The 64,475-nt window shown below is 30.7% G+C and overlaps 8 protein-coding genes across 10 annotated transcripts; 3 read left to right on the top strand and 5 right to left on the bottom strand.

The window, feature by feature from the left end:
• Positions 1 to 4,782: 4,782 nt before the first annotated feature.
• Positions 4,783 to 7,990, bottom strand: LOC108321138 (cyclic dof factor 3). The gene is made up of 2 exons (XM_017552802.2): positions 7,730 to 7,990; positions 4,783 to 6,455 (listed from the first exon to the last, which is right to left on the bottom strand). The coding sequence occupies exons 1-2, from the start codon at positions 7,865 to 7,867 to the stop codon at positions 5,181 to 5,183; spliced, it is 1,413 nt and encodes a 470-aa protein (XP_017408291.1). The 5' UTR covers positions 7,868 to 7,990; the 3' UTR covers positions 4,783 to 5,180.
• Positions 7,991 to 19,508: 11,518 nt separating this feature from the next.
• On the top strand, positions 19,509 to 20,214 carry LOC108341477 (uncharacterized). Of its 2 annotated transcripts, none has more exons than XM_017579161.2 (3): positions 19,509 to 19,618; positions 19,705 to 19,763; positions 19,883 to 20,214. In XM_017579161.2, exons 1-3 carry the CDS (start codon positions 19,525 to 19,527, stop codon positions 20,000 to 20,002), a joined length of 273 nt encoding a protein of 90 aa, XP_017434650.1. In that variant the 5' UTR covers positions 19,509 to 19,524; the 3' UTR covers positions 20,003 to 20,214. The 2 variants fall into 2 exon arrangements, with proteins under 2 accessions (XP_017434650.1, XP_017434644.1); XM_017579155.2 differs by having other exon boundaries at positions 19,705 to 19,766.
• Positions 20,215 to 22,459: 2,245 nt separating this feature from the next.
• LOC108340233 (GDSL esterase/lipase At1g74460) lies at positions 22,460 to 24,633 on the bottom strand. The gene is made up of 5 exons (XM_017577463.2): positions 24,353 to 24,633; positions 23,876 to 24,006; positions 23,557 to 23,796; positions 23,213 to 23,462; positions 22,460 to 22,950 (listed from the first exon to the last, which is right to left on the bottom strand). Exons 1-5 carry the CDS (start codon positions 24,588 to 24,590, stop codon positions 22,685 to 22,687), a joined length of 1,125 nt encoding a protein of 374 aa, XP_017432952.1. The 5' UTR covers positions 24,591 to 24,633; the 3' UTR covers positions 22,460 to 22,684.
• A 13,159-nt stretch (positions 24,634 to 37,792) lies between these two features.
• LOC108323777 (geranylgeranyl diphosphate reductase, chloroplastic) lies at positions 37,793 to 39,876 on the top strand. Its single transcript, XM_017556511.2, has 2 exons — positions 37,793 to 38,536; positions 39,038 to 39,876. Exons 1-2 carry the CDS (start codon positions 37,850 to 37,852, stop codon positions 39,737 to 39,739), a joined length of 1,389 nt encoding a protein of 462 aa, XP_017412000.1. The 5' UTR covers positions 37,793 to 37,849; the 3' UTR covers positions 39,740 to 39,876.
• Positions 39,877 to 40,956: 1,080 nt separating this feature from the next.
• On the top strand, positions 40,957 to 43,058 carry LOC108321774 (malate dehydrogenase, chloroplastic). Its single transcript, XM_017553628.2, has 2 exons — positions 40,957 to 41,118; positions 41,512 to 43,058. Exon 2 carries the CDS (start codon positions 41,518 to 41,520, stop codon positions 42,757 to 42,759), a length of 1,242 nt encoding a protein of 413 aa, XP_017409117.1. The 5' UTR covers positions 40,957 to 41,118; positions 41,512 to 41,517; the 3' UTR covers positions 42,760 to 43,058.
• A 997-nt stretch (positions 43,059 to 44,055) lies between these two features.
• On the bottom strand, positions 44,056 to 46,100 carry LOC108335649 (pentatricopeptide repeat-containing protein At3g47530). Its single transcript, XM_017571720.2, has one exon. The coding sequence runs from the start codon at positions 45,893 to 45,895 to the stop codon at positions 44,156 to 44,158; it is 1,740 nt and encodes a 579-aa protein (XP_017427209.1). The 5' UTR covers positions 45,896 to 46,100; the 3' UTR covers positions 44,056 to 44,155.
• A 3,406-nt stretch (positions 46,101 to 49,506) lies between these two features.
• Positions 49,507 to 50,684, bottom strand: LOC108329861 (protein RKD1). Its single transcript, XM_017564220.1, has 4 exons — positions 50,599 to 50,684; positions 50,361 to 50,503; positions 49,906 to 50,249; positions 49,507 to 49,791 (listed from the first exon to the last, which is right to left on the bottom strand). The coding sequence occupies exons 1-4, from the start codon at positions 50,682 to 50,684 to the stop codon at positions 49,507 to 49,509; spliced, it is 858 nt and encodes a 285-aa protein (XP_017419709.1).
• A 2,305-nt stretch (positions 50,685 to 52,989) lies between these two features.
• On the bottom strand, positions 52,990 to 54,854 carry LOC108335463 (protein EMBRYO DEFECTIVE 514). 2 transcript variants are annotated; one of them, XM_017571488.2, is made up of 3 exons: positions 54,444 to 54,854; positions 53,501 to 53,587; positions 53,272 to 53,409 (listed from the first exon to the last, which is right to left on the bottom strand). In XM_017571488.2, the coding sequence occupies exons 1-3, from the start codon at positions 54,795 to 54,797 to the stop codon at positions 53,386 to 53,388; spliced, it is 465 nt and encodes a 154-aa protein (XP_017426977.1). In that variant the 5' UTR covers positions 54,798 to 54,854; the 3' UTR covers positions 53,272 to 53,385. The 2 variants fall into 2 exon arrangements, with proteins under 2 accessions (XP_052725689.1, XP_017426977.1); XM_052869729.1 differs by having other exon boundaries at positions 52,990 to 53,587.
• Between the last annotated feature and the right edge of the window lie 9,621 nt (positions 54,855 to 64,475).

The following is a 64,475-nucleotide window of genomic DNA, read 5'->3' as shown; positions in this document are numbered from 1 at the left end:
ACCTATTAGTTTAAATTTCCTTCAAATAACCATGACCCATATTCTGATAAATTCTTTTTAAAAGATGTAAATTATTTAAACTTTTGCAAATATAATATAAAAGGATTTAATATGTAATTCACATTACAATCCAACTCTTGCTTGGGTACTGATAAGTAGTAGTAATATATCTTTTGGCACTTTTTTTTATTTTTTTATAAATAAATTAAAATAAAAAAATGCGAAACATGCAATTTTAAGAACAAAGACATGCATTTTTAAATAATTTTTCTACAACATATAGTTCTTAAGAACGATTCTTAATAAGAAAAAAATGGTAAGAATCCAAAGACGATTTTTTTAAATTTTGTTTAGAAACCTGAAAATTGAATTTAACTTTTCAAAAAACTCATCATGTGTTCGTTAAATGAATAGTCCTAAAAGAAAATAAATGAAAATGTTTGGAATGAAGAATTGAGTTTGGTTGCAATAAGATTACATATAATGTACTTGAATTTTAGTTGAAATATTTAAATTCATTTTTAGTTTTCAGTAAACACTGCATCAATATATTTATTTTTTAAAATTAATTTAAAAGATAATTCATCTTAAATTTAGTTAAATAAAAATTTATAATAATATTATTTCCAAATGCAACTTATAATAATAATTTTATTCAAATAAAAAATTATAACTCAAATTCAACTTTCATTTTCAATTTCAAACACATATCCACAAATTATCATAGTACTTTTCTTTGCAAAGATAATTACTTTCCCACAGTTTCGTTAGTCAATAGCTTCCGTAGTATTTTATTTGGTGTTTCGTCTACACTTCTAACATCTGATCATGCACCTTCAAAAATTTTATTTTTAATCTTCTAACGTCTCATTTTGCACTTTCAACTTTTTCAAAAGTTTCATTTTTAACTTTAATAAATATCTTTTCATTTTCTCTTCTTTCTTATTAAAAACACTCTTCACCACCTTAATAATAATTTAATTTGATTTAAAATTCAAATATTATTTAATATAATTTTATATTTTAATAATTATTAAAATATGTTTTATATTATAACAATAGTTATATTAAAAATATAAAAATAAAATAATTAAAATAAAATTAAAATTAAAAAAAAATAAGAATAATAAAATTGATTTTATATATTTAAATATATTAAATTATATTAAAATATTAAAATAAATTAAATAATTATTAAATTTTAAATAAAAACCCAAATTTTAAAAAAATTGTTTATGGAATATCATGATATGTAAAATATGCTAACATTTTGCTTTTTATTTAAAATTTAATAAATATTTAATTTAATTTAAAATTAGGGTTAAATATGTTTTTCGTCCTATAAGTATCACACGATTTTGGTTTTAGTCCTTACTCGAAACTTTGATGATTTTTAATCCTCATAGTTTTGAAACTCTTACTATCAGTCCTTAAAATTGGACGGCGTTAACTTTTAGTAGATGTGACAAATGGCGAGACCACGTTTTATCCAAGTTGTCCTCTCCCCTATCTCTATCTCTTTCCCCGTTCGTTTTCGATTATCATGGCTGAAAACGTGGTGGCCAATAGGAAGCCTTGCGACACCAACGATGTAGTTTCGGATGGCAGTGCCAAGAGGAAGAACGCGACACGCGACATGGGTCCGGCCACTGCATTGGCCCTCACGCGTCACGAGTTTGGGGAGCACGGCGGCGTCAACCTGTCCATCGAGGCCTCCGCCGCGTTCACAGACATGGAGCCGGAAATCCTTCGCCCAAATCTTCGACTAAAACTACTTTTCCCCAATTGAAAAAAAAATCTCCCTTATTCAAGATGGTTAGGAATTTCGCTTAATCATCTCCCTTAATGTTAGGATTTCCTTTCCTTTTTTTATTTTTTTAAATTTATTTTTATACTTCCTTTCAATTTTCATTGTCGGGTTTGCAAAAGTTGTACAGTTAGGGATGGGGGTGTGTTTGAAGGAAAGAGCATATTTTGAATATGAGTTTTTGTTGGATGGTGGAGAATATGGATATAAAAAAGGGTCTCTGATTTCGCTTTTGATGACGACCACTGTTAGGTTTGGTCTTGGTGAAGTTGCCAATGCAGCTGCTGGCTTGGATGAAAATGGAGACTCAAAGAGGGAACAATGGTGGGTGTGAAAGAGATGAGAAACCCCAAACGTGACACAAACCTGACTCACTATTAGCCACCTCATACAAAAATTTAACGCCGTTTAATTTTAAGGACTAATTATAATAGTTTCAAAACTAAAAGGACTAAAAACCATCAAAGTTTTGAGTAGGAACTAAAACAAAAATCGTGTGTGTGATACTTAAGGGACGAAAAACATATTTAACCCTTAAAATTATAATATCATTTATTATATTTTTTATTAAAATATAATTTATATTTTTATAATAGTTTTATTAAAAAAATTAAAATAATAATAACTAAAATAAAAGTAATAATAATAAAAATAAAAATAATATTTAATGTATTTAAATATATTAAATTATATTAAAATATTAAATTAAATTCAATAATTATTAAAATTAGAAAAACAGAATTTTGAAAAGATTTCTTAATCGGATATAGAAATCCGATAGCTTACCTTACGGATATGGATATCCGATAAGTAATTATTTTTAAAATTTTATTTTTTAATTAAATTTTAATAATTATTTAATTTAATTTAACATTTTAATATAATTTAATATATTTAAATATATTAAATATTTTATTTAATATAATTTTATTTTTATTATTTTTATTTTTATTTTTATATTTTTAATATAATTATTATTATAATATAAATCATATTTTAATAATTATTAAAATATAAAATTATATTAAATAATATTTGAATTTAAAATTAAATTATTATTAAAGTGGTGTAGAGTCTTCTTAATAAAAAGAAAACAAAATTAAAAGATATTTATTAAAGTTAAATTGAAATTTTTAAAAAAATTGGAATTGGAAGTGTAGGATAAAGATGAAATATTAGAAAGTTAAAACTGAAATTTTTGGAGTTACAAGATGAACTCTTGAAGATGTTGGATGAAACACCATTTTCTTTTGAAAGCTTTCCACCTCCAAGTAACAATAATAAATAAATATTTTTCTTCAATAAACTATTATTTGAAAATAAAAAAAATGATGTATTTCTATCACCTTCAATACGTCACATAATTTAAAAGTTAAAATTAAGTATTATTTAAATATTCTTTCTCTTATTTTTTCAAAAATAAAATCTTGATCGATAAAATTCTAAAACAGACATTACTTTAAATATATAATTAATCATAACATTATCATTCATTAATGAACTTGAGATAGAAACATAAAAACTAAAGAAATATTTAACCTTTTTAAAATAAAAATGTAATTATTTTGTTTTCTGAAGCTAAAAAGAAAAACTTTTAGAAAGGGAAAATAAATAAAAACTGTAGTTATTGAAAAGGGATGGTTAAGAAAGAAGTGTATTTATTGTGTTTGGGTTTGGGTTGATGATTGAAATTTGGCAGTGAGAACGTATGGAGGAAAATAAAAGAGGCATTGCTTTCTTGGTGTTGCAGATGGAAAGGGTAAAAGGGAATTAAAAAGAGAAAAAGTCAAAAAAAGTTGGCTGCCATTGCCAAGAACAAAAGGATCTCAACTCAAGGTTTCATCTTTTAGCTTTAGGTCTCATCACATCCCAACACAACTCCTGTTCAACATTTCAATACTATTTTCTACTTTAAAATACATTTTAACTTTAACTTAATTTTATAAAATTAATTTATAAAATAACATTTAAATTCATTTATAAATTATATTCGAAACAAATATTATCTAATCAATGTAAGAACTTTATTCATAGGTGTAATAGGTGGGAACTCTATTCGTGGAATGGAGGTAGTGTTAACTTTGATAATAAATTAGCTTTTAGTATTTACTTCAAAATTTTAGAAAGTTTAAAAGACCAAGCAAAAGAATTTTAGATAAATCATTATTGTGGTTCAGTTTTAATGTTACTTGGAGATCCTTTTAGTGTCCAAAAGAATACAATTGTTTAATATTTTTATCAAAGAAAACAAGTGTTTAATTTTGAAATTACTTTTCTATTCTTTTAAGTTCATGAGTGTTTTATTTTAAAATTACTTTCATTCTTCTAAGTTGAAGGTTAAGAGAATAAGAATTCATCTTTAAAAAGTTTTTGTATTTTTATTTTCTTATACTAAAGTTTTAATTATAAATTGGTGATATATTGTTTATTTTAAAATTTAAAATTCAATTGTGATTTTATTTTTAAATAACACATAAATAAAAAAATACATTTAAATTACTTTTAGTCTCCATTTCTAAATTAAAAACAGATATAATTACCAGAACGCATATTTATTGATAAGATAAAAGAAAGATGTTAATGTGAAGAAGAAGAAGAGAAAGAAGCCTGTCGTATGCAAGTTTTTCCACGACCCTTTTATAGCCAGGTCCTTCATTTGCAGGAACAAATTTACAGAGTATAAACAAGTATAAGAACGAAGATCATTTTATCTTATAAAATGATCGATTATTTTTATTGTAAAAGCTACTTTTTCTTTTCTGGAACATGTTATTGTAATATCAGTTATTTTTTTGAATGATTTAAAATATATGACAGCATATGAAAGTGTGACAAGACAATCAAGAGTGCGGTATCCATTACTTTTATGATGGTATTGGCTGTGCTTATCTTCCTAGTTCTGTAGTTTTTGGTCCCCAATTTACGGATAGCAAATATCTCTGTCTTTGTTCGTTCAGACAGAGGGAGAGAGGCAATACTCCGAAAGTCAGAACTTTTCTACTGAGTACCGAAACATGTACAATATCTGGATTTTTATACAACGTGAAAGATCTTTTCCATCTCTGGCCTAAAAGATCAGTATTTCACATATATACTTTTATACATGCACATGAACTCAAACTTTTCAAACTAACCACATTAAAAATAACCTATATATTCTATTCATAATGTCAAATAAAATAAAGACAAAATTAGTCCTCGCCGTCCACTTATGCTTGCTGAGGAAATCAGAGAGTACCACCCTTTCGGTTCTTCTATACACGGTCAACGAAGCAAATCAATAATCCTTCACTCAAAGATGGTCACCGTCTCTTGCTGGATACACTATAAGTGACTAACCTTGCAAAAAGGACTTCTAACAGGTGCCATTAATTCATGAGTTCTCATGAAAATTGAGGGATCTTGATAAAGCTGCAGGGTTGGCCATCAACACTGGAGAGGCTTCAACATGATTCTTTTCCTCCTTCTTTGATTGGAAGGCCTTAAACATACCTGCCCCACTTACTGACTCATTCTTAATTCCTAGAGTTGCCCATATAGAACTCTTTGCAGCTTCATTTGGATCATCGATTCTCAACGTTTTTGGAACCAAAACACCCCCGTTTCTTGGCCTTGAAGCTTCTTCTTTGTGCAAAGAGTCTTGCTTGATCATGTCTCCGTCCCGCGAGTGCTTCCCCAGAGTCGGAGAGTTTGGAGCGGAGCCCGGAGAGTTCGGGTTTGAAGCAGATGAAAGTGAAGAAAACCATGGAACATTCCAATTCCCTGGCATTCCACAGTTCCAGAATGTAGCAGGAGGATAGAATGATAAGGCATATCCGGAAGGACATAAAGCAGGTGGGGGAACGGGAGAATTCCATGTATAGGGCCAAGGAACACACGGAAGTTGAGGAAGGAAACCATGATGTTGGAGCACTGGTTGTGGTTGGAAGGTGCTTTTGCTACTTTCTCCCATGGAATTGGAAACTGTAATGGAAGATGTATTCGAAGAGTCATCACCATTTTCCCCGCTTTTGCGAGGAATAGGGAGTCTTTGGTCCTCAAAGCCATGCTGAAACCCATTTGTTGTGCTATCGGGAACCTTTTTCTCTCCAAGATTGAGGACAGATGCCATGGAATCACAAATCGGTGCATGTGCATCTAATCCAAAGCTGAGAACTCTACCATTGCCTTTCAAAGGTGGAAGATGAGTTGCATTGGGAGAATCAATTCTGGCTGCTTGAAGGGCCTCAGAGATACTGATGTGGCGATAGTGCGAGGCAGAGTTCTTGTTCTTTCGCCGCCCTGCCCCCACAGGAACATTCCGCATGGTGCCACCTGCAGTCCAGTATCTTTGACAAGCTTTGCAGAAATAACGTGGCTGGTTGACATTGTAGTTGTTATAGTAACAAAACTTAGTGTCCATACTTTTGCAGCGGGGGCATGGTAGCACTTTATCTGGTTTCTTCAGAGTTTTCTCTTGTGAGTTAGCCGCATCGCCTTGCTCCTTCTCTGATTTGTCAGCTTTTGATTTTGCCGTTTCTTCTTCTATGGAAGGTGTTTTGGGGTTCACAATAGCCTCAGGGGATGTACCTGAATCTTTAGTCTCTCCTGCACTCGGAGAAGGATCAGCTTCTAGGTCTTCCTCAGTAACATTTTCAACTCCAGCATCCTAGTAATATAAAACATGTTTTGCTCACTAAAATGAATGCTTCTGAATTGCATAAACAAAACCAAGATATACATGTTCACAATTGTCATAACAGGAAAAACAATAGTATTGGGTAATAAGGAAGGTAGAGCAGTCTTTTTGAAGAAATATTGCATAAAAGAAAACCAAAATTTGAAAACCTCTGACCATACTCAGAAAATATGTTCAATTTTTCAGTGGAAAAAACTCAAAAAGCCGATCTTATAGAAGTATCTATGCAATTTGACAGTGTAAAAATATAAGCAAGACCAATGAAAAATTATACTGGAACCATTCTTACATACAGTATAAAGTTCCCTGTTCTTAACATTCCAGAATACACAATACAACAATTCCACGGTCTAAAAAAAATACTTGATGCAGGAACTCAAGGAACTATATAGATAATTTAGCTGTGAAGTGTTAGCTGAATGATCCAAGCGAAAAAAAAATATCAATTTTTAGTGGCAAAGAAAGGTACAGAAAGGAAACCCCTTACAGTCACATAGCGGATTATTAGCACAGATTTGGATGAGAGTAGGATTGTACCGACAGAAAACACTGGTTTTAAGCAGGACAATGAAGTAAACATGTACATAGAGTTGAAACAATAAAACAAGTGGATGAGAAAAAAAAACAGTGATGTTCCTGTTCTGCAGACAGAGTTGACTGAAATTGTTGGGTAGATTGTTCAGATCACCACTCAAACGTCAAAATGTTCCAAAAAATTTATCACAATCAGCAAAATCAGAACACGAGAAAGTTTGCTGTCTACGAACGGTTTGAAATACAATTTTTACTTCAATTCTTAGCAAGGTTACTAAACCTATTATTTTGTACAAAAATAAGCCAATTTTGGAATTGAAAAAAAAACAGATTTTTCTTTTAACATCCGACCAATTTACTTCGAGAACATTGAATTGAAACTACCTAATTAGCAAAAAATTACGCAAATTGGGAACTTTCGTTAAATCAATTTCCAATTGGAATTGACAAAAATTAACAGAAGGGTACAAGTTTTCCATTGAAGAACAACATGAGGAGTAAAAATTGAGGTAGAAACGAAATTTTTTTAAAAAAAAGCAGACGAGTAGGGAGGTAGGTTGTTGTGATGTGTGCAAATAAAGGAAAAACGAAGAGACAAAACGGACCCATGAGAGGTTTTAGCATTAGAAGGAAAGGGTGTTGTGTGTACGTCACAAAAAACGTTGGTTTGATTCTGAAAACAATTTTCTGAGACACACTACAAACCATACCTTATCCTCTTCTTTCTCTTCCTCTTTTCCATCACCACTCTCATCTTCTTCCTCTTCTTCTTCTTCTATGTCAACATCTTCAGGGAAGGGGATCTTCTGGCCGAAGAGCCTAATTGCAGGATCTCTAATTTCGTGCATTTTTTTGGGGGATCGAATCGAAAAGTGGGAGATGGCAGCGAGTTAGTTACTTGGTTTGGGATGTGATTGTGTTGCGAAGTGTCAGTGGAAACACGACGAATAGGATTTTGATCCGATTAAAGCAGAATGAGATGCCACGTCAGAACTAGGTTTCAATTCTTGGCCACGAATTCTTGTGGCTTCTATTAGATTTTCTTTTGGCCATGTTCGATTCTGGTAGTACACTCCTTGCGTGCACCCTCTCTTTTCCTATGTCAGCACTTTTGCCTAAAAATTCTCCTTCACGTGGCTTAATCTCATTGGAAGCAGCCTTGCTAAATGGACGGACCACTTTCCTTTATTGTTTTCCTTAGTTACATTCTCCATTCAGTATTATATTTTAATCCATTTTTACAAATCAACCTTTTTTTTAACAGTCCAAATTATTTAAAAATATGTTTTGAAAAATATTGAACCACACACGCATTTAGATATGATATTTTTTAGATAAAAGAATAATGTATTATACCAGATCTAATTTTTTATAGATTCAAGATCTAAAAGCGTAAGATATTATGTCTTATAGAAAAAGGTCTCAATTTAATATTCTGCTATGTATATATATGCCCTTGAAATTTTTTTGGAATAACTTAAAAAATATTAAGACCATATAAATTTTTTAAAATATTATTTTATTTTATTTACTTTAAACTCAACTCAATCCCACAAAAATATTACTTATCAATTGTTATGATATCATGATAAAAAATGAATTTTAAGTTTAACTCAACCTCACTACTGATGGCAACGGATCAGGTCGAGCATAGATAATGTCTACCCGTAACCTGACCCAACAAAAAAAATTCACCTATTTTTATAACTCACAAATACATGTAGATATCTGCGGATACTTAAAAATATTTTAAAAAAAATATTTTTATAAATTATTAAAATAAAATTACAAAAATATATATAATATAATATAATATAAATTAAATGTAATTTAAAATTAAAATTTAATCTTATAAATATAAGTTAATGTTAATTTTAATTAAATGTAACTTAGTAAAATATAAATTAATTTTTTTATTTTTTTTTTGCGAATAACGAATATCCGCGAGTACTGATAGTATAATATCCGCACATGACCCGTTTATAAACGGATATTAAAATACCGATACCCACAACCCACAGATAATAAATATCCGTGAATACCAACTATCCGTCATAAATTTTATTTGTAGATATTCCTACAGATTTTTTTTGTCATCCCTCTACCCCCACAAAACCACCTTCCTTTATTGTTTTCCTTAGTTACATTCTCTATATTTTAATCCATTTTTACAAATCAACCTTTGTTTAACAGTCGAAATTATTTAAAAACATGTTTTGAAAAATATTGAACCACACACGCATTTAGATATGATATTTTTTAGATAAAAAATAATGTATTATACCACATAATTTTTTTTATAGATTGAAGATCTAAAAGTGTAAGATATTATGTCTTATGGAAAAATGTCTCAATTTAATATTATGCTATGTATAAATATGCCCTTGAATTTTTTTTGAATAACTTAAAAAATATTAAGACCATAGAATTCTTTTAAAATTTTATTACTATTATTTTTTGTTCGTGAATTTTTTTATTCAATCATAAATTATATTTTTTTATATTTTTAAAGTAATTAAATTAATTATGTTAGATGAATAGTTTATTGATATAGATTAGACGAAACCAAACCAAATGACATAACCCTTAACCAATTGTCTTGATCGGATAATTGATGAGCCTATATAAAAGTAGGTATCTAATAATTGACTCTGTGTTTTTATCCTAACCTCACACAATATTATTATTGTTATTTTGTGGCTTTTTTTATGGAGTTGTTGGTTTTTTTATCATTAGAAAGTTGAATTTACAATTTTTTTTATTTTGAATTCTTCAAATTAATTTTATATTTTTCAAAAAATATTATTAGAAAAAGTTGAACTCCATACTTCTCTTATCCTCCCTTATTATAACAAGGCTTAATACCCTATTTTATCCCCAGTTTCACCCGAAAATGTCAAATTAGTCTATCCTTTACAAAATGCGTCAATTACGTCCTCACTTAATAAAATTTGCATCAATTAAATTTCTTCTGTTAAATCCGTACAAACGGCGTTAATTATCTTGATGCAAAATAATTAACGCCGTTTGTACGGATTTAACGGAAGAGATTTCATTGATGCAAATTTTATTAAGTGAGGACGTAATTGACGCATTTTTTAAAGGATGAACTAATTTGACATTTGCGAGCGAAACTGAGGACAAAATAGGGTATTAAGCCTTATAACAACATAAAAGGAATTATTACCTGTAACTTTGATGAATAATTAACTAATAATCTAATATAAAATTAAAGATTGACCTCCTCGGTTTAAGATTATACTAAATCGAAATATATAAAATCATAGTTCATATAGTAAATACCTAAAAGACCATGCTGATGTAATTATTTCCTGAGAGTATAATATTAAATTTGAATTAGTAAGAAAATTAATATTGAAAAAGAGTGAGGTAGATTTATAGTTACTAAAAAAAAGTCAGGCTGTGGCTAATATAATAGTTGAGGAAATGCTTTTAAATGTTTTCATTTTTATGATTTGAGAACTTTTCGTCAACTTGGGAAATGCTGACAAAGAGAAGCGGTAGTTTATAAAATGATGAAAATAATGAAAAAGACGTTCCCTTTGGCATCTTTTTCCTTTTTCTTTGCTTTTCATGTATACTTACTACTTCCATGGCAGTCAAATATAGAAGCTTAATCTGATTTTTCAATTTTAGGATAGGAACATTCTTACCCTTCAATGCAAAAATTGTTCAAACACTACACTAAAAGTATTATATATTTTCAGAAAAACAATCGTTATATTTGTTTTTATTGATTATTTACCTTTTGATCTCTTAAAAAGCTTGATACTATTGTCACCAAAAGGTTGTCATAATAATTTTGTATTAAAAATCAATCACGGTAAGAAATTGAAGTATTCGCTTATATATATATATATACACACATGCTTTGTTTGTGTTAAAAAGTAAAAAAAAAATGACAAATGTGATTTTTGGATTAATAAAAAATATTACCAATGATTTGTTTACGTGATTAGGGATGCAAATAAATTCGTGTATATTATCTGAACCTATTTGACGATAAGTAATTATGAGTAGAATATAAATAATACCAAATATTTTAAATAGGTATAAAATCAAAGATGAATATATATATATATATATATATATATATCGATTTCATTTTAAATTATCAAAATATCCATAATTTGTTAATATTGTCTTTGATTTTTATCTTAATTGTTTGAATTATTCAATATTTACAAATTATACTCTGATATGTAAGCTACTTCTCTTCTTCTCAAAATCTCAATTACATTTTTATTTACTTTCTTTTATGCAATTTTGTTTATTTTAGAAAATATAAATTTTAATTTTATCAAATTAAGTTGTTTTTTTAAGTTATATGTTTCATCATTTTTACCCCTTTTTTTCATACTTCATTTGGTATTTATTTTTTATCGCATAAAAATATATTATTATCTGTTTCAAGTATTTTATATTTCAAATACAAATCAAAGTTATCTCATAAGATACCAAAATATAAATATTTTGTCTATTAGTTTACCATTTTTTATTTTAACTATTTATCTTATCATAATAATAAACATATATTACTAAAATATTAATTATTACTAAAAATAACATACTCAATTATATTATATGAATTTACCTTGAGTAGAGATAAGGTCAAATTATAATATATATAAGTGGGTACTAGCCTCACCTTACAAGCCAATTTTGTAAAGTTGAGTTAGATTTAAACCATTTTCTAATATGGTATCAGATCCATGCATAGAGCCTATACTAGGGAGATCTATATGAACATTATGTTTCTATCGGACTACCCATTAATTCTACTCACTTTCTAATAAAATATATAATAATTACATGTATCAAATGTCTTTTCTCCCAAAAAAAGTATCATTATGGAGATAATGTAAGCTCCATAAATTCATTTAATTTCTTCTCTCATTCGTATTAATAGTAAATCAATTAAAACAAACATGCATCACCTTCATAGAAAAATGAGTATTTTTTCCAGCACCAATAGGTCGATTTTTAAGAAACTCCACACTAACAAATAAAAATTCCAACAACTTATGTTGTTTCTCTATTCGTTGTACATTAATTTGATGAAAAATAAAACATCGACCTCTCTCTGTGATTTGCTGTGTCTATTTTGGAAATTATCCTTACTATAATTTGATTCAATAACCTAATTAGTTTATCAAAACAAAAATATAGAAATTAGTTTACTTATAGTTGGCTTGACCTTTGCTCAACCAGCTGATAAATCAATCTAGGCATAAAATCTTCATCCTTTTAATTAGACTAAATATAAATCAATCAAATCGTATTTTTTCCAAATATTTCAATTTGAAAATAAATCAGTTGTAGTGTTTTCTAAATCTTAACATGACAGAAATTTGTTTTGAGATATTTTCTTAAAAGGTTATTAGCGTAATAGTAAATTGGTTCAAATCAATCTAGTTTAGTAACGATCGTATTGAATTGACAAAAGAGCACTATATCAACTTCACCTATCTAACTAAATTTAATGATTTTTTTTTTTGTTTTACTTAAAAGTAACACGATTCAGCCAATGATAAGTCGTACTTTTTCTTCTTCTCTCGACCACTTTAACTATACAATAAAGCCTAACATTAGTTACTTTTTTCCTTTTTATAAAAATTTATTTACTTTTACCTCGAGTCCTTTGTTATTTAAATAAAATATAACGAATTACTTTTTCTCTTTTTTTTAATCTAAAAAAATGAATACGACAAAGCCACTTGAAAAGACCACATAGTAAATACTCCAGTTAAGATTAGGAAATGTTGAGACAGATGATTAAAAATGTATAATTATGATAATTCAATGAAGATCATATTTTACAGAAAACTAGTAATTGTGCAAAAACTAATGTAATTACTTCTTTTAACTAATCTATCCAATGTGTGTTTAAAAAAAAGCCGTGTTATATATTTTCATCAACACGAATTATATATGAAAAATACTTTCTGAATAACAAGGTTGTAAAATATAAACCATCAACCACAAAACCATGAAATAAATTTTAAGCAAGTAGAACCCATGTAATTCACATAAAACAAGGGGATACTGGACGAACCAACTCCAAGAATAAAATATTACAACTGCTCTGTATATATTTCGTTTAAATCATGTATAATAAAATATCACTTTTAAAATTTGATATATTTAAAATAAATGTAATCAATGATAGAATATAAAATAAAAAGGTCAATATATAATATTTAATTGTTAACTTTGAATTTTTTTTATTTAAAATAATTTTATTTAATTAATAATTTCAAATTAAATAATAATAAAGTTAAATTATTACAAAGTTTATCCTAAAAACTTGTTTTATTTTATAAAATTGAATGATATAAAAGTTTATTTTCATGAAATTCATTTGTTCCTATTCTATTTTATCATCATGTTTTTCACTTTTTTTTTATGTTATTTTAATATTATTCCACAAAATGTTATGTTTTTTAAATTGATTTTACTTGTAATTTTTTAACTGAATTATGGATTTAAGTGAATAAATTTGTTTATTATTTTAATTCTTGTAATTTATTTTTATGTTTTGAACTATTGGTTATCATTCTCTTTAACTAAAAACAAAACTAAATTATAATAAGTAATACATATTTTACTTTATAAGTAAACCTTAGGGAATAAAGTTAAAATAAATTTATCAAAAGTAAATAATATGTTAAAGGAATAGATAAATTTTGAGTAGAAATTAAAATTAGTCTTTCTTTAAAATTTTAGATTAATTTAATTTCTTATTTTTAAAACTATGATCAATTTACTTATTTTAACCAAATTTTATTAAATTTATTTAAAATTTTAAACTCATTTTTAAAAAAATAATATTAGTATAAATAACTCAAATATTATCATAAATAAGTTTAAAATGTTAAATAAAATTAACAACATTTAATTTAAAAGATTAAAAAAATTATATATTTCTAAAGTTGAAAACCTAAATTATGTGAAGTTAAAAAAATGGACTAATTTTAGTTTTCATTTAAAATAAAGTAAAAGATATATTTAATTCTATTTTAAAATATGTTTATTATCATTAATTGGTAAGGAAAGGCCTGAGCATATAGTAGTCGGTTATCTGAAGCAAAGTTGTCTGTGGGTTAAAAGCTAAATTAGTGTCGATAAGTTGCAGAACAGTGTTTTGAAAGCAAATGGATGAGTGTTGTCTAACCATAAGGTAAAAAATAGTGGCAAAAAAGACTTTAATGATCCATTGAAAAACAAGAAAGAGAATATTGTGGCTCAACTAAAGTTCAAGAAGTTATATAAATATAAAGGGCCAAAGGAAAAAGATTGACGTGCCTCCTTAGACACGTTAGCTCCATGTATTTTTCTCTTCAATTTAAGGGTTCAACAGGGGTTTAAAATATTCAATTAATTCGCACGTGGGTGATACACGTGTCGGATGTATTGGCACGTATGGATCACTTTCCATGCATGTCCTTTGGGTTTACTTTTATGGATGAGAACGCGTGTCGCTCTAAGTGCTGAATTTAAATATATTAATAGAAAGTGAGTTGCAGTGGTAATACACGTAATTAAGGAGCACAAGAATTAAAGATAGATAATTAACAATAATTAATACTTTTGATAATGCAATGGGCTGCGTGGTCGGTTCAGGATTAAGGTCGTTTTAACCCACTTTAAGTATACACAAAATGCCAAAAGCTTTGATTATGACAATAAGCAAACACAACATTTAATATACATATATAACTTTATTATTTAACTTCATACTATATCATAATCGAACTTGCACCAAATATCTTTCCTATTCTCTCTTATAATAATATCACAAAACCCGAAAAGCTCTTTCGTAAAGATTGCATGTATGAATTGTCCGTAACGCCCTTCGTTCCAATTTCCCAACAAATTTCGATTACATCGGATTTTACTTTCCGATCACTAAATCAATTTTATAAATTTTGAACTGTGATGACAATAATACTATTGCTTCCTGCAACCCAATTTTGCTTAACTCACTTTCCTGTCACACTCTAATCATATATTTTTAAATTGTTGTACTTTAAAAAAATAAATTAAACTGCTTTTCAATTGTATAATCTAAAAGCGTTAAAAAGAGCAATTTTGAAATAAGGGTTCCGGATAACATAACAAGTGTATAATATAAAATTATTTTTTAACTATTTTAAATTTATTTATAATAAAAAAAATTCTTCATAAAATATCTGTTTCAAACAAATTTAAAATATATTTCGGAACATTTCTAGCATACTGAAGAAAGAAGCAATTACCTAATAAACAAATACACAAGCCCGTTTTTAAAAGATTAAGATTACTGTTTCCTGCAGTCCTATTATTATTATTATTATAATAATAATAATAATAATAATAATAGCAATAATAAATATATTCGAATACTCTCTACTATTGCATTATATTATCAGCGTAGTCATTGTCACTTTCACTGCAAAGGAGGAAGAAGGAAGAAAGAACGTCATAAAGAAAGAAAAAGTGAAAACTCATTCCACAAAACTTATTTCGGAATATATTTCATATGTTTCAAAAAGTAATTTTTTTAAACATATTTTATGTAGAAGAATTTTGGAAAACTCATTTCGAAAGTCATTATATTTTTTTTTGAAAGTTTGTTTGGAAAATATTATTCCAAGATGTATTACATATATTTCAAAAACACTGTTTCAGAAATATCGTTTTGGAAATCTTATTCTGGAAGTTTGTTTCGGAAAGTTTTCAAAACATATAATCTGGAAGTCACATTTTCAAAAGGTAAAATGGTTATTTTGAATATTTAGAGGAGTGCACAAAGAAATTGTGGGGTGTAGTGAGTAAAAGATGAAGGTTGAATACTTCATTGGGCCAAGGCCCGTACCACTATCCTATTGTGAAGATGGAAGGGAGAGCAATAAAAGGAAAATAAAAATAAAAGAAGGAATGTTTCTTTTTTACTCCTTTTATCTCTTAAATATTTATGGCTCGTGATAGATTAATTTATTAAAATTTTGATTTGGCTACTCACTCCAAGAAGAGCTTAGTATTCAGCACTGATATAATTTTGCTATCATTCAATGTAAAATGTCAAGACATAATTTTTTTTTCGGAATATAACTCTAGATATTCTTGATATTTTATTCATATACGAGGACAAAGAATTAAGGTTGACATTTTTGGACATTGTTGGAGAAAGCTGGCCAGAGTGGATAAAAGAAAAATCTAGCCAATAAACATTGTTTTAATTGATATAATATACAGATTGAGTTTCTGATTTGTTTAAAGTTGACTAAAATTAATTTTAGCTAAATTAATTCAAACAGTTAATATAACTGTTATATGTATATATACTATTAGCGTGAAGCATATATATTTTTGGAATGTTTATTTTTAATTAAAAATCAGAATTGATTTGTTCTTAGTTAAAAACAAACCATGAGATTAAAAAGAATAGCTTATTTGTCAAATCTTCTTATAACGAGACTAAATTCTTGATTATTATTAGGTATATTAAATTATTAGATATTTTATATTTATATTTTAATTTTAGTTACTCATTTTATTTTATTTCTTAATTTGTATTTTGGATTTAATCAAAACTTTTCTTTATTATAAATAAAGTATTAAGGAAGATTAATAATATATATATTTTTATTATATTCAATATGATATTTAGAATCCAGATTCTTTTGAAAATTTTTTTGTTCACTATAATCGTCATCATCGTTGTCCACTACAATCATTATTGTAGTTAGAGTTGTCATCGCTGGAGTTTCATTTTTGACCAACGATCCCAACGTCATCAAGATTGATGACATCAAAGTTCAAACATGCTCCCATACGTCGATTGAAGTTTGTAGATGCCCTCTTTTCCAGTCACTCGTGACGACACATTTGTCGTCTTCTTCTACTCCCATCATTGTTGCTAGATTCGACCTCCTATTTCTGGAACTGGACTTATTGTCTTTATTAGAGAAACTTGGGTTTTTTGGGTTTCTCCTCATGTTCATCTATGACTTCTTCTGCGACTGTCTCTTGGAAAATGTTGTTATATGGTTCAAATAACCATACAAGAGTTGTTTGTTATTTAGATGCTAATTGGGTAGGATCTCCTTCTTATAGAAGATCTACTTCCAAATATTGTGTTTCCATTGGTGATAACTTGATTTCTTGGAAAAACAAGAAAAAAAGTGTTGTGACAAGATCTAATGCCACAATATAAAGTTATGACCCCAACCACTTGTGAACTTGTTTGACTCAAGTAATTCCTTAGAGAATTACAAATTCAAGATGTCACTCAAATGACACTTATAAGTGACAATTAGACTACTTTTCATATTAATTATAATCCTGTATTTCATGAGAGGACCACATACATTAAGTCATTTCATTCGAGAAAAGATTGTATATGAAAATATCAAAACTGAGTTCATTTACTTAAGTAATTAGTTAAGAGATATTTTTACTAAGTCTTTAGGAAAACCAAGAATTGATTATATTTATAACAAGTTTGGTACATATAGTTTATATGCACTAGCTTAAAGGGAGTGTAAAATATCTTATATTAATATTTTATCTTTAGTTATTTATCTTCTCTCACTTTTTTATTATTCTTCAGTTTGTATTACTCTATTTATATTTTCTACTAGATTAATTTCATATATATAGTTTTTTACTTTATTCAATAATTATAACTAAATCACTTAACATATAATCAAGTTCCTTTATTATATTTAAGCATATGTTAAGTTGTGTGAAGATGTACAATTGTCTCACGGTATGGTAGAATGTTGAGAGAAAAAAAATGAACCAATAAGACTTGTTCAAGACTTCTTGTTGTGAATATCAAGATCAAGACTTGTTAATGCAAGATACAAGAAACATCCTTTAAGACTTCTAAAACCAGACTCTTTGCCCTTTCTCTATTGGGCATTTTCTTCTTTCCATTGTGACCTTGACTTTGCTTCAATTTGGCTTGTAAGTCTCTCTTCTTAATAAACTTACAAAGCATACAACAATTCTAATAGAACATTTACGGGTTGTCAAATTTCGCTGCAATAAACTCTAGCTGAAATCTTTGATACCATGAAATGAATAAGCTCATACTTTTATTCAAAGTAACAACTTTGTACAAAAGGAATAATAACTATGAAATTAATAGTAATAGTAATAATAACAATTAAAACTACCCATTGTAACAACCCGTTTCCAATAATTCATACCATTAATTATAATGAGAATTCTACCTATTAATTCTTGTGCCTTTTCTCTTTGAAGAAAATAGAAATTTTAATAGCTTCCAGTTTTCTGTCTAGCAACAGAGTTTCTGTGGTCTACAGGTAGCAAAGTTGCTCGCCACTTCACAGATTAGTGGAGAAAATTGTTCCCACTACCCTAGCAATAACATATGACTACAACATTTCAGCTGTTTTCCTAGTTGATTATGATTACTTCCACTCCCAGCAACAGCAGCCAATGTGCAACCACTAGTTTTTTACTCTTATATTACACTTTGGCCAGACAAAAACAATAGGCGCAATAAAGCTCAAATTAACTCTAGAAGAAACACAAATTATTTATCATTCAGAAAATTTGCACCTGTTAGAAGGTCAACCTTTCTAAGAACTCATTTGAGTCTTGTCTATGTCTAATAAGAGTTACAGCAGGGTCCTTTAACTTGTGTGACTTGTCTGTCTTTGTTTAAGACCCGCTTTATCTGGGTTTCGAACATCACATGTCACTTGTCTTTTACTGAGTGGGGTGTCTTTAAATTAGTAGGCTTTTCTGCTCAAGCAACTCTAAAAATATTTATAAATGCTTTAGCTACTGATGAGAAACGTGAGAGTTATTCTTGAATGATATACCAGTGGAATCAAGGCTCAAATGTTTAAGTGCTGTTTTCCATTGGGAGTTTGTAGGATGGTACCTACCTATTCTGTCTCTATACAGTTCAATTAATCTTCCCTTTGCATATCCCACTACCCTTTGACTTCGATTAATCTACAGGTTTTACTTCTCCAACGTTTCTGTGTCATCTTTCCACTTCCATAGTGTGCTCCATTTTGACTTAAAATATAGCTTTCACATCCGCCTAACAATTCTCTGCACCTCAATACTTGAAAATTATAAGATGATTCAGGATCATTATGGTTTATTTTAATATTTTCTTAACACATAATTAATTTTTTTACTGTAAATTGAAAAACTTAAATATGTAGGAATTGATCAGAATCATAGATACATGATGATTCTGGACCATTCAACAATTTCTCAAGATACTTTAGGTTTTCACATACGAAAATGCCACAAGCTGATAAAAGCTCTACAAAGAGTGGAACGTGATTGCTCCTCCATAATGGGTTGCTGTCACCTTTTTGACTTTGGTAACATGATTGCTCCTCCATGATGGATTTTCCATGTTAAAAAAACATCCAGAAAAAATATCGTGCACTAGTATAAATTGAGAACTAGCATATGGGAAGCCACAACCAGAGTTTGTTGTTGAGAAATGCAATACAAGATGGCAGGCACCTTCTTTCGATTATTCGTGATTCTTCTCGGGCTTTCTCATCTTATGTGCTTGAAAGCAGTACCGGTTACAAGTAAATTCTACCACACGAGTTCTAATTTTGTTCTAGTAGAGTTGTAGTTCTCCTTCATCTTACAAATGGCTTGTTTATATAAGCAGGAATTGAAAACATTATGCAAGGTCCCCAAGTTCATCTTACACCGGAGAACAGCCACAAGGTGGTGTGCACTTTGATACCTTATGCTTATTCATTCCCATGTTGTTTAAGACACGTAAAGCATTGTTTTTTAACCAGACATCATGTCAATGAATTTATGTTCCTTTTATTCAAACACAGGTTATCACTGAGAAATACTGGCACTTGGAGGAACCAACCATTACTGAGAGGATGGAGTTGGAACTCCTCGATTATTCCCCATCAGGGCCTAATGGTCGTCACACACCAAAAGCACCATAGCGTGTTAAATGCTGTAGGTAGCTGTCTGTATAGCATAATCTTATATAAGTGGCCATAATTGGTCAATGCTAGAGGCAATTATGTTACTACGATGAGAGAATATTAGATTAACTATAGTTTCATCCCCACTCTTTTGTATGATTACATGTGAACTCACACTCATGTTTGACAAGAATAAATAATACATGCACTCACTATGCACAAGTAATTTATATTGCTATCTAATCACAAATGATCATATGTAGTAATTTTTATGTTTTTATGCTAATCATGTTAAAAGTCATGACAAAGCTGATTTCTGATTAACTGAGAATATGAAGACTTTTATACTCGCGTGTCTGTTAAACTGATTAAATTCTGCTTTTTTATCCATGTATAAGGATTTCAGATTTATGTTATTCAACGGATAAGAGCATTAGAGCTCATTTGTGCATTACAATTACAAAATTTGTATTTCACCGGTTTTATCTTCAAAATAATGGCCAGTATTCTAAAGGGTTCTCACCCAAAGAATTCGTGCGGAAACAAAAACCAACCACTAATAAATTTACGCAGAAAGAAAACGTACATAGATTTTATTTTCTTATTATACCACACTACATGCATGCAATTAAAGTAAGTCTCGGAAGCATAGCAACGGATCGTTCATGGTGCCAAAACCCTCCACCCCATTATTAAGTCGCCAAATAAAAAATGGTTTGTGTGAATAGTTGCTCACGAATCAGTGATGCATTAAGCATTAAACAGACGTATAAGCTTTCTTTTTGGCCCTTCTTTTGTCCACAATAGAAATATGGCGATTTAAAAGTGAAGAGCCATTTTGTCCACCGAGAGCAAGTTGATAGGGATTGCATAACCATGTTCTTGGAAAGTGAAATCGGAACTAATCCAAAATGATTATTTAATTTTAGTAATCAAGTTAGTTGGGCACTAAGTACACTTGAACAGCGTAGAAAGCGATGAATAATGTTGACAGGGACATAGTTTTGTCTACCACTCCCCTATACGCCTTTTCTCGAGCATATCCTATAAAAGTTTAAGGCCAATATAAATAATATTCATTGTGACATATGAAGTTAGTGGAAGAATTAAGTAGAAGCACATAAGATCAGAGACTCGTATCTGTACATTGCACGTAAGTATGGAGATTTGATTTTAATATACTTGATGTGCATAAAGTAATGCTAGCAAAATATTATAAGTCTTGGACGTAGAGTTCAGGTGTAAGCCTTTAACAGGATGTTTCACAGAGACCATATTCTAATGAAGATACATAATCTCTCTGCAATAAAATATCACAGACATTAGTATGTGAAACAGGTCCACGTTAATGTTGTGTATGATTTCTAGAATTATAAGCTGAGTGCTGTATTTTTTATAATCCAGATAGGTTTTTCATCTAAAGCAAAAGCTACAAGATTAATTTCCACTCTAAAAGTTCCCAAATCTACAGAATCTTGTGTCATCCAAAGTGGTGCTCTTAATTTGCATGCTTGCAAACGTAGGAGTTTTATGACGTTGTTCAGTTGTTTGCCGTGCCATGTGAAGAACGAGAAATGGAATAGGAGGCAATGAAAAATCATCTCGGTCTCAGAATATCTTTGGCACTTTGGTTAATCTGAGTTAATATCTAAATTCTATCGTCTGCATAAACGTCTGAGATGCACCAAAGGATACTAAACTAATGACATAGAGGCAACATATTAACAGTGGATGTTTCCTTGTTACTGACCAACTCAGTGTCAGTTTTCCAAAACAATATCTGTAAGATTTTGGTGTTCTTCACTATTTCTTACCTAGTACATCTTTGACAATTGGGATTTTTTTTTCCACTAATTTAAACTTGTGATTCTAGATTTGCTCTGATAATATTTAGCTCAATTCTTTCAGCTTCATATTTCTTTGCTCATTTTTCAATAGGTAAGAATAGCTCATTAGGCTAAGCATGAGCAGTCTGAATAGACAGTAAATAAAGTCACAGACATACACAATATTTGCAAGCTAAAGCTTAATTTGGGGATGCAATTAGGTAATCATGATTAGTACTTAACTTTTGAGTAATGTCAACTCTTTTAGAGTCAGAGAGATTAACATACGTGAAGCTGCTAGTAAGTTTTTATCGTAAATGCATACCTTACTGCTAATGCTTTTCAGTCATTTGGGGTTTTTCACTCATAACAGTAGTTGAGAATTATCTGAGAACCCTCTTGATGTCAGGTTCGTGATATATGGTACTTTATCTCTTTGTGTATTAATATATGTCTACCAGTGTAAGACCCGTAAATCGGGGTGTTACAACCAGCACCGTGCAATTGCTTTCATACTGAAATGTAGCAATTGCAGTGAGCTGCTGAACATTCTTTGATTATGTTTGAGATAGAGTTGACCCGGTCTGCAACCCATTGGTTCTTGAGGTTAAGAGAGATGAAACCTTTTTATGATAATAAAAAACTTAAATGGCTGCAAATGATCCAGTTCAGCTAAACCGATTTTCTGAACTTGAACAAGATACTATAAGGCTCGACTTAAAAGAGAACACAGAATTACACACTTAACTGGTGGGTTACATGTGTGATGCAAAATGAAAGGAGAAATCCGAAGTTTCGTTCTTATGTTCTAACAAGAAATTATGTGTGATTATTAAGACGCACTATTATGTATAACTGACAGGGACACTGGTATTCACTGGTCTTCTGGAGATGGAGCAACATCAGGAGATGGAGCAGCATCAGGAGCTGGTGAAGGTGCACCCCCTTGATCAGAATTCAGAAGTCCAAATTTCTTGATGAGTTCATCTGCAATAAGCTCATTAGCACTGTCTGTGGGATGGTATTCATCCCAAAAGACATATTTACTTCTATCTTTGCACAGACTTGATGCAGGTACACATGTAAGGGCGGGTCGAATATTCCAGAAGGAACAGCATGGTGAGTCTGAGTTTTGAAATCCTACAAAGCAAACGTAGCTATGATGTAAATAACTCTCAGCAGTCAGCACACAAGCCATAGCTCAATTTTTAATTATTTGATCATGTGTGATATGTTGAAAATTCTTTAGCAAATAACAACATTGTGAAAACTTTAGACGTTCGGAATCCCAATGATTTATGCACTCTGTTTTGTTTTCATTGTTTTAATGTGTCAGGTTCTTTTAGATAATGGGCAATGGAGTATGAATCCTGTTTATTAGAAAAGTAACATATTTACTTACCATACTTATTTGGATTGCTAATCACATCATAGACAACATCATATGCATCTCCAAATCTATAGGTTGAATCAGGAAAATGATTCCCCAAGTCATCTACTAACTCGCTTACAGCTTTGTTGAAGGTAAGAGCCAGCTTGTTCGCCTTTTCTCGACAATTCCCAGTTGTACTGAGCACCCTTTGAAGGGGAATGCAGCCCATTGGACCCAACCCGAAAACCACCAGCTGTCTTGCTCCTAAACTATGAAGTAACTAAACACAAACATACCATAATTGAAAAGATTTTGATTATTAGATGCAGAAGACAAAGAGAAAAAAGTTGTGGTTGGATAAAAACTAAGTAAACCTTTAGCTGTTTTTCCAGTGTTCCTATTAAGTAGTCCATGAATGTCTCATCATTGTATGTCCATGAATCTCTGTAAACTGGCATCAAGTAGTTGTTGATGAAATCATTGCTCCCTAAAGCAACAACATAACGACCTTCCTTGAAAAACTTGTCAGCGGCCCTTTTTCCAATTTTACCTCTGATCAACTCCTGTGTCCCCTGAAATAGCTCAATTTGTTTGTCCAGGGAAAACTTTTGGATCTGCAAGAAGCACGATTTTCATCCAAATATACTTGCATAAAGGCTACAAGATACATAGTGTATGAATCGTGGCACTCACAAAATAGGCACCGGTTTCATTCAAAATGCCGCCACCACCAGAAGCATAGTTCACACCATTTTCTAGTATAACTTCTCCACTCACAGATGGGTCCAGGAATGCAGGAGGCCTAGGGAGGCCAGTACGGTCACCTGAAATGTATAACATCAGTATTAGTATACAGCCAGAAACAATAGAAAAGTGCTACCATTTCTAAATAATCCGACAAACCCTAACTCAAATGTCTTTACATATTAGCATCTATGAATAACCTTTGAAGCTAGAAAGTCAAAGCTAAATCTTTGCTGCATTTAGTAAGGTTTGAAATACACATACAGAAAATGTAAGGAAGCAACCTTTCAATTTTGTAAAAATACTAAAAAGAATCATGCCACGAGGCTTTTGAGAATTCAACAATAAAATGCTGATATCAATTGAGTTAGATTCTTGTATGTCACTGATTGCGAAGTGCATGCATGCTAAAAGTATAAGGTTTACCTATTATGTCAGCTACTGTGCGACCATTAGTGAACCTTCCATTAGGTAACCCATTTCCCATGTCTATGCCATACCAAGGCAAGCTTGCTTGAGCAAGGCTTCTAGAGAGATGCATGTTATTACCAACATCAGAGAGTGAGTCTCCAAAAATGAACTGCACAACCTTGCTATGGCATCCATCAAGACCAATTCCCAAAATGGTGATTACCACAATAACTAATGCAAGATTGAAGTCCATGTTTGTGTAGCAAGTTATGCCTCGTTATGCTTTCTATGGCCATTAAGCATTTGGGTTGGTTTTTTATATCTAAGAATTTTGAAATTTTAATTTGTAGCGATGAGATTGTTCAAAAGTTTGGCAGCAACATAGAGAAAATGTCATGAGCATGCAAAAGGCAGGAGTAGATGGTTTGATATACCAACTTTTTTATTGATTCAAAGCAACTACAACTACCCATATGATTTTAGAGTAAAATCAGAAACGAATGGTGAAGTCAAGAGTTTGTTAATGTTGGAACCTGAAATCACTTTAAAAGAAATAGGAATTAAGAATGAGGGAATATGGAGTGAGATTTCAAATTGAATTCTCAACAAACACGGTGTTGTAACTTGTAATGGTAAGTTCACCGAACCAGAAAAAGAAGGGTATAACTCACCCAACGTAAAAAGAATGAGGAAGGTTTCACCAAACATAGTCACATAATTCGCAATTCACTTATGTACATCTACGGCTACAAGTGCGCATTATGCAAACTTAAATAATATATATATATATATATATATATATATATATATATATATATATATATATATATATGTGTGTGTGGGGGGGGGGGGGGTTTGCTAACGTCGATATTGTAAAAATTATGTAACAGATTCATACTGAAGATTCAATAAATCTAAATATATCAAACAAACACATTTAATCATATTCAGATTTACAAGAATAAAAGCGGAAGCAGAAAGACCAACCTCCAGCCATTGTTGTACGTTTGCCTGTTTCTGGTTTCTGAACCCTTGCTCTTAAAACACGATGGTGATGTATATGAAGGAAAGAGTAGGCTCAGTGACCTAATATGAAATTTTTCTGTAGTCTATATTACTCCAAAAACCATCACAGAGTATTTAACATTAAAAGAGATTATTGTGGGAATAATGGCACACCCACACGTTTGAAAACGGTTTTAAAATGGACCACTTCCAGAATATTAACTACTTTATAATATTAACTAAAAAAAATAAAATAAATGGAAAAGATATAATATTAAATAATATAATATTAAAAATGTAACCTTTCATATAAGGCTAACAGATACGCCATGTGTACCTGGTTTTAGTAAACAAAAATACTCTTATATATAATGAATTCTAAGTTAAAGAAACCCTCAAACCCTTACTCACCTCTCTCATTCCTCTCAACCCTTTCTCTTTCATCTCTCTCACTCCAATCTTTTCTCTATCATCCCTAATGTAGCTCCAATTAAAAAAATCAGAAACACTTGTCGTTAAACAATTTGTCTTTGTAAAGAGTTGAGTCATTGACATATCCACCTTCAGACAAAGGTTCATTCAAGATATCTTCAATTTCACCATCTTCACTAACCTCTCTAATTTCATCATCTTCATATGTGAATAATCATCTCTAAAAAAACCCTCCAGGCCAATTACCAATTCCTTCGGATGTCATTATGACTGTGAAAATTATATAAAATTATATACGACAAAAATTATAAAATCAAAACTCATTATAAAATCATTTTTTGTAAGAAATTGTTTAACTACGAGTGTTTCTGATTTTTTTCCTGGCCAATTACCCATTCATTTGATGTCATTATTCTTGTGAAAATTAGATAAGAAAAAAATTATAAAATGAAAACTCATTATAAAATCATTTTTTTGTAAGAAATTGTTTAACCGCGAGTATTTTTTATTTTTTCCAAGTCAATTACTAATTCCTTTATGCTTCTGAAAATTAAATAAAATTAGATAATAAAAATTATAAAATGAAAACTCATTATAAAATTAATTTTTGTAAAATTGTTTAAGGTAAGTGTTTCTGTAAAAAGTTGGAGTGAGAGAGATGAAAAAGAAAGGGTTGAGAGAAATGAGAGAGGTGGGTTTCTTTTTCCTTTTAGTTTTGAGAATGAAAATTATTAAAATATCCTTAACCTTAAAAATTATAATACATGTATCAAAGAGGTAAAGCAACGATAAAAAAAATTAAGAACTTATTTTGTATTCCATTTTTTTTTTAATTTAGAGATTAATACAATAATGTTTTCCACTTTAAAAAATAAAAGAATATTTTATCCTAAAAATTAAGGAGCGATAACTTTAGTTTTCAGATTTTAATTTAAATTCCTTCTAAAGAAAAGTTTGGTTAGGAGTTAAAAAGATATTTTAATGAATTTAAAAAAAAATATTTGTTATATCTTATTTTATTTGGAGATTATTTTTAGTGCTTTTGATATATTTTTTTTCTATCTAATTTCTATTAAATTTCAATTTTGAAATGAAATCAAATTTTATGTGTTACTGTCTTGATTTCATTACAATCAGTTTACTAACCATTCATCGTACATAAATAAATAAGCAACATATAAAATTACCATCATATAAAATTACCAAAAGCATGTAGGGCTATTTCTTCCTACACTTCTCTAATTTTACTATGCACCTTCGTTGGTGATGAAATGACCCGCTTGCCCTAAATGAAAAATATAATATAAACATAAATTCGTCATTTTTCCAGTTCATCCTATTCTTCTTCCATATAAGTCGTGATGCATTCCCTCCCTCTACTCTTCTTTAAATTTTTATTTTAGAGTTATTATCTGAACCCCATGACATCTTGTAATTTTTTTCGTTTTCACTTCTTGTGTCTATTTATTTAGGGATGGGTATTTTGAAAAAGTTTTTAGATTATAAAATTTAAAATACTTTTTCAAAACTTATATACATTATAAATTTATGTAATCAAAACAAATTTTTGGATCGAGATGAATTTTAAATTATATAAAATTTTTCAATAAACTAATACATTTGTGATTTGTAATTTGGATTGCAATTTCAAATTTGAAAATATATTTTGGATTTTACAATCCAAAATACATTACATATTTCAAAAATATATTTTAGATTAATTTAAAATATATATCTTTTATTTTAAAAAATAAGTTTATTAAACAGTATTTCTTATTAATATCATAATTATGTAATATGTACGGTTTTGGATAGAAAAGGGGTGAAATATTTTAAAGTAATGGTAGACAAATAGCTACTACATTGGTTCATAGAAGAATTGTTCATGGTAATGAAATTTATGTGATTTATGTGGAGTTACAACCAACCATAATCACTATAACAAATTCTTTGAAGACCTTTTTTATTCTTCTTTACGAGTGAGTTTGTTGATCATGTTGCACTAAGGCTATGAAAGGGTGAGATATGAAACAAAAACTACACTTAATAGTGATATTTGGTTATGTGATATTATTTATACTTGCAAACAACTATATTTTTTTGTTAGTATAGAAGGAAACTAAAGTTGATCTCTCATAATTGAAATTAAACTTTGGGACCTCTCATTAACAAATTAAGGTTATGATACTTAATTTTGAGTTGTTGATGTACAACATAAGTTATAAGATAGCCAATAAAAGATTGATATAAACCTTTGTGGAAAGGTGACACAAGACACCGACACTTTTCACGTGCTTGTTGGTGAAATGACAATGATGTTCGATTATATGATTACGTTGCCTCATATCTCTATTGTGAAACAATTTTTCACATATGTGACATTAGATTTCACTGTAATTTCAATAATGTTGTTTAAGTTGCTACGAATAGACTTAAATGATGTCATGGTGAAGATGAGACGCTATCATGGTATACATGTGAGGTTCAGTTGGCTGTGGGAGATATATGAGCATTGTTGCACCTACCAAAGATAGGAGTATGTTGTGAGAGTTTATTTATTGTATCTTGTGGGATGAAAAATATTTGTGAACAAAGTTTGACGTGAATTATCTTGTACTTCAATTATTACAAAATTTACATATGTATGGTGGTTACTCATAAGAAGCTACTGCACTCCTACCACACTAATCCACATGCATGACTAATTAAGGGATACTTATTTATCTCATAAAAAGTTGTTGAATTATTACATCTAGACAATTTTATATTTCAAATATATTTTAGAGCTTTAAAAAAACATGATTGACATTTTATATTGTATAATAAAATGTATCTTTAAATTGTATAATTCATAACTAAAATTGAAAATATCGAACTATGAACTCGTACATATACATCAACACATTGTCACTATTATAATTAGGGATGACAAAAATACTCATACCAGCATGTATATGCATATAATGGATACTACAAGTAAATGGTAGATACTTCAAATGGATATCCGTGAATAATGAATAACACATAATCTAATAACATTATAAACTACTTAGAACAAATATCATATTACTTATACTCGAAAATATCTATCACCCTTACAAAATTAAAAATTATAATTTAATTTATATTTTATTAGGTTAAATTTAATTAAAGTTAAAATTTATTACATATTTTATATTATATTTAATTAAAATTAAAAATTAATTTATATTTAAGTTAATTTACATTATATTTTATATTTTTATAATTTAATTTATTTAAAAAAATCTATAAATTATTATTTTTTGAATATCTAATATTCCCAAATTTTAAAAAAATTATAAATATTTTTAAATAAATATCTGACCAGTCATATAATAAATAATAAATAATTTTTTTATTATAAATTAAGTAATAAATAGACACTTTCTATAATGATCACAAACTCTTATCATCTCTCATCGTAACCAACCGCCAACAATCACCGTTAAGCTACCACAACCTTCTCACATGGCCTGATTGTAGGTGTCATCATTCCTCACCCAAGAGGACATATAATACAACACAATCTCACTAGGAAACGTTTTACACCAAAAGATGCTTTCAAAGATATACCTTCATTTTGTAATGAAAACCTATTATCCTTTAAAAATATAACCCAAGTATAATATATAAATATATATTTTTAATTTTATTAAATTAATTCTGAAGAATTGAATTAATTTAAATTTTATAAATATTTTTTTATTACAGCAACGTTCATATACTTGTCTGTATGAAATCTTAGCAAGAAAGAGCGATTAAGATTTGCAACGGCCTCCGCGTCAGCTTCCACGTGCAAGTGAATCCTTGTGTCATCATCCTTATAACCTTCTCACGTGGAAACATCACAAAATTAGAATCAAATTGCAATGAGGCATGTTGGTTCGTTACATAGCTATGCACATCTGAGACTATATAATTTACCTCTCATCCCAAAATTCTATTAACTACATCACAACTTTTACTACTACCACCGTCATCACTTCCAAATCCACCCATCAATTCCAAAAAAACCATTCTCAACAAATATTTCCTACATCACCTGCTTCTTTTAATAAATCATATTCCTTTTCAATAAAAATATGAAAAAAGTTTTATTAACATTTTTTTTACAATATTTTAACAACGTATATACATGATGGTTTATTGATCCGTTTCAAATATTTTTCTAAAATTAAATTCAAACGTATAAATGATTTGAAATATGAGTTATAAATTATCTATCATATAGATGATTTATTTCTTTGCGTATTACTTGTTTAACTCATATCTTATCTTTCCATTTATAATTATTAAGACTGTGTTCACTTTGAGGTGATACACTGTTAAGGAGAGAAAGGAAGTGATGGATTAAAAAAATATCGTGTTCATTTGCGTAGTATTGTGAGCGATGAATCGGAGGTAACAACGACATTCACGTACTGTAGCATCACTCTCTTAACTGCGATGATTTGCAAGGAAGAAGGGTGATTTGCCTAATCTGCCCTTTTGTGATTTGTTATTATTCTCATACAATAATAAAATATCAAACCACCATAATTTTATGCGGTCTACAAAATGAATAAATTTTACTTCCATAACAATTAAATTTATACTTCTTAAAACTAAATTATATCACAAACAAGTACTATATTTAAAAAAAATTCATTTCAATCAAGTATAATTTAATTATATTTTTTAAATTATTTTTAATAATTATTCCAAATTTTTAACTTTTAATAAACATTTTTACAATTAAATATAACCTTAACAAATATAATTTTATATTACTTTAATACCTAGGGACATTTTGGTAATCTTCAATTTCTACCAATTAAACTAATTTTTTAAAATCGTCACATCAATCAAATCCTACACTAATTCTCACAAACTTCAACCCAAAATTCACTCTCAATTACCTTCAAATCCACTCAAATAAACACACAAAAAAATCACCCTCAAATCCCCTCAAATCCATTCAATCACTCTCCCCCAATTACCTCCAACTAAACACACCCTAATGTCGTGTTCGCTTTAAGGTATTTACTGTTGTTGATGATTTGCAACGATGAATTTCAAATAATTTTTATGTTCGTTTCTATAAATTTGCGAGCGATGAAAAGAAGTGAATTGCGAGATGAAGTAAATTTTCAATCCTTCCTATCCAGCACAGATTTGCAAGGAATTGTGATAAATTTCAATTTTACCCTTTATATAATGTATTTGATTGAAATGGATTCTTAGCATCAACATGAATATTAATAATAATTAAAAGAAATTATAATAATAATAATAATAATAATTATTATTATTATTATTATTAACTTTAATTTTTTATTCTTTATAAATATTTTTACAATTAAATATAATATTAACAATTATCATTTTATATTACTTTAATAATTAAGGGTATTTTGGTAATCTTTAATTTTTATCAATTAAACAAATTTTTTTATTTGTCACATCAATCAAATCTTACACTAATTTTCACAAACTTTACCTCTAAATCTACTCTCAATTACCCACAAATCCACTCAAAAAAACAACTAAAAAATTATCCTCAAATCCACACAAATCCATTCAAATCATCTCCCCCAAATCATCTCTCCTAAATCCTCCCAAAAGAACACACCCTAAGTGATGGAATCCTTACGTAGTCTTAATACGAATTACTAAAATCAATGATTTAACAAAATAATGTACTTCATACACTAGTGCAACGAGAGGCTTTTACCGCGGTTATTTTTCATTATATGTCGCGGTTTACGAACCGCGGCATATTCAGACGCGGTAGTAAGTCAGAGACTTTAGGCCGCAGTTATGACCGCGGTATATAGGTTGCGGAATATGCCGCGGTTGTCCAAGGAACCGCTGCCTAAATCCTTTTTTTAAAAAAAAAAAATTGTCCACTATATGCCGCAGTTGTAACCACAACCGCGGCATATTCCCCTGCAGTTTTTTAAAATTGCAGGTCTGTTTTTGTGATATCCACTACCACAAAAACAGACCTGCATATAAAGACAATTCATATTAATTAGTGTATATGAATTCAACATTTGGGAAAAATCAAAATTTGTTAAACTTACCAAAACTATAGTAATTTCATACATTACCAAAACTATAGCAATTGTTATTATGCAAAAACTAATGAAGAAATCATATTAAGAATGCAAAAGGGCATAAATACCTGGAACAGGGGCGGCGAAAAAGCTTGGTGCAACAAAGGGGAATGGCAGCGGAGAGGAATGACAGGCGTTTCAAACGATTTTGATCGGCTAAAACTGTTTCTTATCGTCAAAAATGGGAAATGACCGAACAATTTTGAGTTAAAACGGTGAAGAAACGAGGGAACTGAGATGGGTGGTCGGCGGGAGAAGAAAACTCGAAGTCCAGCGAGCGTCTGCGCGAACAAGACGATACTGTTCCAAAGTTTTATTTTTTAACTCTGACTGGGGAATCTACCGCGGTTCACTACTTAACCGCGGTATAAGATGGCATTTTTGAAATTATTTTTAAACTATATGCCGCGGTTCGGCGGGCAACCGCGGTATAAGATGACATTTTTGAAATTATTTTTAAACTATATGCCGCGGTTCGGCGGGCAACCGCGGTATATTCCTCTAAATATTTCAAATTCATTTTAAATTTATTTCAGGTAGGAGAATAGGTTGCGGTTACTCTGAGAACCGCGGCATATACCCCTGTAACTTCTGAAATTCTCTGACTCAGTCAGCCCTTGCAATAAATTGGCAGAGGTATATGCCGCGGTTTTCCAGAGAACCGCGGCATATACGCTGTTATTTAATTTTTTTTTTCATACGTGGCGTCAAAGGGGATGGTTGACTGGCGTATATGTCGCGGTTCCCCTCTGAACCGCGGCATATTCCTTCGATTTATTTATAAAACTACCACCGCGCACCATTATGCTGCGGTTTCTAGTGAACCGTGGCATAATGTGCGCTGTAAAAACCCAATTTTTTACTAGTGATACAAAGTTACCAACGAATATACTTTTGAATGACATAAAGTTATATACAGATATAATTTTGCAGAAAAATATTTGTAAATAATTGATAAATTTAATGTAATAAACAAATTTATTCATGGAAAATAATTAAACTTTTGACAATTTAGAATGGATTCAGTGAGAAAAATTCTTGTAATTTTCGTTAATTTTATGCCATTTTAAACTTATTTATTTTGTATATTTTTTAAAGGAAAATTAAAATTGATCATTTAACACATGGAAATTAATTAAAATTATAATAATTTTTTTAAGAGAAAATTACTGAATCCGTCCTGTCGTATTTTAAGGCAAAAACACAACTGTTTCTTACAAGTTACTGAGTCATTTTTAAGACAAAATTAATTTTTTTCTTTTTCTCACAATCAAGATAACTAACTCACTTATAAGTGACGGAGATGCAAAAATTACATTAATATTATCTAGGTTTCCATAATTACTTAAAAAATTGAATATATATATATATATATATATATATATATATTCATATGATAAATTCGCGGATAACATTGGTTTTAGTGCGGAAAATTGAATATCTATTTATGCAAATAGAATTTGCACATGAATTTAGTGTAACAACAATAAAATTTAATTAATGATAAAAATTATTAAGGTTTATTACAAGCATGAAGATAAAAGTACATGAATTATTGAAAGAAAAAAAAATAACACATACATATAGTGTATGATTATTCCATGTTGTCCGTGAGTTCTTGGATCATGATGCATCAATTTTTCTATGGACAATTTTGAGATCTTGATGAAGGTTTCAATATATGATATTCAAACCTGAAGTCTTTTCATACCTTCTTGGAGTTATGGAAAAAGGCGACATTGATGTTCTTAAATCCCAAAATTTTCACGTATCCCTTTAGGCTTGTTGTTTTAAATAAATGGATTTGAGAAACTGAATTTAGGTGAATGAATTTGTAGTGTTTTTTCTTAATAGATTTAGAGGTGAAAATGAATGAATTTAAAATAATAATTGTAAGAGTTTGTGAGTGATTTATTTGATATGATAAATAAAAAGGTTTTAATAGATTAAAATATACAATTATTATTTTACTCTTATAATAAATGTTAATATATATATATATGTATGGAATTTGGAATTTTTGAACTTGCGTACGTTATTTTTTTAGTTGGTACATTTTAGTAATATATACTGAGTTTTAGTAGACAAAAATCAATTCTAAGTTTTAAGGTCAAAGGTATTTAAATAATTTACATTGTCAGAACTAAAAAAACAAGAAACTTCCAAACCTTACTCACATTTTTTATTTTTCTCAACTCTTTTTCTTTCATCTCTCTCACTCCAACCTTTTCTCTGTCATCTTTCCAAATGAAAAAAATCAGAAACACTCGCCTAACTCTAATCCACCTTTCTCACTAATCTAATTTTTTTTGTAAATTTTAAAGGTTTTTCAAGTTTTATATAAAGTTATGTAGGTAAATATGATAATCCTAACTCTTAAAATTATTAGTGAAAATCTAACTAAGGGTTTTAAATAATTGAATGTAAATTGGTGTAGAATTGAATCAATATGGAAAAACTTTTATGTGTTGTACATTTTTCTTTAAATTTTTTTGTATCTTAGTGATTGTTAAGATACCTTAATTAAGTATCATTCATGTATTTTTTTAATTGATTAAATAAGTATTTAAAAAAAAACAAATTTTATAAGAGAAACAATTCACTCCTTCTTGATTAAAGATATTAGTCATAACTATTTTTAACATCTTCCTTAAAATGCCCTGTATACTACTTGCATCCACCACTTGTCAAATTTGATGGAGAATATCCTAAACTTTGTCTTCTTCCCACGTATGCAAAATAAAAATAGATAAATTAGCGAGGTAAAAAGGTAAAATATTAATAGCCAACAATATTTATTCTTTTTTTCTTCACTTTTTCAAAAGAACACTCCTATCTTTTCTTTCTTTCTTTGTCATCCTTTCTAATCATATGTGCAAAGGACCTTTTCACCCTGTCTTCTTTGTTTATGTCATATGTTTATATCCAAACATACTGCAACAAAACTTAAAGTGTTATTCATTTAGAAGATGAATTTGGAAAAGTGATTTCACGAGAAATAGAAGTGAAAATAAGTTTTTTTTTATCTATTAAGGAAAATATTACGAGAAATGAAGGAGTTCAATATGAAAATTTATAAAAATTAATGAGTAATTAATGAGTTTGATAGATTAAAAAATGATTTAATTGATAAAATTAAAAATTATAATTAACATATATCCGAATGCATCAAGAAATAAATTATCAATAGAACAAATAAATTAATTAACACATGAAACATAACTATTTAACAAATATAAGTTGGTATATCCATTAACATAATCGGATGCATCAAGAAATAAACATAAGTAAAACAGAGTTAACTATAGATAGTAAAATATAAAAGAGTTTAGATTGGAGACAATTAGGGCTGGACAAAAATAACTGATCTATACTGTATTATAGTTAATTATACTATATTATACTAAAAAAACTGATCCATTTTTAAATATATTATTTTATGGTTTAGTTTTTGAAAACTGAAACATTTTCGGTTCAGTTAACTGTGAAAATTGTAATGTGTTTTTCCATCGCTTTTTCATTTTTAATTTTTCAATTATTCCTAAAATTTGTCCTAGCTCGTGTTGTCCACCATGAGCGAAATCTCGCGTTGTCCACCATGACGCGGTTAGCGAAGGAGAGCTTCAACGAAATCTCAGTGATCTTGTCGTGACTTTGTCCTAGTTCGCGTTGCCCACCGTTGTCGTCGAAAGAGAGCTCCAACGATAATGCGCGACCGTTGCCACCGTGACCCTGTCGACAAAAGAGAGTTCCACCACGGCCTCTACCTCTTTGTGTTGTGTCTATGCTTCTCTGTGATGTTGTACTTTCCTTAAACCTATGTTTTATGAAATTTTAATGTTGTAGGTTTCTTCTTTTCGCCATTTTTATTGTCCCTTTTCATCCTTTGTTCTTATTTTTCTACTTGATTGATGAATTTAAGGTGCTTATTTTTCATGCAGAAAATTTCTGTTGAAAAGCTTTACAACTTTCTGTTGAAAAGCTTTACCTTGCTTCCCATATTTTTTTCTGGGATGGTTTGTGTGCCAATGGTCCCAAGGTTTGGTGTCTCTTTCTTTCTAGCAGATCATTCTCGTGTAGACATCAGGAAGCTAATGATAGTTTGACTTAAGCTCCTCATCAATTGTAGCAAAGGTTCTGCTTGTGCAGGTTTTCCCTCCTAATGAGAAGATTGAAAACATTAATGGTCAATATTGGACTTTACGTGCAGAAGAGTTAGATGAATTTGAAATTGCTTACTTGTTGTTTAGTTGATTATAACAGTATTAGGTTTGTTCAGATTTTATATGTTCATTCTAATTGATAGTTAGTAGATTAGTTTTAAATTTCAGCTTTACATAATAATTTTTTCATATTAATTTTTACCAATTAGAACTTGTTGAGATAACTTCTGTTACATTTCTCTTAGTTTAGTAAGTCATATAATTATGCATAGTTAACCGTTACTTTGTTATTAGATAGTGTTAAAATCATATTTTAGAACTAGTGTAGTGTTAAAATTTGTATAATTCAGTTTAAAATTAGTAGTTCAATTAAAATTAATGTAGTTTACAATTTAGTTAGTAGTTCAATTCAATTTTTATTATAATTTAGTACAATTTAATATAATTCAAAACTATTTTATAATTCAATTTAAAGAAATTAATTTTTAATTCAATATAATTTTGGAGTGCGGTTAAGTTCTTTTTCACCGTCCTAGAAACAATTATCAAATACAAACATACCTTTATATACAAACACGTTTGCCGATGCATTAAAGAGTATGAAATTGAATACAACTAAGAAAATTCATTATGATTTGACAGGAGCCGGAATGAACATGCAATTAAAGAGCATAAAATAAATTCTCACATTATTTTAAAATATATGATTTTTTTAAAAATAAAATAATAAAAGTAGAAATTTTTTGTCATGATGAAAAAAAGAAGAAGATGAAAATAAAGAAGTAAAAGAACCAAAAACGCAACCTTTCTACTAATACTCAAAGGCACCTCGTAAAACTCCAAGTAGTTGGCCACAACTAGTATAAATTCCCCACAAAAATTAATTGCTGAGTTATGATAAAAAAAACATGATTTTAAAATAAAAGATATGAAGAGAAAAAGACCAACAGTAAATAAACAAATAATAGAAAATAAAACTTGACGGTGAAAATAGTGTTATACTCGCACTTCATATAACCTCCAAAAAGAATTGTGAAAACCAAAGAAATTCCCTAAAAATTTGGGGGAAATAGAAAAATTAGCGCAAGAGAACATCAAAGAGTAAAGCAAGACAAACCAAAACCATTCCCCACAAGATATTGTGAGTTAGAAATAGAAAATGAAAATCAGAAAAAAAGAAAAGAAAATGCAAAGGGTACCCAAATTAGGTTGTTGTGTTGCTTAACCAGGAAAAAATGGGGTATGAGGGAAAGAGGTAAGAGAGAAGAAGAGTATAAAAGTTCCTTTGCATTTCATAGATCACAGCACATTTGTTAAATTAGGAAAAAATGGTAAGAGAAAAAGAAATGGGAAAGAAGATTCTTTTATTATATAAATAATAAAGTGTATTTTTGAACACACAAACTCTGCTTCTCGCACGTGACACGTTCAGCTAGCTTTGAAGGCTGAACAGTGAGGTGATGATGACGTGGCAAAACTTGAGCGAATTAATGAAGTGCGAAGCAGAGTACGAAGTGTTTTAATAGAGCATTAAAGATCAACCACTCTCTCATACAACGTGGCACCATGACAGCCACTCAAAATAAAAACCAATATCCAACACCAAGGACAAGAACACTTCCCACAAACCATCATCTCAAAATCTATCCACACCAAATCGCCACCCTCAATTTCATCCATCCAACGCTCACAAATCACCTCAAATCCAAACGTATCTCCTCAAACAAACACACCTACATAAAAAAAAATCAAACCCCTCTCACTGTCTCACTCTCACTCCCCACTCTTTCACCATGAATTCTATTGCTCTCAAAACCTTTGTCGGCCTCCGGCAAACCTCGCCGGATGCGCCGCATTTCGCTGCCCAGCCAAGACTCCCCCCATCTCACCGAAAGTTTAGAATTGTGGCCGGCAAATTCAGCCCGAAGCTGCAGGGGCGGAACCTACGAGTGGCAGTAGTGGGTGGTGGTCCCGCCGGCGGCGCGGCGGCGGAGGCGCTGGCGAAGGGTGGCGTGGAGACTTTCCTTTTCGAGCGGAAGCTGGACAACTGCAAGCCGTGCGGGGGAGCGATTCCGCTGTGCATGGTGGGGGAGTTCGACCTGCCGCTGGACATCATTGACCGGCGCGTAACGAAGATGAAGATGATATCGCCGTCGAACGTGGCGGTGGACATCGGGAGAACGCTTAAGCCGCACGAGTACATTGGTATGGTCCGGCGCGAGGTCCTGGATGCTTACCTGAGAGAGCGGGCGAAAGAGAATGGGGCTAGTGTCATCAACGGGCTGTTCATGAAAATGGATATTCCGAAGGATAACACCAGCCCCTACGTTCTTCATTACTCTTCCTACGATAACAAAATCGGTGGGGCCGGTGAGAAGCGTACCTTGGAAGTTGACGCTGTCATTGGTGCTGATGGCGCTAATTCTAAAGTCGCCAAGTCTATTGATGCCGGTGAATACGAGTACGCCATCGCCTTTCAGGTACTACTATATTTCTTCTTCATGTTTTACAGATTTTATAAGTTGAAACTAACAAAGAGGTATAACTGTTGCATTATAAGGGAAACATTTCTTCTTCATTTCATGTTTTCTTGGGATGAATTTATAACTGTTGCTTGGTTCTTGTCATTACCAAAGAGAATCTCATATTCTAAACTGTCAATTGGTTTCTAAATTTGGCACCATTAGTCAATTTGGTCTTGACACTGTCAAGTCAATCAATTTTGTCCATAAGCACAGTAAATCAGCTCTCCAATGCTAAAGATCTTGTTGAACCACGCCAAAGCTACTTATGGAGTTGTCTAGTAGATGCCAAAGTAATGGATTAAGTCGTTATGAAAGAACAAGTCAAGAAACTAAATAGATGTTTACTTGCTGTGAAAGAACAGCACAAAAAGAATGCAGGGCTTCTGATTTATGCATTGTATGTGTTGAAACTTTCAAATTAATGTTATGTGTGGTTTTGATTGAATGGATTCTCAGGAGAGGGTAAAAATTCCGGATGATAAGATGGCGTATTACGAGGACCTAGCGGAGATGTACGTGGGGGATGATGTTTCTCCGGATTTCTACGGGTGGGTATTTCCAAAATGTGACCATGTGGCTGTTGGAACTGGTACCGTGACACACAAGGGGGACATCAAGAAGTTCCAACTAGCAACAAGGAAGAGAGCAGAAGACAAAATTTTGGGAGGCAAGATCATCAGAGTGGAGGCTCACCCTATCCCGGAACATCCGCGGCCGCGAAGGTTGTTGGGTAGAGTGGCTCTGGTGGGCGATGCTGCTGGGTATGTAACGAAATGCTCCGGAGAGGGAATCTATTTTGCGGCGAAGAGTGGTAGAATGTGTGCAGAGGCAATTGTTGAAGGTTCGGAGAATGGGAAGAGGATGGTGGAAGAAGGGGACTTGAGGAAGTACTTGGAGAAGTGGGATAAGACTTATTGGCCGACTTACAAGGTGTTGGATGTGCTTCAGAAGGTGTTTTACAGGTCGAACCCAGCTAGGGAAGCGTTTGTGGAGATGTGTGCTGATGAGTATGTGCAGAAGATGACATTTGATAGCTATTTGTACAAGACAGTGGTGCCTGGAAATCCTCTGGAGGATCTGAAATTGGCCATTAACACCATTGGGAGCTTAGTTAGGGCCAGTGCCATAAGGAGGGAGATGAACAAACTTAATGTATGATATGACAATAGTCATCATCTCTCTATATCTCTCATACATTTTTAATTCTTTTTTGCATTATGTATTTCCTACTGGACACCATCTCCTTTCATATCATAACTATATATGTACGTTTAAGCAAAAGGGTTGAACTTTCACGCAATTCCCATAACACAACTTTTGCACCTAATTGATAATCCAAAATAGAAGAAATCCAAAGAAGCGTTGTGATTATCAAGCAATGTGACTTACTTTGATTCCTAGGAACATTATTTCATCCTAATGATGTAATGATAAGCGCAACTTGTCTCAATTTTTCTTATCTTGATTTTATATACTTTTAACAATGTGTGGCCTTTACCTCTTGGTTGTTTTCAAGGGTCGAAGTTGGTACTCTATTACATAATAATATTTCCTGTATTTTATACCAATCACCAAGCAATGCATTTTTTAAACTTTTATTTATAACGGGATTAAATAATATAAAACAAATAAATATAGTATAAAAATATAATTGAACCTTGTTTTTCTCTTACCAGCTTTGGATTTAGTTCTATAATTAATTTACTCTGGTAAGAGTTTTATACCCACAACTTATATATAAATTCTATTTATGAATTTAATTAATTACATGAACTTTTAAAACAATTTCTCAAATAAATTCAAAAAGTTAGTACCTTAAAATATCTTTAGTAGAAATTAATTTCAAAAGTATTTATGAATTAAAGTATCATTTTAATATAACTTTTAAGTATAAATTGTTTAAAGTTAAGGAGAGTTATGAATTTACCCATTATGCATACGATAATATCTATCAGCTCTTAAATGGAAACTGCCATTTCCTAGCACGAAATCAACTGAGTGGGATTTATCAATGCTTTGTTTGAATAATAGGTAAAAAGAATAAAAAATTACCCTACAAAATTAGGTGATACCATGAAAAAATATAAACAATTATTTATCAAAACGAATCCAGTATTGATTTCTTAAAAAAATGAAATATTTTTGTTTTTTTAAATTAAAAATACAATTTGAATGCTTGAGAAAATCTGTTAAACTAAAAATAGTTTTAAAAACACATTTTAATTTTGAATCTAATAACTGAACTGATAAGATTAAAATCATAATTAAGACATAAATAATTGATATAAAAGAAAATAAAAAAAATGGTAAAATAAGAAGAGTGATGCAAGGACGTGGCAGGAGAGTGAAGAAGATTAATTTTTTCTTTAGCGTTTGGTGAGGTAAAGGGTAGAGTGAGTGTGTATATATATATTCGGCATCCGGCTGGTGTTTGCGTTCCTCCACCATCCATACCAATCCAATCTCTCAGGCGGAGATTTCAAACCCATCTTTGCTTCTTAAAGCTCTTTGTCTTTCTCATCACCGTTCACTCCCAGGTACGTTTTTCTCTTTCTCGCCGCCAGATCTCAATCCTTTCCCTCACCCCAGATCTGTTCATGCGTGATTCTCTTCTATTTCCCCTTTTTCTGCTTTTCATTTCTCGCTTCAATTATCAATGTGGAATTTCGATTCCAAATTATGCCTCTCATTAACTAATCTCCACCATGCATGCTATTTTTCAGCTCTTTCCGTGCTGCATGTCATTTCATTGAGCTTTTCCAACCTGTTTCTTTGCTTATATTGAATAATTTGTTGGGCTAGGGTTTAGCTTACATAAATCTGTTGGAATATAAGCCTTGTGCTTTATTATTTCTTTGGTGTTTTGTTTGTTTCAAACAGGTTTCTGTGGGTTAATGGAACAGACCTCATGCCGTTTTTTTGTATCACAGGTTGAGATGGCAGCGGCACCTGCAGCTACTTTCACTATTGGATCCACCGGTACCCTTGGTCAAAGAGGAAGCTCTTCTCCTCAATTAAGGACTTTTGGGTTAAAATTCAACACCCAAAATCCTTTGAAGAGTTTCTGTGGCCTCAAGGCTATGTCATCTGTGAGATGTGAGTCAGAATTATCTTTCTTAGCTAACAAAAGTGGTTCTGCTCTGCGGGCATCTTTTTCATCCAAGGCTCAGAAGGAAAACAACCAGAACTTCAACCACAAGTTGCAGCCTCAGGCTTCGTTCAAAGTTGCAGTTCTTGGGGCTGCTGGAGGGATTGGACAGCCGCTCGCGCTTCTTATCAAAATGTCCCCTTTAATTTCCGACCTGCATCTCTATGATATTGCGAATGTCAAGGGAGTGGCTGCTGATATTAGTCACTGCAACACACCCTCACAAGTGAGGGATTTCACTGGAGCTTCTGAGTTGGCAAATTGTTTGAATGGTGTGGATGTTGTTGTCATTCCTGCCGGTGTTCCGAGGAAGCCCGGCATGACTCGTGATGACCTTTTCAACATCAATGCTGGAATAGTCAGGGACTTAGTTTCGGCTGTTGCGGATAATTGCCCAGGTGCTTTTATTCAAATTATCAGTAACCCTGTGAACTCTACTGTGCCTATTGCTGCAGAAGTTTTGAAACAGAAGGGTGTCTATGATCCTAAAAAGCTCTTTGGTGTTACCACACTGGATGTTGTGAGGGCAAACACATTTGTTGCTCAGAGGAAGAACCTGAAGCTGATTGATGTTGATGTCCCTGTTGTTGGGGGCCATGCCGGGATTACCATTCTTCCTCTCTTGTCAAAGACAAGACCCTCAGCGAGTTTCACTGATGAAGAGGTTGAGGAGTTGACGGTCAGGATTCAAAACGCTGGTACTGAAGTTGTGGAAGCAAAGGCAGGTGCTGGGTCTGCTACCTTGTCAATGGCATATGCAGCTGCTAGATTTGTTGAGTCGTCTTTGCGTGCACTTGATGGAGACGGAGATGTGTATGAGTGCTCATTTGTGCAATCAGATTTGACTGACCTTCCATTCTTTGCTTCAAGGGTGAAGCTTGGTAGGAAAGGTATCGAGGCTTTAATTCCATCTGACCTCCAAGGGTTGACTGACTACGAGCAGAAGGCTTTGGAAGCACTTAAGCCAGAACTCAAGGCCAGCATAGAGAAGGGGATTGCTTTCGCTCAGAAGCAAACTGTTGCTGCTTAACTTCATTTTGTCAACGGTGATTTCTTGGGTTATGAATTTATTTGAGCATAAATATAACGAGAAATTAGGTTGCGAGTTTGTTGTAGCATCTTTTCTGCTTCCGGAACCTAGGATTCAAATTTTCCGTAGTATCAATTGTACTTCCAGTTTTGTTAGTAGAACGTGAGGGAGCTTCCATCTCTGTTCTCTATACCAAGCTTAGGTTTTGATAAAAATCTCCCAAGATGTCACCATTATAATTTAGAATCGGAGAAATATAAATGTTTGAATAATACGGCAATGGACCAGCTTTTTGTTTCTTCGTTGAATCCAATAAATGTTTTTTGGTTGAATCATTTATAATCCAGGCAAGCTCTGGCCTAGTTGAACATGCAGTGGACTTTTCGGTCATCAATGCCAGATAAATGGGCCCTTTAATTGATGGATATAAGTAGTCTGCTTATAGAAGATTGCAGTTTGAAAATAACTGCATGACGAGGTGTTTTAATTAACCCTACTACTCGTGGATTTTAAGTTGTATTTGTAATTTCTTTTTATTAAAATATTTTTCATGATCAAGATTGTCCGCAGATAGTTATCTTACCTGCTTAGAATCAATTAGATTTTTTACGATATTCTTACTTTAAGTCACTAGCCAGACGTAAGAGCAATTTTAAGTACAAAAAAATAAGAGAAAAAAACTGTCTGATGCTGTTATCTAAATGGAATGCATATAAAATTATCATTTGGCATTATCAGAGCGCTTTAATATGGCTCCTTAATATATTTTGAATGGACAAAAGCTGTATGGTCAGAGTTGATCCAGTTAGCAGGGATTGTAACCTTGTCAGCACTTCGAGGAATGCCAATGTCAAGCAAAATCAACGTATTATACAGGACGAACCTACCCTCTCTTAGGTCAAATGACTATAGCTCAGTGTACTGTTTCAATTGATCTTCAATATAAGAAAAAGTTCTCCAAAAGCTTAAAAACAAAAAATCTCATCCCAACAACAAATTTGCCGGGTAGCAGATTTGATGTTTTGCAGGTCACCGGTGTTTGTTAGGTGTCTGATATCGTGTCCAGCAGGATCGTCCTCGAATAGTCTATCCATAAGCTTCAGAAACAATCAGCTGAGACCGTGGTACTAACAGGTGCTGCGGTGCCATGAAATGATACTGGAATAAAGGCAATGGTTATCTGAACCTTAACTGATCCACACTAGCAATGCAGTTAATGCCTGTTGGGTAGTTTGTATTTATGGTTGCATTTCAATTAAGCCAATATTTCACCAAGTTTCTACAAATAACCAGCCGTAAAATTAGCAATTCTACATTTAGTTTCCCTTGGGAATAATTTCAGTACAGTAACACTCGGCGCTCGACATGACACATTTATAATCTGCAAATAATTTCCCTACCAATAATCGTTACATGAGCAGTGCCCTCCCCTAAAGTGGTGAAATCGATTATGGTCCCTAAGAAATACATCACGGTTGTAAACCCCAGAAAAAAGTTTTAGAAAATTGTGGCAGTCAACACATATACGGATATTACTGGCCACTCTTAGTGTTGTGCCAGGTGGAGTTGCAAGAACCCCGAAAGCAACAGCCAATTTTTCACTGTGATGTGAGAGCACATACCCCTTTTCTTTGTCATTCATCTTATGTAACTCAGATGAAAGTTCAACAACATAACCTGCAATCCTCAGCTGATGATTAATCTCATCTAGCTTCTCATAAATCAAACGATTTTTTGAATGTGAAATGTCGTCCACAACAAACTCGTGTACTACTCCTTTCAATTCGATTGTGCTGCAACCTGGGGTTGTTCGGATTGCTTTATCTTTCATCAATTTCCTCACTTCTGCTACCTTTTCCCAGTGTCCAGCTGAAGAATAAATATTCAAAAGTAAAACGTAATCCCCAGCTTCTTGAGCTTTCAATTCAATCAAATGCCCAATTACTTGTTCACCAAGTGTAACATGGCCATGAATCCTACAAGCCCCAAGCAAAGTCCTCCATATTTTGGAATCTGGCTTCACTACCATTGACATAATAAGCTGATAAGCCTTATCAAGCAGGCCAACACGGCCCAAGAGATCAACCATGCACCCATAGTGATGAACGTTGGGAGTTATTCCAAACTCTGTGTTCATACGGTCAAAAACTGACATTCCCTCATCAACCATTCCAGAATGACTGCAAGCAGAAAGGACACCCGTGAATGTCTGATCATCCGGCTGAATGCCAATTCTCAGCATCTCTTCAAATGCCTCAATAGCTTCCCTTCCATATCCATTCATTGCCAAACCAGAGATCATAGCACTCCACGAAACCACACTTTTATTTCCTGTTCTCTTAAAAATCTCATAAGCCTTCTCTAGACAACCACAACGTGAATACATAGAGATGAGTGCATTTGATAAATTGGGAGCATCACCATAACCACGCTCTATTATATAGCCATGAATTCGTTCACCAAATTCCAAGGCATTCAAATGAGCACAAGCCTGAAGAAGAAGCAAACAAGAAACATCATCAGGCTCACATTTATCGCTCGAACCCTGCATAACATCAAACAAACTCAAAGCGTCCCGAGTCCTATTATTTCGAACACAGCAAGAGATCATCACATTCCAAGCAACAGTGTCCCTTTGAGGCATCTCATCGAACACCTTGCACGCATCACCACCGCTTTGGCATTGCGAATACAGGTCCATGACAGCGGTGAGCAAAAGGGTATCCCATTGGTGCCCATCTTTGAATATGTTGCAATGAACCTGGATCCCTCCAAGAAGATACAGAAGCCTAATACAAGACTTAACAGCAAAGGAAGCCGATAAAGGGTCTGCGGCAATGCCTCTTCTTCTCATATCTCGATATAAAAGGAGACCCTTTCGCGGGGAATCACTCGTGGAACAGGCTCTGATCATGGTGTTGTAATGAAAAATCAAGGGGTGGGTGAGTTGCTCAAAAAAACGGTGGGAATAGTTGGCATCTTGCAATGGACCAGAGAGAGCTATACGGGACAAGAACTGAATAGAAACTGGGGGGTATTGAATGAGGTTTGTGCGTATAATGTGAGCGTGGATTTGGAGCAACTGGATCTTTTGGGAAACAGATTTTATGGCAGAAATCACGGGTTCTAGAGCCATTTCATACTCAACGTCTGAGTTTTGCGGTGAATCAATAGTGGCCTCCGATCACATGGATGTGATATAGTTTCAGTGATAACCAACAAACTACAACACCACAACCAAAAGAACTGCTAATGCCAAAGGGAAACTATTTTCAAAAGAAATTCCAGGGTGGAAGAGTGAAACAGGCCATGACTGTGGAAAATATTATTAAAATCATAAAGGGCGAAGATCAATATTTTTTCTTCTATTAAAATGACTATTTTGAATAGATTTTAAACCTTATCATTTAATTGTCACAATGTTATAAATAGACTTTCATTTGAGTATGGAAAAAAATCATTGGTTAACATCTAAATTATTTTGTCAAAATATTGACTAATTGTATTATAGTCTTTTGTTGTTAATGGTCAATTAAATACATTTAGAATCTGGTTTATCCTGTAGAAATTATATCATTATTGAATATACAGTCTTTTTGGTTTGTCTTTTTACTTTGTTTATAATTAAAATTCCGATGTTTGTTGCACTTGATTTGATTTGGTTCCTCATCTTTATTTTTACTATGAATTAGAAGGACAATGTAATTCTAAAAGGATTTCAATATTGGAGTGATCTTGAAAGAAGAAGAGAGAGTCACTTGTAAAGACTTTATTACTCTTGCAGCCATCATGGTTAATTCATATTTTTAAAGTTTCTTTTAAAGTGATTTGCTTCATTTCTATCCTTTTATGAGAATGATACAACAAATTATATATAAAAAATGCTTAGTTTACATATAAAAATATATCTAATAAAAAATATTTCAAAAGAGTGTTATTTCCTTGTTGAATTAAACTAGTGACATTAAGAAGTGTGATGTAGTGGTGATATGTTTATAAGTAATAGTTTAAAACTATAATTAATATAATGTTATTGTAAGGTGGAATATATTTTTAATTCTATAATTCTTTCTGTTTTTTATATTTTTTTTTATGCACTTGGTCGAGATACCTAAAAAAATTCACACACAAGGATGTGTTCATTTGAAGGAATGGATTTGAGAGAATGAATGAATTTGAGATTAATTAATTAAATATTGTTTTTTTTAAGACATTTAGAGGTGAGTGAAAGTGAACTTAGAAGAAAAATTTGTAAAAATTAATGTAAAATTTAATGGATGTCACTTATAAGAAACATTATTTTAATTGATAGAATGTAAAAATTACTAAAATATCCTTAGTGATAAAAATAATATATTTATTGGAAAAAATATTATAAAAATAAAAAAATCAAAATTATTTTTTAAAGTAAAATAAATTTGTATTTAAGTAAAGTCAAATAATTATGTATAAAAACATTAGTAATAAAAGATTTATTTATTATTAATGTTATTATTATTGAAATTATTGAAGACTAAAAATCTTGAAGACTTAAAAAAAATGAAATAGAAACAAAAAAAAAAATTGTTGCAGAAATTATGATAAAATGGTTTCAAAGGAATGATATATTTCATATTAGAATGGTTTTGGTCCCACACAATGCAAATGGTTTAGAATGAATTTCTTTTAGGGGTAAAAACGATTTCTTATCCAAAATTACCTCAAATCTCTTGCTATCACCGCAGATGGACTAAATATTGAATCCTGCGAATCATAGCCTCTTATTCCTTCTGAATTCCTTCATACGAACATCATTAAAATCTCAAATCCATCTTTTCCAATACACGTGAATAGAGATATCCATCCAAGCAAATAGAGCCTAAGTATTTGGTTTCCAAGAATATAATAAATGTACATAATCTAAAAGTATTAAATACTTTATATATATATATATATATATGATCTATTCAGTGTTTTTAGTGGATTTTTACCTTTTGAAATGCCTAATTGTAATGACACCTTAACCTTACTTAGAAGGTCATAGTGTTCAGTATTGACAATTCTATTGATTATAAGAGAAAACATGCTTATCGTCGAGACATCAGTATGTTCTGATTGTTCTTATACGGATCATACCACCTCTCACTGATAATATTGTTTCAAAAGATGTAATGTACCTATAATTATCATTATATTTTTTATATTTTCATTTATTATAAATTTAATAATTGTATATAAATCAATATTTTAAATGTAATGATATTAAGTTTATTTTGAAGGATCTCAATAATTGGTTCCACGTATTGAAATATTAGCAACTATTTGTCTCTTTTCCTATTCTCTTAATAAAAGACAACATCATTTATAAAAGAAATATAAGAAAATGATATATTTTAACCTTATGTAAATTTAAAACTAAAGGATAATAACATATTATATGTTTCTATATTCTATAGAGAAAGGAAAAATACATAATAAATAATGAATATTTTATCATGAATTTAGGAACTATATTTATGCGGCATAAAAATCTTTTGAATCAAGGCAAAAACACTATAATTCTCATACAATTTTTTAGAAAATTTATTGAAACAGACAAATTTAAAAAAATTATGAAAATAAATAAATCGAATCAAAGTATTAATGCGACACATTTTTACTTCAAAATATTTATGACTTCACAATTTAAATGAACTAAAATCATATCACCCTAATACGATTTCTTCTCAATTAGATCGATTAGGTGACATGACTTATTGATTTTCATATTTTTTTTAAATCTATTAATTTCAATAATTAAAAAAAAATTGCACCGGTGCTTTTCCCTTGATAAGGACAATCATAATGATGTTAAAAAAATAACAACATAATATAATCTTATATTATATATATAGAAGCGGATACAATTTATAGTATGATATTTCATCACGATTTCAGGAAAAAGGAAAAAGAAAAAGAATTTTATACCTTCATGTCCCACTTCCTATTTCTATTTCCTTATTTTTCACGGAAAAATCTTACTTCCGTTTACTTAGTTGATGGTTGAACAAATTCGCTTATAAATTACTCACGAGAAAATATATAAAAAAAATGGAGCTTTATCATTAATTAAAATCAAATTATATAGGCAATATAATTGAATGAATTTTTTTTATATAAAAATTATGTCTAAGGTTTTGGCATAACCATAATTTATTTTATTTTTATTCTATTTTAAAGAAACCTGTCATATACTTGGAAAGGAGTATATTAATGCGAGTAAATGCACAGCACTGTGAAAATAACTCCCTCGAAAATAACCAAGCATATACTACTATAACGGTAATTTGTGGTGGTTTATTATTTATTGACACATTATTCCAACTCTTATTATTGTATTGGGTAATAAATCACATACCATTTATTATAATACCATTTCTCTCTTTCTCGTAAACTTCAAATGAATCTTTTCAATGGACGGAAGAGTTAGAATATCCACACATTGATAAATAAATGAAAAGATTCATCCACTGTAGGTGCTGGTGAACATAGAAAACAACATATCTATCTTTATGTTGCTCTGTGCCTTTCTTAACTTAAGCAATTCCAAATTAAGACTACACAAAAATAACTCACCATGAATTCGACAATGCCACCACAAAACGTTACCCACAGACACCATACAGAAACATCTAAACATTCTCATCACAGTTTTAAATATTGGTTTGCAATGAGTTGTATGACAAACAAAAAAACTCCATTGCTAATATTGTTGAATCTTACATATATTTAAGCTAACTGAGAAAGGAGATACTTCATATCCAGTTCTTCTTCACTTTCGTTATTATATTCTGACATTGCGCCACTCCAAGAAGAACACTCTGGTTCCCTTTGTCCTAGCTTCCTTTTCTTGTAGTTGGCCTTGAAACATGCCTGTCTAAGTCTTTTTGTATTGTCTTCCAGTTCAATGTCTGGCATTTCCTCCAAAAGCTTCTTTTCATTTTCCAATGTCTCAATGGCAAATCTTAACTTCTCTTCACTCTCCGGCCCCTCCTCTTTCAGTAGCTCCTGCACCTCAAACCCCATTGCCCAAAATTAGGAAATAGCTACCCTCATTTTATCACAATAAAGTGTAGTAAATAATCAAACACAACGTACATATCAGAAACACAACGTACGTACCTGTACATTATTTATCAGAGTTTGCAAGCTCATCAGCTTTCTGTGGGGCCACCTTCTGATACCCAACTCTCTGCACCTTTTCTTCAAAAGTGTCAGCCCCACATTCATTTCTCTGGCAGCTTGTGTTATTGGCATGTAAAAGTACTCAGATATCGTCTTCCTTGATAACTTTCTGCTATTTCTAGGGTTCGTTATTTCTTCTCTCCCTTCGTTAACCTTTCTATCATCCACCATCTCCTTCAAACTTTCTTCCTTCTTACGAAATAAAAAATCGACTTCCGAATCAAACACAGCATTCACTTCGTTCCACACAGGAAGCCCCTTAGATATATCATAAAAATCACAGTCTGCTGTAACAAGACAATCAACATCTAAATAAGGACAACTAATATGGTAGTAGCATCATCGTAAAATATAAAGACTTTGAAAACTCATGTTCTTGATGTTGACATGTGTATAACCTCGCAGGGTCGGTGTTGGTTCGATGGCGAGCGTTTCGTATAAAGGATCAGAAGGGTAATACTCCGTAAGAGGAACAGCATCATGGTGGTATTCTTGTATGGGTAAATCTTGTAGTGGAGGAGGATACACTTCACTGTTTTCGCTGAGAAAAAGGCATTCCAATAATTACAATTCAAAACCTAAACGAACATACTAACATTTCGTCATGGTGGGAAGGCGTAGAGGAAAACGGTTTACCTGTAAGAAAACTGGCACGTAAATGGCAATGGGTTTTCTTCTATCTGATAATAAGAGCTCCAACTCATAAGAGGGTGAGAGTCCATGATCATGGTGAAGTAACCAAAGGATATAACAGTGTGGGAATATGAAAGGAAGTTGGCAATATATATATATATATATATATATATACATACACGAAATATGAATATGAATTTACTGCATCGTTGATGACGATGATAATGATGATGATAGTGTATCATTTGTAACAAATGGAAGCAATTAATTGCTTGGAGAATGTGCGCCGTCTTGTGTGCATGAATGCATTTTAATGGTGAAGAGTATGCTTGTGAGAGTTACAAGATCAATTTAATTATCAGTAGAAATATCCAAGGGTTCTAAATGCTCAATATCTCAACCTTTGGATCCGATGAAAAATTAATTAGTTTGCCTTCTTTTTTCTGTTTTAGCAGCATTAGCCAAATATACATGAATTGGTTGTTCTCTACCAGAGTTTAATCTATACAGAAGTTGAAAAGATATACTGAATAGAGGGTATAGTATAGCTATATATAGTAGATGGTGGCTTCATGATGTGTTTTTTATCATAGACTTAATCAAGTTGAGAAAATGTTTCTATCAATTATCAATTCGCAGTCACTTTCAAAAATTTGGTTGGGAATGAGCGATTAGGCATGCTAAGTTTGCAGTAATTGATATGATGCTGAATTAAATCATCAATATGACGCTGATTGGGCCACGTTCATGGTTGCATGCTGCACGTTTTCCCGTTTTCTTCCAAGCAATGGAAATACCTGAAAGTTTAACAAATTACTATGAAGCAATAATCATAATCATTTGCCTCTCTGCAACTTCATCTACCAATAATCATTACTGATAATATTAGATTTGGGGGCGATAATTAATGACACACGGCTGCTTATCTATTTTTACCTTTTGAATGCCCTAATTCATTAATTTATTCTACAGTTTTAATTAACTTCTAACTGATGGCTAACGAATTTAACTCACCAGTTATCATATTCATGGAGGTGTAACCGACAGATAAAAAAACACTAATTATTTTCCCCAACTGTTACCAAGAGAAGTACTTTGCCCTTATATATATAGCTGCTGCTCATGTAATTCCTTTTTTTTATATATATGTATATTTGTATTTAATTACATGTGATAGCCAATAGTTTTATAACAACACTGTTAACCATTTGTATGGATAATTGTATTGTATCATGTTTATTTGTTTTTAATCATTTGTAAATAAATTAATCATATTTATATTTAGGTGTAAAAACTTCGAATTTACAATACATTTTTTTTGTTACGTTCAGCCACATTTATCATATACAGTAAATAAAATTATTTTCATATTAATTATCTTGACAATGGTATCTAACACAAGTTTTGTTTGATTGACATGTAAAAAATATTTTTACTATGCATGCTTAAATTCTAACTTAAATAGAAGCTTGAATTTTAATACATCAAATTTATTATATAGTTAATTAATTAAACTAATTTATTACCAAAGTATTATAATATTTTTCACCAAAAAAGTGGTTAGAAAGTTCCTCAAATTAAAATTATATTTCAATATCAAATTATCGTGAAATTAAATGCAAATGCAAATTAGTATTTAGCTATCTTTAAATATTAACACGTTATATATTAATTTCATGGATGAATTTATTAGAAGTGATTACATGATTAAATAAATTTCAACTAATTCTTAAAAAAACCATACTGTAATAATTTATCTATATAAATGAAAAATGTTTATGATTAGCATTAAGAAAACTGACATAGTCAACTGATAAAAATCTTAAGAAAGTATTATTTGTGAGAGAGAGGGGTTCAACTTTATAGGGTCGATCAAATAAATTTATTACTGTTATTTTATTCACTCATATCAATCTTATAATTTTTTTTCATGCTTATTTGATGAAAAATATTAAATATTTTTTATATGTTTAAGAAATACATGTATTATTCTTTTTTATTTGTTCCTTAACGAAATATTACGATAGTGCAAACTGGTCAAATAGTATCTATCTCTTTTATGTTTTACATTTAAAATGATTAGTGTAGTTGGTGAAGGAAAAAAAACGATAAAAACAAAAGAGAGTGAAACTTTTCATAGTATGGTAATGTAAAAAGTACATAAAAGAATAAAATTTCATAAAATGGTGTACTTTATGTAAAATCATTATTTTATTTCTTTATCAAATAACACGATTTTTAAAATATACATGAAGTTACCATTGACTTAGAAAAAAATAGTAATTAAATGTGTAAAACATACATATAAAGATCGAATTACATTTTAAATTTAATGAATATGAATAATATATAATCAAGAAGTGAAATGGGCTCATCTAAGATATACAGACAATATTTAGAATATCAAGGGACAAATATTTTAGTCCCTAATGGACAAGGATTTTCCTTTTATTTCCTTCTTTCCTTGTCTTTTCCTTTCACTTTTACTGCAAATATAAATGACCTAAGAATATACGTAGGACTTGCATTGTTAGCTTAATTTTGCATTATGCAAAATATAACTAGGAAACATTAAATAAGCTGGTAATTTATATGAATTCTGAAGTATAAAGTTACTATAGGAATCATGAAATAATTAGATCCTAAAATACAACAAAGACCAGCAGCATTCACATTGCACTCAATGTTTCGATCCACCCTTTTTCCCATGGCCACGCCCACCACTCTTTCCTCTGTGAATTTTTGCTCCTCCTCCTAATGCCCTGTTTGCATCAGGTTTCACTTGCATCTCTACTGGCAAAGGAAGAATATGATCTACACATTTGCGGAAGCTAAAATCATCAACAGATTCATCATCCCTTATGAGGAAGAAGCACCTACTTTTCCACCTAGAATGGTTGCGGACCTGGAAAACTCGGATTCGCCCACCAATCTTTTCGTCAGGCTCTGTATGGCCGTTCTTGAGCAATTCCAGTAACATTGTATGTTCATACTGCCAAAAAAAAAACCCATAGTTTATTCAACTAGTATTCAGGTTGTTTCCACTGCTTATCAAGAAACATTACTAAGGCAACATTCTAAGACTGAGCTGATTTCAAATTTACACATTGCTGCTGACAATGCATTTGCATGCAGTTCAATCTTGAAATGGCCATGCATTATTTAAAAATAACTGTTTCAGTGCATTTCTGAAACTATTTATCATATTTGACTCCAAGCAGCCAAACACGATAAATAAACAGAACAAAAGCCTTAAAATCAAATCTGAAGAAACAATGTCTTGCTTAATCTCTTTCTCCCTTTTCACATAGCTAAGATCATCCAATATATTTCTTTGTAAATGTCCAACATAACGTAATTTAATTTTGTTCATCTTTTTTGACAATCGGTGTCACTAGATTTCTTTGTGCGCGATCACTTGGTATAGTAACTTTTTGTGTGACCACACATCCTTCTTAACATAAAGATATTCCATATATAAACATCCAACCTTTTCATTAAAAGGTATTAGGATAAATATCTGATGGTTTGGATAACTTCAATAGATTCTAAATGGATTGATTATTGTATTTTCACAATGCAGCACACTCCAATTCAATCCAAATATATTGGCCATTTGAAGTTTAAGAGACTAAAATGTATGAAGCCACATCTTTAGTAGAAAGCAAAGTACAGAGCGCTCACTCAAATTATATTGAGTCATATCAATCAAAACCCATATAAGACAAAGTAAGAGAACAGTATGTTGGAAATGCAGTAGTCACTGAAAAATTAAAAATTCGATTTTTTTTTATCTAAGTAAAATAGGAAACATAAAAAAGCGAATTGTGTCACGAGTGTTGGATTACCTGGTTAAGATTGAGATAAGGGGGCCAAGTATGAAGGAGATTGTTGAAGTAATCGAACATTTCCACGGAAGAGGCGAAACTTATATAACCCAATTTCACGGGAACAGAGGGTTCCTTCTCTTCTTCATCCTCACCGTTCAAATGTTCCCTTTTCTCTTCCGGCTCCACCTTCTGCTTCTTCGAAACACCGTCTACTTCGTCATCGTGGTTCTCTCTACTCCGCTTCTGGTTGGGCTCACCATTCGATGCTGAGTAAACGACGGCTTGTTCAGAACTCTCGACAGCCATATCTACGGCGGCGTCAGTGGCGACGTGGTCGACAGCTCCTGGTTCCGGTGCGGTGGGTTCCGCCATGGTGTGCGAACGTGGCTGTTGGTCTTGTTAGTTTGAAAAGTTCATTAAAAGCAAAACTGGGAGCGGGCGGAATGACCTAATTTTTCTTTGTTCACAGGCCAACTAATTGGGCCTCACTGTTTTTTTCTGGGCCAAAAGTTATTTAAATTTGGTCCTCTGGCCATTCAACAAAAATAAATTATTATATACACCCTCTCTTTTTTTTCATATTTCTACCCAAAATTTATTCCTGTAAAATTCTCTCTGCTGCTTTAATCCACAACTTAAGAATAATAATACCTCTTGATATTCGTAAAATATGATTCACGGTAAAGAAATTTTGGAAGACATAATGTTAACATCTTTTATTGATTTGTACCAAGTTAGGTAACAATACAATGACAAACTTGTACAGTGACCATGAAAATAGTTTTTATCTCTTTCAACATTTATTTCTCTCGTGTATAATCAAAGTCTCAGCTATTTAGGATAATGGGCACCTTGAACTTTTTTTTTCATCACTAAACAATTATTTTTATCACGTTAAATTTCATTTTTTTAGCCTTTTCACCAAAATTGAGTTTGAATAAAGATCAACCAAAGTTTCTGTCAAAATATTTATTCAACAACATTAATCAAAAGTATTTGTCTTGTATTATCCAAATACATTTCATTTTATTAACATATTTTTCAATAAAAATATTCAAACATCAATATTATTTTAAACATTTTGTTTATCAAACTTAAGACTATGAGATAGTTATATTTTAAGTTTTGTTTGAAAAACAAGTGATAAGTATTTTCTAATTATTGATGGGTTCTTGCTAGTGAAACTTTTGGGATATGAATACCAATGAGCAAGATGAGCAAAAGTTTCAAAATCTGAGTCAAGGTGTAGTCATGAAGATGAGAAAGCATTAAGGTGGAATCTAGCATAAAAGAAACATCATGGTTCCTACAAAATAACCAGTTAGACTATCTCATAGGGAGTTGTAAATGTAATCTGAAGTTTATTAGCATTTCCATCTTATTTATGAGTGTAAATGTAATTTAGCATTTTCATCTTTCTTCCTTTATCTTTTATCTGTTTCCTCTGTCAATTTTCTATTTTTATTTATAGTTTATGTTCTTTGCGCATTCTCTACTGTTGTGTGGTATAGAAGCTTCTATACTAAGTTTGTCTATAGCTATTACGGAACAATCATGTCAAATTTGGTTCGATTGCAATGCGAGCATTATTTTACTCTCCTTCCGTTGGCATTAAATATCAATGTCTTTTGTCTACTGCGAACAACCTCTGGTCTCAAAGCAGCTAAGGGAAATTAAGTAATACTCTGACACTTTCCATTTACCATCTTTTAAGAAAATTATCTAAATCTTCAATCAGCAAAGTTCTCAAGTCTTCATACGAGAAAAACATCATGGTGTAGGTAGTCGATGGTGTTCATAATAAAATGTTTAAAAAATAATTTTGATATATTATTTTAAAGAGTAGAATATCATATATATATATATATATATATACATTCAAAGATCCTATAATTCTTCATCTATTAAAGTAATAACAGATGCACAAATCTGCACAAATTATAATAATATCTAAATTATAACTAACATAATATTTGATTGTCTAATATCCTTTAATAAAAATTTGGCATATCTTAATTCCCCCACTTAAGTTGCTGCATGGATATCACACATTCCCAACTTGAATAGAGACTCGTTAAATAATCTTCTTGACACTCCTTTGGTGAGAACATCAACCAACTGAAAGTAAATGAAATTATTCCAGCTTCAAGCTTCTCTTTGATGAAATGTGTATCAATCTCCACATACTTTGTTCTATCATGTTGCACAGGATTGTGAGCAATTGCTATAGCCAAAAGTACAAACTCATAGCTTCATTTTGTTTAAAGCCCAAATTTGATAGAACATTTTTAATCCATAGTTCATATACACCTAGTGCCATGTCTCTGAATTCTGCTTCAGCACTACAGGTTGTTTTTTACTCCTCCAAGTTACAAGATTCCCTCCTACAAAAGTAAAGTATCCAGAGGTAGATCTTCTATCATCTTTTGAACCTGCCCAATCTGCATCAGTGTACCCTTCTACCTTTAAGTTTTCATGATTTGAGAACAAAATTCCTTTTCCAGGAGCGGACTTCAAATATCTCAAAATCCTTTCAACAACATTCATATGAAGCTTCCCTGGGTCATGCATAAATTGACTAACAACATTCACTGCATAGGTGATATCTGGACGTGTATGTCACAAATAAATTAATTGAAAGAGTTTATGATTTTGTTCAATTGGTGTATCAACTGGTTTACTCCCAAGCAACCCAGTTTTCGATAGTAAATCAATAATATATTTTCTTTGGCATAGAAAAATACCATGTTTTGATCTAGCTACTTCAATACCAAAAAAATATTTGAGGTTTCCAAGTTGTTTCATCTCAAATTCAAATGCAAGGTATTGTTGTAAACTAGAAATCTCATCTTGGTCATTTTTTGTAACAATCATGTCATCTACATATATAATCAAAGCTGTAATTTTTCCTTTTCCTCTCTTAAAAAATAAGGTGTGATCAGAGCTCTGTAGCCAAAAGCCTTCGTAGACTTAGTACACCTTCCAAACCATGCTCTTGGGGATTGTTTTAATCCATATAGAGCCTTCTTTAATTTGCAAACCTTCATTCTAATTGAATCAGTCATGCCTGATGGAGAATCCATATAAATTTCTTCGTGTAGGAAAGCATTTTTCACATCAAATTGTAGAAGAGGCCAATCTTGGTTTGCAGCTAGCGACAAAAGTATTCTCACAGTATTGAGCTTGGCTACCGGTGCGAACGTCTCTTGGTAATCTACACCATAAGACTGAGTGTAACCTTTAGCCACAAGTCGTGCTTTATACCTCTTAATAGTTCCATCAGCTTTATGCTTAATTGTAAAGACCCATTTGCAGCCCACAGTTTTCTTTCCTCTTAGTAAAAACACAAGATCCCAAGTGTTGTTTTTTTCTAAAGTTGTCATCTCCTCAACCATTGCTTCGGTCCATCTAGGATCTGCCAAAGCTTCATGTATATTACTAGGAATAGAAATTGAAGATAACTGAGGTATAAATGATGCATATGACTGAGATAACCTGTGAAATGACACATATTTACTAATGGAATATTTAACTTTGGCTAACTGGAGGTTGACCACGGTTAGAACGAGGTTGAATAATATATTGAATAATAATAGACTCAGTGTTTGGTGTACTGGTGGTCTCACGTAGACAAGAATCAATTCCATGATCAATTTCATCTAAATTAGTATTATTAGAGATAGGATCATAAGGTACCTCTGAAGAGTCAAGCTGAACCTGTGGAGAAGATTTAGCCAATTGGTTATGATCAGAAGACACTGTATTATCCAGAAAAGAGGGGTTCATATTTAGGATTGGCTCACTTCCTACAGAATGATCCTCACACGATAATTTATCTTCACAATCAAACATACCAACATCATAATTATGCACTTCACTTTCATTGCCTCCATGAAGTGGAGAATCAACATAAAAAAATCCATGCTCATTAAATGTCACATCCATAGAAATATAAAATTTCTTTGATGGTGGATGATAAGCATGATAACCTTTTTGAGTTGATCCATACCCAACAAAAACACATTTGATCGCTCGTTCTTCAAGCTTTGTACGTTGATGTGGGTGTAAGTAAACATATATAACACATCCAAAAATATGAGGAAGGATACAATGATCAGACAACACATCAAAAGGCCTTCGAAAGTTAACACACTAGAAGGGGTTCTATTAATTAAATAAACGGCAGAGCTCACAGCCTCACCCCATAAATGAGATGGGACATTACCATCTATCAAAAGTGATCTTGTCACCTCTAATATATGTCTATTTTTCCTCCCAGCCACTCCATTTTGTCATGAACTCTATTAATTCAGTCTTAAAATATTCTCCTTCATTGTCTGATCGAATGACCTTAATAGACGTGTTAAATTGTGTAACAATCAGATGATAGAAGGAACGAACCACATCACACACATCACTTTTATATTTAAGCAAATATACCCAGATTATCCGAGTACAATCATCAACAAAACTGATAAACCATTTTTTTTTCATTATGTGTAGATTGCGGGGCAGGCCCCAAACATCTGTGTGAATTACTGAAAAAGGAAAAAAAAAATCAGAAATATTACATTTATGAAATAGTGATGGAAATAATTTTTTTAAATAACCAAAAGAGGGATGTCCCAACCGTCTATGCCACAACCAAATTTCTTTTTTGTTTTCATCTTGTATGTGATCGTTCGCAAGACAAGCCAACCCTCTTTTATGGTTTGATTGTGAGACATTTTCAAGATAATATAGTCCTTGGAATGGATGTTCTGAAAAAGACAATGGATTAAGTAAAACAAGACAACACAAAAATGTGATTTGGTTAACTTGCTGACGGAGATAAGATTACATTTTAATGTAGGAACAAATGAAACATAAAGAATCGATAAGGAGGGTGAGAGGGTTGTATGTGATCGTTCGCAAGACAAGCCAACCCTCTTTTATGGTTTGATTGTGAGACATTTTCAAGATAATATAGTCCTTGGAATGGATGTTCTGAAAAAGACAATGGATTGAGTAAAACAAGACAACACAAAAATGTGATTTGGTTAACTTGCTGACGGAGATAAGATTACAGTTTAATGTAGGAACAAATGAAACATAAAGAATCGATAAGGAGGGTGAGAGGGATATAGTACCTATACATTCAATAGGAGATGAGACCTCATTAGCATTAATAATAACAGTTTTAGAACAATTAGAGGAAAAATTAGTAAATATATGAGGATCACAAGTCATATGATCAGTAGCGCTCAAATCAATTATCCAATCACTACCCTTAGTAGCAACAGAAAAATTAAGGACAGAGTTAGATATACCTGACTTGGTGACAAATCCGACAACAGTAGAAATATAACTTTTGGAAGCAGCAGAAGTTATGTTTCTCCGATTGATTGTCATCGGAAGAAGCCATCAGATATTTAATGAAAAAAAACACTTATTCCTATATTGTAGAGGATATGAGTGTTTGGCTCTGATACCATAATAAAAGGTTTAAAGAATAATTCTGATGTATTATTGCAAAGAGTAGAGTACTATAAGGATCCTATAATTCTTCATCTATTAAAAGAATGACAGATGCACAAATTATAATAATATCTAAATTATAACTAACATAATATTTGACTCTCTAATATTTTTTAATAGAATATTTGGCATATTTAACAGTTCAATGTCTTTGTAACAGTAGCTTCTGTCGAATTTATTTTTTCTGCATTACTGTTTCTTTTAGTTTTCCATGTTTTACCTTCGTCTGGGTACCCTTTTGGAGTCTCAGATATCAGTTGGTATAATGTTTGTTTCTTTGAAACAAGTCCCTAGACTGCACTTCTACTCTATTCCTTTATCATACTTTAAGACCGTTCACTCATGCCCGCTAGGCAATCGACATCTGCCCCAGAAGAAGGTCTATCTTCTTTTATGTGTTGCAGTTTAGCTTTCGAGTATTTACCAATTCCTTAACATTTAAGATATATATATATATATATATATATATATATATATATATATATATATATATATATATATATATATATATATATATATATATATATATATATATATATATATATATATATCCAAGAATTAGTACAAATCGAGCACTGCGAAAGATCTTTATCCTTTTGTTGATCAAGCATATTGTAGTCAATGTTGTAGTAATAGGAGACAACAACGGGGACAGGGACCACTATTGACAGATTTATACAACATTAATAGGTTGTTTTTCCTTACCAATTTGAGTTTGCTTTTGCTTACTTTGTGCTTTCGTTTCTGGTTATTTACTTATTTTGGGTCAGTGCATTTAGTCCTTTGGGACCACGTGTCTGTTGCATTGTGGCCAAGACTTGACAGAAGCATTTTTTTCATACAATTTTCAGTCGATATGTAGAAAGCTGCATGTCTAGTTTTCAAAATGGTTTAAAATAGAAGTGCTGATTACAGCCTATTCTCTTCAGCACTTAAAATAAACTACAGTATAATGAACCTATGAAAAGATCAAACATAGATAAGCATAAGGTGTATGACAATTATATTAGCAGTGATGGAACTGAAAAGCTGTGAAGGATTGTTTTGTAAAGCAAAAATTCATTTATTTCTCTTTCTCTTTTCCTTAAAGAATGTTCAGATACTACTTTTACTTTTATACATAGCTCTAAAGTGGTGGGTCAACAAGAGTATCTAAGTAATTGACCATGTTCTTAGAACAAGATTCTATTATTCTTTTTTCTTCTTAGGGTGGTGAAACATGTGAATTATCCTGTTTATTGGAAACATAAACTTGTGTAATATAAATAGAAAAAAAAAGGAGGGTATTGATTGGAAGAGATTTTGGAGAAAAATAAAGGAAGATTGGTCAAATTTGGAAGTTAACAAAGGTTTTATAAAAACTCCCTATGAATGGAGGGTTTTGGTGAGAAAAGCATAAAGGAACATTCTATTAGGCTGAAATATAATTTTGCATGGAGAAAAGAGCTTGGAATTCTAAAGATAGTTAGCATAAAGAGAGTGGTGGAAACACAAAAGACAGTTATTGGTTATGTTTTTTTTGGAATGGTTCCCAAAATGCTCTACTTTTAATGTCTTTATTGTCTGTGTTGCATTACCATTCTAGATCACTCACTCAACTTCTTCCACCTTCTATTTCTAGTGCTCATATCATGCTGTAATTCACCTCTCTTAACATAAACAAACCAAATACAAATCATTTCTCCAATTTAGATTATTCCTAATTTATGGTCATTTGAATAAATGAAAAAAAAAATCATTAAAGTAGTTTAAATATACTTCCTATAAATATTTCTCCACATAATCAGATAATAATATCTTGCCAATTTAACAAATTTATAACACCCACTGTTTTATCCTCTTTTATCTTTCTTTTTTCACAACTACATAAATTTACATTTTTAATGACCACATTAACTTTAAAAGCATGCTATAAAATGCTTGTAGATAATGGTCAAAGCATCTTTTTTCATATAAATATATCTTCATTTCTTAAATTTTCAAATATTTATTTTATTTATTATAGTTGATTTGATGTAAAAATAAATTAAAGTAATTAAGTAAACAGAGTATATTTCAAATTAAGATGATTATACTTTTAGAAAACAATTTAATTAAGTAATGTATTTATTGTTTAATGATTGAAGAAATTATTTAAAATATTTTTATTTTTTTATAATTTACTACTTAATGTTACATTTTCCTTCATTATAATTTATTTTTATCAATTAATTTTGATATTATAATATTGAATTATTATAAAAATATCTTATAGTATCAGAAATAGAAATTTCATCTCTAAAGACAAATGAAATAATAAAACATATTTTTACTTTTATAATTAATAATTTAATATATTAAAATTATATTAATAAAATAAATAACTATTAATATATTATGTCCTAATTTAGTCTTGGTAATTTTTTTGGTTACTTTAAATGTTGGGCATTCTTTTTGGATAATGTACTTTCAAGACCATGATCGAGTCAATTCTAAGCTCCAGAGTGAAATGTCAATGTCTTGATTCTGTATAATCAAATCTAATAGAGTTGTACTGGACAAAACATTACCATAAAAATATATTTAATATTTATATAAATAAGATAATCACTTAATTTTTATTTTCACATATTATGGGTAATGTTTTTTTATTAATAACTATTATTAAAAAATTAACCATTTTATTTTATTTTATAATTATATAATTATCATTTTACGTGTTATGAATATTTGTTGACAAAAATATATTAATATATTATTACTAAAATTATATCACATTAGTTTTAAATTAAGTAAAGAAGAAAAAGGAAAGAATAATAATAATTTATAATCTTACACGTATTATAATATACTATAATTTTTAATTATTAAGAATATAAAATATATTACTATTTTTATCTTTAGAAATAAAATATCTATTTATGATATATCAAAAATTGAAAAAAAGTATACCATCATTCAAAACTGTAATATTATAATTAATAGGTATAAAATAAATTATAAACGTATAAATAAGTTATAATGATTTTTAATGAAAGAATATTTTTTCAAAGTGAGGTAGTGGTTGGATAATAATATATATTTCAAATTATCTATCTAAAAGTTTAATTGCCTTAATTTTAAATATTCTTTGTTATCATAATTATATTAATTAGTATTTTTAGTTTTAGTTTTTAAATTAGCCATAATTAAGGATAAAAATCAAACAATAATAGTTAAAGATATGTGAGTGATTCGTGACTAACTAATATTTTGTAAACATCATAAGTATATATAAAAATATTTATGGGATTAAAATAAATTTAAATCCATTAAGATTTTATAAAATCTCACGTATTTATCCTATATTTAATGGCAGATGATTTTTTTTTAGTTTCTAAGCATAATCACTCTATTTTTTTTCTTCGAAAAATTAAAAGAACTATAATCTCTTTTGACATACACAAAAAGAAATTATATTTTTTAGCAAAGCCTAATTTATTTTTGAAGACCCTATCCAGTTACTTTGTGTTTTTACTAACATCCAGAAGTCCTTATAAGATTGAATTGTCTTTATCGAAATGGATAGTATATGCAAAGACACTGTGTTAGAAATATATATATATATATATATATATATATATATATATATATATATATATATATATATATATATATATATATATAATAAATATTATATTACTTAATAATACCTACTTTATAAATGATATTATATGTAGAGTATTTAATACTTTTACCTAAATAAATTTAGATTAACTTGATATACAAATTCCCGTGTGGCCTATTTAGGCTATGTTTACTTTGAAAAGTGAATTTGAAAGAGAAGGCATGGATGAATTTGAAGGGATTTAAAAATAAGTTGATTATTGTATATTTTTTTAAGAAATTTAGAAGTGAGTGAAAGTAGATTTGGAACTAAAATTTGTAAAAATTAGTATAAGATTTAATAGATATGACATATAAAAAAAATGGTTTTATTGATAGAAATTAAAGATTACCAAAATATTCTTAATAGTAAAAGTAATATAAAATAATAATTCTTAATAATATATATAATTATAAAAATTATTATAAGGAGAAAAAAAACATAAAAGTTAAATTTTAAAATGAAAAAGAATTATATTTAAGTAAATTGAAATAATTATTTTTAAAATATAATATTTTGTGAATATAAGGAATGAAACTCAATACATTCGTCTTGGAACTGAATACATTGATCATAGAACTGAATAACTGAAAGTGCCTTTTCAACATGACTTACTTATAATCGAATAATGCTCGTTGAAATTAATTTCATTTGCAACGTGAACTCTTGGTATTGGAATCGATTATTCAATTTAAACTAATATTTTCTTAAGTAAATATGATAACAGTAATAGGTTCATTTCATAATTTTCTCATCAATCCATGCAAATTCCAACCATTTTAAAGGATTGTAAAACCTTACGCATCCCTCAAATTCGGACTTTCACCCATTCTACCATCAACACAAACGAACAAGCTTAAATCTTCGCACATCCGTCTTTACTTATCCAGTAAATAGAAACATCCACA

The sequence above is a fragment of the Vigna angularis genome, chromosome 1 (assembly GCF_016808095.1).
Source record: "Vigna angularis cultivar LongXiaoDou No.4 chromosome 1, ASM1680809v1, whole genome shotgun sequence".
NCBI lineage: Eukaryota > Viridiplantae > Streptophyta > Magnoliopsida > Fabales > Fabaceae > Vigna > Vigna angularis.
This window is presented reverse-complemented; position numbering and strand designations above follow the sequence as displayed.

Excerpts from the sequence above, each read along its gene's own strand:
- LOC108321138 (XM_017552802.2), bottom strand. The coding sequence starts at position 7,867 with ATGCACGAAATTAGAGATCCTGCAATTAGGCTCTTCGGCCAGAAGATC. Across the intron at positions 6,456-7,729 it reads AAGAGAAAGAAGAGGATAAG|GATGCTGGAGTTGAAAATGT; the intron begins GTATGGTTTGTA and ends TTATATTACTAG.
- LOC108341477 (XM_017579155.2), top strand. The coding sequence starts at position 19,525 with ATGCAATACAAGATGGCAGGCACCTTCTTTCGATTATTCGTGATTCTT. Across the intron at positions 19,619-19,704 it reads GAAAGCAGTACCGGTTACAA|GAATTGAAAACATTATGCAA; the intron begins GTAAATTCTACC and ends TTATATAAGCAG. Across the intron at positions 19,767-19,882 it reads CGGAGAACAGCCACAAGGTG|GTTATCACTGAGAAATACTG; the intron begins GTGTGCACTTTG and ends ATTCAAACACAG.
- LOC108340233 (XM_017577463.2), bottom strand. The coding sequence starts at position 24,590 with ATGGACTTCAATCTTGCATTAGTTATTGTGGTAATCACCATTTTGGGA. Across the intron at positions 23,797-23,875 it reads ATGAAACCGGTGCCTATTTT|ATCCAAAAGTTTTCCCTGGA; the intron begins GTGAGTGCCACG and ends TGCTTCTTGCAG. Across the intron at positions 23,463-23,556 it reads CACTGGAAAAACAGCTAAAG|TTACTTCATAGTTTAGGAGC; the intron begins GTTTACTTAGTT and ends GTTTGTGTTTAG.
- LOC108323777 (XM_017556511.2), top strand. The coding sequence starts at position 37,850 with ATGAATTCTATTGCTCTCAAAACCTTTGTCGGCCTCCGGCAAACCTCG. Across the intron at positions 38,537-39,037 it reads AGTACGCCATCGCCTTTCAG|GAGAGGGTAAAAATTCCGGA; the intron begins GTACTACTATAT and ends ATGGATTCTCAG.
- LOC108321774 (XM_017553628.2), top strand. The coding sequence starts at position 41,518 with ATGGCAGCGGCACCTGCAGCTACTTTCACTATTGGATCCACCGGTACC.
- LOC108335649 (XM_017571720.2), bottom strand. The coding sequence starts at position 45,895 with ATGGCTCTAGAACCCGTGATTTCTGCCATAAAATCTGTTTCCCAAAAG.
- LOC108329861 (XM_017564220.1), bottom strand. The coding sequence starts at position 50,684 with ATGGACTCTCACCCTCTTATGAGTTGGAGCTCTTATTATCAGATAGAA. Across the intron at positions 50,504-50,598 it reads ACGTGCCAGTTTTCTTACAG|CGAAAACAGTGAAGTGTATC; the intron begins GTAAACCGTTTT and ends CCTTTTTCTCAG. Across the intron at positions 50,250-50,360 it reads ACCAACACCGACCCTGCGAG|CAGACTGTGATTTTTATGAT; the intron begins GTTATACACATG and ends GTCTTGTTACAG.
- LOC108335463 (XM_052869729.1), bottom strand. The coding sequence starts at position 54,797 with ATGGCGGAACCCACCGCACCGGAACCAGGAGCTGTCGACCACGTCGCC. Across the intron at positions 53,588-54,443 it reads CTTATCTCAATCTTAACCAG|TATGAACATACAATGTTACT; the intron begins GTAATCCAACAC and ends TTTTTTTGGCAG.